Consider the following 72,089-nt stretch of genomic DNA (forward strand, 5'->3'; position numbering starts at 1 on the left):
CGTTAGCCTTGGCCTACACCATGGCCTTCATATGTACATGTTCTGCCTGGTGCAGGTGTCCTGACAGTTTTCACTATATGGGAAATAAAATGCACACATCACAGTGCATGGAAGTTCAGTTTGTGTAGTAAGCAATCCTTACATGTCATTTAAATATTCATGTTGACATACAGCTTTTAAGTAATACGCACAATAAGCCACATCAAAACACCCCTAGGGCCACCTACAGATGATCAGCAGCAAAACCGCTTTGTAACAGTTTTATCTGAGATACAGGCTGATTCTGGGTGTGGCCCATAATGACTAATTGGCCTTCTAAACACAATATTCAAACTTCACAAAATGTGGTATACATGGACAACAAGATATTGAGTAAGCATGTCATGTTTCATGGATTTCTGGTGCTCTGAGCGCCAACAACAATTTTTAAAATATCAGCCATTTATATCAATGAGAATGAGAGAAGGCGGCCATAACACTAATGTTGTCCACCAGAGGGAGCCACATGATAACAAATCCTTTCAGGTCTCATAGTTTAAAATCTCAGTATAAATAGTTCAATTGGTCCACTATGCATAAAATTCATTATAGTTTCATAAAGTTTAATAAAGTCTAAAACCATCTAAGCCTAATCAGTTTGCAAAAGAAATCTGTGATCTTCAAAATATCTTCATTTTTATATATCCTAAATACTGAAAACATATTTGTTACGTTGCTAGACATGACTGAATGCATTGCTGTCCAACTAAAATGAAGACAGTATTATTTGTATATTGTAATATAGTACATAGAATAACACTTCCATGTAGAGACACTTAAAGACTTGTATTATATTTGAAAAGAGACATGGTCAATCGTATAACTGTACACAAGCAGTTTGTGCTTGGATCCCGATAATCACCGCTTGCGGCTATATCTGTATGTTGTCTTTCTTGTAAGGTTTCCTTGAGTGTTATGAAAGGCGGCGACAAATAAAATGTATTATTGCATAGTTCTCCCATCTGACCATGCAGAGTCCATCGGTGGTGTTGTCCCAGTAATAGCAGCTGGCTGTGTGTAGTGCCGTGTTAGTCTTCTGTATTATACCCCACTACCAATGTACTTAAATGCTTTTCCATGTCTGTTTTTTTTAAATGAGAGTGCGCGCTGTGATACTCTCTATCCACTGGTTCAGTTTGTTCCGACTTTAGTTCAACCCTGACACCTTCACATTCATCAGGCACTTAAAGAGACGTTTTAGGCTGAGCTGGCGCTTTGGGAAATAGTATTGACACTTTCCAGTGTGCTGTTTCTGTGAGCAAGGGGTATCACTGGGGACACTATTTGGAATGCTATTGTGCAGCTGTGCCTTTCCCATTTTGACTCCTGTCCTGGAGTCAGGATCACACTGCTGGTACTGGCAGTGTCCGGCTCTTTTAAGAACTCACTTACACATGATGTGTCACTCACTGTAGGCCAATCAGCTACCCATTACCATTCTGTTTCTTTCCAGCAAAAAAAAGCTTTTTAATGCATTAAAACTCGTGTTGTGTTTCGCTAAAAGGGAATGCTGTATCCATGGAATTGTCATTGCCATATCATGGCACATAGGATTAAAACAAATGCTTCATTTCTCCATATGTTGCTTGTAGCATTTTAAGACGTATTAAGGCACAAGTGAGTTGTAAGAGGCTGTGCTACAGCCAGCAGAGGACAGCAGAAGTGCACAGCAAGAGTTGCCGTGTGGGGGAACTCAGTTACCCAGAATACTCCAGGCTGATTAACTGGGATTGCCTGTACTTGCCAGGCCGGATGCTTAAAGCCAGACTTTGAGGCCACTCTTTGTCATACCTTTGTAGAGTGGAGAAAAATTGCCTGATGTGGGAACTACTGGGGAAGGGAAGTTTGGTCAGAGCCACTCAAATGGCTCAATCAGTGCGTTTACATGGACAACAATAATCCACTCTTAACCCGATTAAGACCATACTTTGATTAAGAAACTACCATGTAAACAGCAATTTTTAATTACCTTAATCAAATTAAGCTCTAATCGAATTAAGACAGGTGGAGTATTCCTGTTTTAGTCACATTATAGACGTGTATTACAGACATGTAAACACTTTAATCACATTATTATCTTAATCAGAGTAAGGTCAATAATTAGATTACTGCTGTCCATGAAAACGTAGTCAATGCCAGGTGCCCCCTCAGGAAATTCTTTGAGGAGGGGGCTCACAACCTAGGTAAAATCATCTCCCACCCTCCCTGCTCCACTTTGGTTGCTCTGCTTCCTTACTCAGCTGAGGTCATTACTCCGCTGCCTGGTTCCACTGAGGACATCCCCTACTCCTCTGCTCTGCAGAAGATACCATTACAGCTCATGGCCTCACCACTCAGTCTCTCTGCTCTGCCTCCAATGTCACTACATCACCGCGTAATGCCTGACATTCAGTGTATTCTACGTTACACCCATACGGTTCCTCATTATCTCAATATCATTCAAAAATGGACTGTTCTGTCTCAGATGAGTGATGAAGTTGATTTTGAAGCTGTGTTTCCTGATGTTGGTGTTGCACTTCCACCAAAAAGTGTTAGTGAACCTAGTAATCATGTCTACATTTGAATATGATCATGAGGCACACGGCACTCACTTCACTTATTCTACAGGGTTCAGCAGTGATTTGGTTCAACCTACTAAAGAGTGGAGAAGCGGACACCAGAACTTTGCATGCTGCATGCCCAGTTTTTGTAGGCAGTATGTGGGGTAAGTTTCCAGTAAGCACCTCTGCAGAAAATGCTTGGCGTATTTGGTTATTTTTATTAATGTACTCAATTTTACTGAAAATTGGAAAGAAAATCAGTGCTCACTGATATCCAAGCAACTTCATAAATCTTTTGTAAATATTTCTTTTAGTCTTTGATTTAGTTGCCAATAAGTGGCTCTGCTGTCGGGGACAAGAGTTCAGGAGAAGGTGCACTCTGTCCAGGTCCGACTGAGACTGAAAATTGAAACTCTACCTAACTCTACCTCTCTGTGTTTGTGACCATTGCACTGTATTATTTAAATATTGAGACCTGTGTTTCGTATACATTGTATTACATATCCATAGCACACAGTATATAATATATATTTGTATATTTTCACACATTACTTTATTCTATTCAACAGTCTACGGTTCAGAAAAATAACAAGTCACTCAAACTACACTGCTGCAAAGAGACTGTAACTGAACTAAACTAACAAACATGTCACTGCAGTGAGACCCACATCAGTACAACAACAGGTCACATCAACAGCAAAAGAAACCACCACGTAACATGCAACACTGTCCGATCCAGACACATGTAATCCATGCAAATCCTAATTCAACATCAACTATTCATCTTATTCTAATGTGAAGGACTCCACACATCTGGAATAGACAGAAAATATGTTACAAAAAGTTTGAAAATAACTGTAGACTAATATTACCATCAAATCTTACTAATTATTCATCACTGGACATAGACTTCAATTCAATTCAATTCAATTTTATTTGTATAGCGCTTTTTACAATAGACATTGTCTCAAAGCAGCTTTACAGAAATATCAACACGGTATACAGATATTAAAGGTGTGAATTTATCCCAACTGAGCAAGCCACTGAGTGGCGACGGTGGCAAGGAAAAACTCCCTAAGATGTTTTAAGAGGAAGAAACCTTGAGAGGAACCCGACTCAGAAGGGAACCCATCCTCATCTGGGTAACAACAGATATTGTGAAAAAGTTGATTATGGATTTATATGAAGTCTGTATGGTGTTAAGAGCAGCCGTAGTCCCAGCAGTCTGGAATTAAAGAAGATTTGAGCTCCATCCAGAGGCAGAAAGGATCTGGATCTCTAGTATCTCCATAAATTCGTGTGGGGCTCGGCGAAAGGAGAGAGGGAGAAAGTAGAACAGAATCTAGTCAGGGTAGGCTTGAGTAAACAAATACGTTTTAAGCTTAGACTTAAACACTGAGACTGTGTCTGAGTCCCGAACACTAATAGGAAGACTGTTCCATAACTGTGGGGCCCTATAAGAGAAAGCTCTTCCCCCTGCTGTAGCCTTCACTATTCGAGGTACCGTCAGATAGCCTGCATCTTTTGATCTAAGTAGGCGTGGCGGATCATATAAAACCAAAAGGTCGCTTAGATATTGTGGCGCGAGACCGTTTAGTGCTTTATAGGTTAATAAGAGTATTTTATAATTAATGCGAGATTTTACTGGGAGCCAATGCAGTGTGGATAATATCGGTGTGATATGGTCGTATCTTCTAGTTCTAGTTAGGACTCTAGCAGCTGCATTCTGGACTAATTGGAGCTTATTTATATTCCTACTGGAACATCCAGACAGTATGGCATTACAGTAATCTAATCTAGAGGTGACGAATGCATGAACTAGTATTTCCGCATCATGTAGTGACAATATGTTTCTTATTTTAGAAATATTTCTGAGATGAAAGAAGGCTATCCTAGTAATATTATCTACATGAGCATCAAATGATAGGCTGGAGTCAATAATCACTCCAAGGTCTTTAACTGCTGCACATGATGAAACAGAAAGACTATCCAGAGTAACCATGTAAACCAGAGTAAACATAGACAATGTTTAAAGAGAAATATACAGCAAATTATTCATCACTGTGCAACACAAATACCTCACGCCAAAAGAACTCACGCTTACACTTCTCAACTTAGTAAAACAGCAGTTACATTATTATTATTATTATTATTATTATTATTATTATTATTATTATTATGTATTTATTTATTTATTTTTTGATTTGAGTTCATTGCAATCGTGACGCAAGTGACCAGTTGGCATGGCAACATCAGGGCACGTAAAGATTTATAGACACATACAGGAATCAAAGATACACAAATTAGTGATTGTTATTCCAGCTCTTTTCAGTGAGTCAGTTCATTTGGCTCAGCAATAAACTCCCAAACGACTCTTCATTCAGTACGACTAATGGCTTTTATAATTCAGCCAAATTTAGCGATATTTGGACCCATGATTAGTATGTGTGCACATATATCACTTAACTTGTTCAGTGTAGGCTAATTATACTAACCTTTAATTGTACATCATTTTGGATTATGTTTAGCATAAAACCTTAAATAATATAAAAACAGACATTATTACCCATGTGTATTAAGTGTTTTATTTAGCTTGATCTATCCAAAACTCAAACCATTCCAAACAAACCACACTCACTACACTGCTGGACTACAGGTAACAGCAGCGCACCCCTCACTCACGTACTCCAGTTTTAATTGAAGGTTCACATTTCAAATTCCTGTTGGAATCTTTCTGACCATGTTCATGTACAGTTTGTATAAGATTTAGTTCCACTTATTCCTACTGATTATTGTGCAGTGTTTAACAGAGGTACAGTATATTTTGAGATGTTTACATAACCTTTGAAAATAAATTATTGGTTTTAACTTTGCTTTCTGTTTCTGTTGTAGATTTTTAGCTTATTTATTAAATGATCTGGCAGAGAGAAAATGGGAGTGAGAAACTTTTGGTAGGTTTAGTATTGAGCCATAAGTTTAAAAAAAATAATAATGTTGCAGTGGCACGAAGCTCAGTAGAATTTTCTGCCATAAGTTTAATTTCCCCAAAGTTCTATGATTTTGCTGTAGCAGTGACATTGATTTGGGACATCCATCCATCCATCCATCCATCCATCCATTTTCTGTACCGCGTATCCTACACAGGGTCATGGTGGAGCGTGGAGCCTATCCCAGGGGACTTGGGGCACAAGACAGGGGACAGCCCTGGATAGGGTGCCAACCTGTTGCAGGGCACAATTGCACACACACTCACACACATTCACACACTATGGATCATTTGGAAATGCCAATCATCCTACAACACGTCTTTGAATTGGGGAGGAAACCAGATCACCTGAAGGAAACCCCCGAAGCATGGGGAGAGCATGCAAACTCCATGCATATGATAGTTGTTGTTATTGTTGTTATTATTATTATTATTATTATAATTATGAGGATCCCGTTGTGTGCTGGAGAGGCTTTTCCAGCCTGTCTCTCTACCACACCTTAAAGCATCTTAACATCACATTACAACAAATGAAAAGAACTATCAGGAACACCACAGAGGCTGTTGAGAGAGCTTCAAGAAGGCTCTGGAGGGTGATCAGCAATTTGGACACAGGACAGGTCCAGGGAGTCTTAGGATTAAAGACCCGAAACACCCAGTGACTCCAGGTTCCATCAATAATGTGTCCAAGAGCACATTGCAAGATGTATGAAAAAAACATGATAATATTAATAATAAAAATTCATTCATTAATTCCATAAAAATCAGAAAAGTTGGCTGGACTAGAAAAAACATGCACAATGACCATCCAAGCTGTTTTTTATTTTATTTTTATTTTATTAATTACATTATTTTTGCAGACCCAGCAGATACAGTCAGGTTCATAAATATTTGGACATTGGCAAAGTTATTGTTTTAAAAAATATATATTTTTACCACAGTATATTGGAGTGGAAATAAAATAATATCCATATTCATTCTTTCATTCCAACTCCAATATACTGTGTTCGACAGCTAAAATAATAACTTTGTCAAGTAACGTAGAGGAAACATTAGCACTGTCTGTACACCAAAAAAAAAAGAGAACCTCTGTTATGTTAGTATCAGGGTACTGGTATTGCACCTCCCCATAGTCCACCTCCTCTGTATTAAAGGTCATTTTAGATAGCAACTATAGAAAATATAGTAGTTTAAAAAACAACACCCTACTACACACTCGTCTCCTCATGCTGCAAGTGCACACTGGTTTTGGCCTAGTAGGGCGAGTAAGGGAAATTGAACACAGGTTATTGGGAAAAAATAAAATGTAAATCAAGGCAATGTTCCTAAGCATACCTCCAAAGTTGTAACAAAATGGCTTAAAGACAACAAAGTAAATCTACTCGAGTGTCCATCAAAAACACCCTGACTTGACTCCCAAAGAAAATTTGTGGACTGAAGTGAAAAAGCATGTCTGAGCAATGAGGCCTTCAAAACAGTTCTGTCTGGAGGAATGAGCACAAATTACAGCAAATCATGATAAGCTTGTGGAAGGCTACCCCAAGTTCAACAGGCAATACCACTAAATACTAACAAAGTGTATCTAATTACTGTAAACATTAAGCATAAGGGATAATAATCTGTCATGTACATATGTTTATAGTTGAATCATTTTCAGACATGGTTTGGTAATTCTAGACAACATGGTTCAGGTTAATTGGGAAAGACTGGAAATACAGTAAGTGAAGAAAGGAAAAGTGAAGGGATTTACAGGAAGAGATGCATGAAACACCTCACACCTATGGTTAAATGATGGGTTGGTGGTTAAATGATGGACTGATGGATTTTATCTGTATTAAACGGTGTTTTTATGAAACATCATAATAAGCAGGGAAATGAGGTAGACTGGGAAATATAGAAGTTGCCTACTACTTATTTGTGGAGGCGGGGTTTGGTTGAACACCAGTTTGTGAATGGAGGGCGGAGCCAGGGAAAAGTGAGTGGTAAGGATCTACACCTGTGCAGGATTTTGTAACAGGTGTTCTGTGTTTCAATGAGCAGGATAAAAGGGGGAGAGAGGGGACAGACACAGGAGAGAAAGCGGACAGCCATGTGTCTAGATATGTGCATAATGAAATAAAATTCCTGAAAAGAGACAGAAATAGTGAAGGAAAATAAAGAAGTGATTTTTGAGCCTGCTTCCCATCTCCTCATTTTCAGTCCACCCGTATGCAGAGATTTTTACTTAGTGTACTGTGTTCATGTAATCATAGAGATTAAAGTTGTTTATTTTTAAATCCACATTCATACCCAATCTTTTATAGAATTCACTGTAAACAGATTATGTTAAAACACACACACAGAGTTAGAAAACGCCATTAAAATGTAAGTAGCATTTATAATTTATTTCTTGCCATACCAGCATACCATAGAATAAAAAAAGTAAAATAAATTAGAAAATAAAACCAGCATGAATTCTTAAAATGTATGTACACTAAATAAAACTCTTTGTATATTCAGTATTAGGCCTATTAAGTAATGTTCTATATTTCTCAGTTCACCTTATTCCACTGCTTCTTACAATGTTTCATAAAAACACGCACTGTAATGCACAGAAAATCCATCAGTGTATCATTTAATCATGCAGCCATGATATCCTTTTACTTTTCCTCTCTCCACTTATTGTATTTTATGACTGACAATTAACCTGAGCCATGCTGTCTAGAATGATCAAACCTTCTGGTAATTTCCAAACCAAACTAATGTTCTGTCTCTTTTGTTACAGTAGCACACCTTATACAGTGGCTTGTACTGATATTATAACTAGAACACCACCATGAGAGAATTACTATTAACTTTATGACTTTAGCAACACTACAGTTCAAAAGTTTGGAGTCACTCAGAAATTGCCTTGCTTTTGAATGAAAATCACAATTTTTAAAATAACATTGTTCAGAAATACAGTCATTATTATAGCTGGATTTTTAAGAGAATATCTACGTAGGCATGGAAAGGCCCATTTTCACCAACCAGCAACTCCTGTGTTCCTGTGGCACATTGTGTTAGCTAATCTGACATTATCATGGTAAAAAGTTCATTCATCATTAGAAAACCCTTGTGCAATGATGTTAGCACAGCTGAAAACCGTCGTGCTGTTTAAGAAAGCCATACAACTGGCCTTCTTTGGGCTACTTGAGAACCTGGAGCATCAGCATTTGGGGGTTTGATTACAGACACAAAATGGCCAGAAAGAAACAGCTTTCTTCAGAAACTCATCAGTCTATTGTTGTTTTGAGAAATGAAGGCTATTCCATGTCAGAAATAGACAAGAAACTGAATATATCTTACAAAGGTGTGTAGTAATCTCTTCACAGAACATGACATGAATGAAGTTGTTACTTCTATCATGCAGTTCCACTGCAGTGGCTTAGTAGGTGGCTTTGTACTCTACCTATTTGCATTAAAGGAATTAGATATAATTTTATATTAACAATATTTTCCCCTTCACATATTGAAGCCATGGATTTCTAATAATCTGACAATTATATGAGTGTACGATATTGACCCATAGAGTAGATACAAGTAAAAAACAGATGCGATTTGTCAACTTTGCTCATTTATTTATCATCAGTAACCACTTCATCCTGCTCAGGGTCGAGGAGGATCCAGAGTTTATCCAGGATTAATGGGCAAGAGGCAAGAATATATCTTACATCAGTGCATCACAAGAGACCACGGATACACACACAGACACAGAATCACAGACTCATTCACTCCATGGGGCAAGATAGCATAGGAGATCCACCAACCAGTAGGTCTGTGTGATGGGAGAAAACCTGGAGGAATCCTGATGCAGGGAGAAACTGCAGATGCAGGGAGAAACTGCAGTTCCACATAAACAGTATCCTGAGCTCAGGATCGAATCAGGGAACATGGAGCTGTGAGGTAAACTGGTCTACATGAACCATACTCATACACAATATATGGTAAATCCACTTGGAGGAAGGAGTGGGGATGATTCATTCATTAATATTTATTAGGGCTGCAACTAACCATTATTTTCATAATCGATTAGTTGTCGATTATTTTTTAGATTAATCAGATGGGTCGGGGCAAACTTTCAGTACCATTTCATCTTATTTTAAATAAAATCCACAAACTGAGTGTTACTTCAGACTAAAACTTTACACAAGTGTTTGTCCAAAACAGAAAATAACCCAATACACACACACACACACACACACACACACACACACACAGCAGAATATATATTATTAATTAGGACTGTAGTTTAATTCAGTGCTTTTTGTGCAGCCATGAAAATAATGGATAAATACTATAAAATAAATTATATAAAATTTTGTGTTTGAATTAGACATTACAGATCTTACTCGCTCTACACTCTGTATCAGCGCGTCTACACCACGCGTGATCGCAACGCGGCCTCGTTACTAACACATCACTTCCATTATAATAAACAACAGAATTTACACTGCAAGTGTGCCGATACAGTAATGAATGACAATAATAAGCATTTTTGTTGGGAGGTCACGCCTCAATAATTTTGTGATCGTCAGTATGCTGCAGCCCCCTGATAGGCATTTTACAATTTCTGACCTTTTTTTTTTGGCCCATTTTCCTGAATTGGAGAAGCTAATAATTATGCAAACCTTATATAGGATGTTAATCACTTTAAGGTGTAGTGTTTATATGTGGTGTTCTCCCAACAGGTTATTTTGTAGACCTTGATTTTGTTTGATAACGAGCTTTGCTTTCATTGGTTGGCTTAAAGGAGGGCGGGACCACGACTACTCTACTTTTTCCCCTTCGTCTTCTTCGCACTCTTTTTGATTATACTGTTCTATCTGCTTTTCATGCACAAGTATGTCCCTGTACTATTAAGGGGAAAAAGTGCATGTGCAAGGAGATGTACTACAAATATAATCTAGAATATAAACTTACACACATTTTTAACCAGACAACACCACAGGCTGTCAAAATGGCTGACATGGCCAGTTTTATCCATGTTGGGCAGAAGGATAGACTGTTATCGTACCCATAATGCAAAGTGTGAATGAGCGAGCAAAAAAACACTGATAAGACCGATTTGAAAACTTTCCAGGCTGATATTCTAACGAGCACGCTTGACCTTTGTTGATGTGAAAATCTCAGCCTGCTATGGTAATATTTGATGATATCTTTTCATGTGACAACACTGAAGAAATGACACTGTGCTACAATGTAAAGTAGTGAGTGTACAGCTTGTGGAACAGTGTAAATTTGCTGTCCCCTCAAAATAACTCAACACACAGCCATTAATGTCTAAACCGCTGGCAACAAAAGTGAGTACACCCCTAAGTGAAAATGTCATTTTATAGTTCAACAAACTCTCCTCCAGCCCCCCAATGCTGAGCCGCCCACAGAAGACAACGTGGTGTAACCTGTGATACATCTCCCAGCCTGAAGAGGGAGCACTGCTCAACGCATACATGCTCTCAGTGGGGGGAGGGGAGGGACATCTGCTTTATGACTAAGTCAAACTTTCTGTGAATATTTAACCATTTGTCCTCATTCTCACTAATACGACTGTTTACAATATTATTCATATGAAGTTGGAAACTGTGCAGAGGTTTAATGTGTTTCTAATTGAAAGTACAAACTCTGAGACAAACTATTCATGCATTAGTGTTGCTCCAGCTTTTTAGTGTCCATCACACTTTTGTGTGAAAGCATCGCTGTGTGCACCGTTAATCCAGAGTCTGTGATTAGATTATCCACATCATGTTCAAATAAATATTTCTGTAGGAAACGCTTTAGAGCAGGGAAGCCTTACTGTGGTCCTGTAAGATTACAGTCCAGTACAGTTTGGGAATTTTCCTGAATCACACCCGATTTAAGTCCTCGGGTCATTAGGTGGGAGTGTTAGATGAGAAATCATCACACTGTGCATGATTACAGGAATTCAGGACCAGAGCCAGGCTCCCCTGATTTATAAATTAATTGTTGATGACCTTAAAGTAATTCCCAGTGAAGATTTATCATCTTTTTACAAGCATCCTTTTCACATGTAAGAAAAATAGAAATCACAGTGATTTGTACATTTGTGCTCTGCATTTCTTTCAGAGCTGTGGGACTGAATTGTTGTGTATATAGGCAGTTTTTTTGTGCTCTGAAATTGACCGGACTTTTGAGAAGATAGCTGCTCATGGTTTAATTCACTTTTAAAAAGGGACTGTCAATATGAAGTGAGCGTACGTGTATAAAAAGGTGGTTGCGTTGAAGAAACCTTGTTGACCGATCTTTGCTAACTTGCTCTGTCTGTGTGTGTGTGTTTACTGGTACAACTGTGGTAGCAGATTTGCAGAGCCGAGCTTACAGTAACGAAGACGCTCAAGTGTACTTGTTTGGAAGATGTGGAAACTCAAGTCTTACATGTTAGCACAAACATGTCTTTTTCCTTTATTAGGGAATTTGTACTTTTGGACATTTTTGAAAGATATCATGCTTGTGAAATGTGCTTTGCGTGTTATTCATGTTCAACTGGTTGTACTTGGCTTAGATTTGTGTCTTTTTGAATCATTTACGCTCTATTTTTACGGTCTTGCTGTATGGGCTGTGTTCCAATTGATCCGTGTTTGATCATTTCCTCCCTTCGCTCAAACATTGTGTTTGAGAAGGCCTTCATAGTTGAACGGTTGTTTTCCTCAGCTTTGGATTTAGCTGTAGGGCCCAGAGGTTTTTGGAGTTTGAAGAGGAGGCGATAAAAGATTTGGAACACAGCCCTGTTTTCCTTTCCGGGGTTCCCCGGCTTTTTTCCGTCACCAGTCACCTCCTAACCGAGCTCAATTCTGCTGCAGTTTTTTAGCCACAAGCTGCTGGTGCTTGACTTCTGAGGCCTTATCCTGTTAAGCGGCCGCACTATGGCAAAAAGGAGAGTTCAGTATGCCGACTGTATGAGCTTCAGTTGAATGTGTATGTGGTCGAACTCTTGGTAGGACAGTCCAGTATATTACAGACGAACACAGACGAACACAGACGAAAACATCCACAAGGCTTCTACTAAATATTGTTGAATGTCCGCTCGTATGCAACTCTCCAACAGTGTCACGTCCTATCGAGAGTTTCAGTCGATGTTTATAATCTAACCCAATGAGATTTTTTTACTCTGGTGTAATTTTCTTGACCACTTTAACGCAGCATCTCTGGTGTTACTTTCGTCAAAAATGTAGAACACCAGAGATGAGGCAATGACGACGTGATCTCATTCCTTCGTGTGTTTTTGCCTCAGATTCTGGCGACTGTTCAGACTCGGTTTGCAGCGAAATTTCAAATCCAAAAATGCCTTGAACAACGTACATTTTCAACAATCCGTTTAAATCGACTGGTCCATTTCCACTGCACGGTGGATTTGAAGGATGCACTGTGAACAGTGTGGCGACGTCTGGGAATCGAGTTACTGAAAAGGCCACGAGTTGGAGGTTACATTTAGTTTCTAAGGACATCTGGGCTCTTGGTGTCTTTTGGATAGGAACTGCAAAACTTTTTCTATAAGGGTGAAAACAGATGCATGCTTAGATTCTTTATCTGTAGACAGTTTATCTTGCTTACTGCATTGACGTATGAAGTTTGGACCGGTTCTGTAGAAAGAGATTAATATGAAGGGGGAAAAAAACAATGTAAAAATAAAATACTGAAAGTGAATTTGTCCTGGATTGTTTTATTTATTATTTTCCATTGGGATGTCAAAAGCTTCTTCAACTTGGCCACAAATCTAACAAAGTCAGGTACATTGTCAAGTATTGCCCCAAAATACCTCTATGGTAGATAGATGTGCTCACTGATCACTTGTACATGTGCTCATTCATACAATTATCCAATCAGCCAATCATATGGCAACACCACAATATACAACATCAAGCAGGATCAGATGAAGAGCTTCAGTCAATATTCACATCAAACACCAGAATGTAATCCAGTGATTTTATCCGTGGCATGGTTGTAGATTCTAAATGGTCTGGTTTGAGTATTCCAGAAACTGCGGCTCTCCTAGGATTTCCACACACACACACACACACTTGTGTGAAAAACATCCGGTAAGTGGCAGTTCTCGGGGTGGAAACACCTTGTTGACGAAAGGAGAATGGCCAGACTGGGTCAAGTTAATAGGACGGCCATGGTAACATCAAATAAGCTCTCTTTACATACATGGTGAGCAGAAAAGCATCTCAGGATGCACAGCATGCCAAGCCTTGAGAACAGTAGAAAACCTCATTGATCCAAGATCCATTTTTAAGTATTAAAGATTTATAAAATGTGACACTAGGTTACTTCTCTATAGTTAAAAAAATTGCAAACAGGAATGTGTGTGTGTGTGTGTGTGTGTGTGTGTGTGTGCCCACTTCATACTCATCCACTCCCTACTTGTGCCTGAGTGTATTCATTGAGTAAAGACAGTGTGTGCTCTTAAATGTATGTATGTGTGTGTGTGCGCGTGTGTGTATTTAGACGGCAGTGTGAAGTGGTGTACCACTATGTGAGGAGGGAGAAGTATGCTCTGAGGATGAGGAGATGGAGCAGGATGACGTGGCCTCTCTCTGGAGCTCCTCCACGTTCTTCACGCAAAAACAATAACTCTCTCAGATTCTGATGGAGCGGCATCTACATAATCAACAAAGCACACAAACATCAGTATCGTTCTGGGACACCGATTTTCTAAATCATTCCATTCGCTTTCTATTTATTTATGTATCATTATTAAAAGATCAATCATCAAGCCGGTGTAACCTTTATCGCTAGCTGCTCCTGAAGTGTTTTGGAAATCGTTTCAGCCACGTCATGTTCACTCACCGTCCACTTTATTAGGAACACCTGTACGTTCATGTAGTTTTCTAACCAGCCAATCATGAAATATACAGGAATATAGAGGAATCACAAGAAAACTCCATTTCAACACACTTAAAAAAAAAAAATAATCTCACAATGTTGGATTTGAGTTTGTAATGCAGTGAGCACAACCAAGGAGTGCATTTTAAAAAGAAAACTACAATGTTGTTGAAGACTGAAACCTGTACCTACAAACTAGAACTGAAAATGGAACCACTGAAGAGTCAACAGTGTCAGAGATCCTCGTGTGTCCAGTTCCACTGTGTACGGCACTTTTTATGCTTACCGACCCATTACTCCAGCTTTTGTGTTTGTTTTAGCTTTGTGCTGATAGAAATGGTTTTGTTTTTTTTAAAGCAAACTTGGTGTTAAAACCCAGAAACATCTAGTAATGAAAAGTGACATTCATCATGTGTCTAAAGTGACACTGTTCAGTTATACAAGTAACTGGGTATTTTGGTATATATTGGAAACACTATTTTTGAGCATTTCCCCAGAATTTCATAGAGTGTGGTTTGCAGTATAAGCACCTGTGGTCTCATGCGTGGGTTCCAACGCACATAATAACCCACCCAGAGCTCCAGATGTGTGAGACTGGCCAGTGGATACAGCACCTGGTTTTTACAGTCCACATAGAACGGGTTAGTGAAGTCCTCCGGCTGACTGTTAACGTAGGACCACAGTGACCGTTTTACCCTGTACTTCCTAAAAACAAAAGAGAGAGAGAGACAGAGAGAGAAGTCATAAGACACTTAGACAAATTCATTTCCATTCAGAAAAATCAGACAGGCTGGAAAGCCTCCGCCCATTAGTGGAGAAATGTGGAGCGTACCTTTTCCATTCTCTCCTGCTCACTGCTGTAGAGGAATGTACCAAACAGGCAGCTGTAGGGGCGATCCAGGATGGGGATGAGAAAAAGCTCTTTGAACTCAGAAGCAGAAGGAAACTGAAAGAAAGAACACAAACACTGGGTTTAACAGTGTATAGTAAGATGCTTAAATGTGGATCTGCACAATAACGCCTGAACAGATAATCAGTCTTTGTTCAGTACGGAAATTATATCTAATTCTTACAATTAGAGTCCTCTTCAAAAGTATTGGATCATCAAGGCCAATTCACTTGCTTTTGCTGTATACTGAAGACATTTGGGTTTGAGATAAAAGACGAATATGAGACGATAGATCAGAATTTCAGCTTTCATTTCCTCATATTTACATCTAGACGTGTTACACAGCTTAAAATATGGCAGCTTTTTTGAAGCCATCCTATTCATTAACTGTTCAAAAATACTGGAACGAGTGATGTTTTTTTCTTGCTGGCCAGGTGTACCTCGTTAAATGGACTTTAAAGAATGAATAGCTCTGAATGTCTTCTCTTGGTTTGAGCCCTGGGTTTCACCTGTGGAGACAGCATTTGTTGTTAAAAAGAATAAACCGACATGAAGACCAGAGACCTGTCTATGGGAGAAAAGCAAGCCATTTTGAAGCTGCGAAAAGAGGAAAAACCGGTCTGAACCATTGCACAAACATGGGGCATAGCCATAGAACAATTTGGAATGTCCTGGAAAAGAGAGTTAGTTCTCATTATGATCTCTTACTTTATAACATTAAAATAAAACAATAGTTCCCTCACAAGCCTCTCTTTTTTCCCCCTAACTCTTGAAATTAATAAGACTTGCAATGTTACTGAGAAACTGGAAAGTGCAATGTCCTCTCTGCCGTGACACTGGAGACTACTTCCATAAAACTTCCATAAATAGATAACTTATAAATCTTAACTAGATCACAATGATCATACGTCTTTTTCTTTAAGTGACATGTTTATAATATGTTTACGATTAAGCTTAGAATATGTATTGCGTACGCCATACTAGACCCTGTCAATGAGCTGTTACTATAGGAACGAGCACATCACTATAAAGCTGTAATTTCCCTTGCAGCTGGAATCAGAATCTTGCTGTTCCAGAAATGTCTCCAACGCCTTCTGACCAATCAGATTGGAGAATTCAACAGTGTTGTGGTGTAAAGCATCAGTAGCTGACCTGTCTCATCATCTGCCACACACAGTCGATGAACTGCACAAAGAGAGGGGATCGTTCCGAGTTGGCGTGATTCTCATCTCCAAGGCCGACACGCTGAGAAACACACAGAGAGAGAAAGATGGGGTTAAATATACATGCGTTCACGCGCCCACACACAACCACGCCCTCACTGCTTATACGCACCGAGGTCAGCTTGTGTCCGAAGCTGATCCACTCCTTCTCGATCAGTACCTGGAACTTGTGTCCGAAGCTGAATCTAACTGATATCAAATTATTGTGAATTATCTATATTTTACACTTTATTACCCCATATCTATCAAATTTTATATATATATATATATATATATATATATATATATATATATATATATATATATATATATATATATATATATATATATATATGGTAAATCGTGCACATTGGAGCAACTTCATCCCGACCTTTTGTCTGCATTCAGGGGTGCTAAGGAGCTCCTCGACCATGCCCATGCCCAATGTAAGTTACATTTTCACTGGTGCTGGCGCGTCTACCGAGTTTTGGGAGTTTTCAGCCATGTTTAGGTCCTTAAAAACGACAAGAATGCATGAAATAAACAATAAACACCAGAAAATCAATAGGGCCCTGCACCTCCGGTGGTCACCGGAAGCGCTGCACCTTCGGTGCACTGCCCCAATAATAAACGGAGCAGATACAATAGGGCTTCGCAGCAGCGGTGCTCGGGCCCTAAAAAGCAGAATAAAGCACCAATAGAAGACACAGAAGCACAAAAGCGCAAAGGCAAGTAAGGATAATTACAGAAACGGTTACATTACAGAGATCCCCACAATGTGATCCATGACCACAGTAACATGACAAGAAGCTTCACCTCAGACCAGTCACCAATTGTTGTAGGAAGGTGAAAGTGGCTGCCTTAAAATATTTTTACCTCAAAGTGATTTGTAGCGCGCGCGCGCACACACACACACACACACACACACACACACACACACACACGGTGGAAAGGGTGTAGCATAAATCATGCAACTATTGTGGGGAAAGAGGGGGGAAAAACCCTGATACTTTGTACCTGATGCATCATCTTTTATAATTGTGATTAATGGTCCATTAGAGAAGAAAAAATCCATTCCATTCTTTGATTACTTATTTGGCATACAGTGAATATTCACAGTTTAAGGCCATGTGGAACAATTTCCAAAATGCATTTAAATGGGGTAAATTGTGTACATTGAACCGAGAGTACTAGACATGTTTGCTAAAAGCAACACAAAGGCTTTATTCACACTGCAGGAATTTTATATTGTGTGTTTAGATTTTTTCATTTAGACAGAGTGTTCAACTGCAAATTTGTTCTGGTGAATGACAGGCATTCAAAATCTTTCTGCAGAACTCTGTTGAAGATTCTGTACATCAGAGATTCATCTGAACTTCAACAAAACATTTCACATTTATAGAGTTCTGTCTACGTTCATCAAGTAATCACATTTATAAGTTTATTTATTACCTCTCCCCTCTGTTGGCTCAAATTTAGCCTATTACCCAAAAACACTTAAAATTCAACATAGAAACCAACACTCACATCTACCTCTGAGCCCAGTTGGAGATAGAAAAAAAGACACCAGCCATGAGTGAGAAGAAGCAAGGGTCCAGATTTATTGTTCCGTTCCACCACACGAGATCCACACCGATGAGAATTCTCAGAAGTGATGAGCTTAAGCTCCTGCATATCCTCCATACTGTCCTGCATATCCTACTATTCTGTTTTTTTATAGAGAGTTTCTCTATTACAATAAGATTATTAAAGTTATTCATGTGTGTGTATGTTGTGTCTACTTGCCCGCCCTTGACTGTACGAGCGTGTGTGTGTGTGTATTAGCACTCCTCAGCTCAGCTCGTATACCTCTTTTTGACTTTTTTGACTACTACTGCTCTTAAAGATCTTTAAAGTGTAATTCCAATTTGTCAATGTCCGCCTAATCCCGCTTCTATGTGTCTAGGTGCCCGTCTTTTCTTCTTCTCCCCTTTGCTGGATGCTAGGTCTCCCTTATGTTTATTTTATGACATTTTTTATCCACAACACCTCCCTGATGGATATTTACACCCCCCGTTGCCTCAGCAGAGGAAAAACCATCATTGAGGACAGCTCTCACCCTGGCTCTGATCTGTTGCCCTCAGGGAGACGTTACAGGTGCATCAGAACAAGGACTAATAGATTCAAGCATAGTTTTTTCCCCAAAAGCTATAATCATTCTAAACACACATGTACTGATTTCACAGTATAGGTATATAGTGTCTCAGAACTGTGCATTTTATAGTACCCCCCACTTAACCATAGTTAAGAGCCAAATCTCCACCATTCTGAAAGCATAAAGTACGTATTCATGTGTAAACAAACGTGTTTTATCTATGGAAAATAAATGAACATTAGAACAGATTTACTTGTCTCTGACTGAACAAAGCAGGCCATATTAAACTGGGTTAAATATACAAATCCACACAGTTCACCAGTCCAATAGAATCTGTACATCACATTAGCAATACTTCTGCTCTGTTTAGACCCAGAAAATATAAAATACTTACTTTAGTATGAAATTTCTGTCGAGTGTCTACCATGGGGTCGGGATTTACGGTCTGTGAACACGTGCTGATTACACGTGCAGGAAAAGCAACCCACACGTGCAACCCTGACCGAGTGAGAACGACTCAAACGATTCAAGAAGAGGATTCTGAATCGGTTCATTTAAAGAATCATTACCAAAGCCGCTTATCTTACTTCGATGGTTTGATAACAACAGCCCGTCTTACAGAGTGCTGCAGGAATGAGTCGTGAAACCCAGAAACGATTCAGCGTATTAGCACTTCCGTCAATGGGGTTTTGGGTTAAATGCCGGAAATAAGGTCTGTGGTGAACACAAACTCAAGATGTTTTTACGTTTATCTCGACACACAGCCTAGCGAGAGACTTTTTATTATTTTAAAGGTACATTTCCTGAAGAAAATGTGAGTGGTGCTTGCCGTGGCAAAATTCAGATCGGGTGCCAATACTTTTGAGAACTGCCCGTGAAGGGCGCCAATAGTTTTGAGAGCTGGACGCATAGGGCGCCAATAGATTTGACAGCCGGACGCATAGGGCGCCAACAGATTTGAGAGCTGGCTGCGTAGGGCGCCAAAAGATTTGAGAGGCGGACGCGCAGGGCGCCAATACTTTTGAGAGGCGGAGATCTAAAAATAGTAGTGCTACACAAGCTTGGTTGCAGTCGTGTTGATTAAGAAAAGCTACAAGGTTACAGATGTGAGGTTCTGACCTTTACGGTACAGTGAGGATGAGCAGAACATCTACACAGCATGGAACTGTGAATAGACTCAGTGTCTGTGGACTCGTGTACACACAGTTTGGTGAGATTATGCTACAGGAACAGTCAAAATACACCATGGCCTTGAATGTTTTGGCCCCGTCGTAAACACTAAACAATCACAACTACTCTGTTGAGAGCGAGAAATGACCTCACAGAGTGGTGCGTGTTGACGTCCATTTTATATAGTCACTGTTTCTGATAGAAAATCGATCTCCCTCGTGCTCTCAATACTGCACTGTAACAGTGTGGGACAGAGACCCAAACAGCAAGGTGAAAATGATCTCTCTGCAAAACATGCGTAAAAGTCGTTTAAACAGATTACACAGGGTCTCTTTCTCCTGCAAGGGGTATGTCAACTTCAGACCAGAACTATATACCCACCCAGCTACCAACGCACACACACGCGCGCACACACACTAATTCAGCCACTTAAAAACAGCAAGGACTTTTATAAACAATTAAAAATAGACTATAATATGAACATTTTAACAAATTAATAATAGCGCAAAAAACACACCAGTTAAAACACTGTAAATACCCTCCTTTATCAAAAGTCTGCTCTTGCGCCCACACTCTCGATCTGATGCCAGCTGGAGCCGCCTCTTCATGGTCCCCTCGACCTCCATCTCTGCAGCTTTAGCCGTGAAGAGGTTTCTATGAACTGCAGCTTTGGAATAAAGCAACACATATCGTACAGTCATTATGAATCTTAAGCATTAATTACACTTATACCACGGTCAGTGTGAATACTGGATTCTGATTGGCTGGAAGGTGTGCATTATACAGTGAGGGAAAAAAGTATTTGATCCCCTGCTGATTTTGTACGTTTGCCCGCTGACAAAGAAATGATCAGTCTATAATTTTAATGGTAGTTGTATTTGAACAGTGAGAGACAGAATAACAAAAGAAATCCAGAAAAACGCATGTCAAAAATTAAAAAATAAAAGACACCTGGGAGCCAGAAATCTTTCTGATTGAGAGGGGGTCAAATACTTTTACCTCATTAAAATGCAAATTAATTTATAACATTTTTGACGTGCGTTTTTCTGGATTTTTTTGTTGTTATTCTGTCTCTCACTGTTCAAATAAATCTACCATTAAAGTTATAGACGGATCATTTCTTTGTCAGTGGGCAAACGTACAAAATCAGCAGGGGATCAAATACTTTTTTCCCCCTCACTGTAACTGTTTATTGCACAGGTAATTCCAGCCAGTTTGATCACCGTGATCATTCCTAAATCTTATCACACTACTTTATCTCTGTGTCTGATTTACTTCAGACAAAATTCCAGATCTGACCACCTAACTTATGGAAATTAAAGTTTATTTTAAACTACTTTTTTCTTTCCAGTTTCATTTTTATTGAACATTTCTCCTGAACACGTCTACATGTCAACTGAACATCACCTTTTCTCTTCTCTCCTCCCCTCCCTTTCCCAAGGAAAACAAATTGAGCAACACACAGCAGTAAACATTCACAGGTTTTTCTTCTTTTTTCACTAACAAAGGAAAACAAAATTAAAAATGCAGAAAACCCGCCCCCCGCCTCATCATGGATACCCAATAACTGTCGCTGGTTATAAAGATATTGTAAAATCCAACAACAGGCACAAAAATTTAAGTGGGAAGTGTCTAACTCCATAAAGTATACAATAAAGGGATGCCCTTTATAAAAAAAACTTGTCCGTACAACCATTCATCCTATATGTTATTTTCTCGAGTTTCAGAAAAAACATCACGCCCTTTAGCCGCTGGGAGATAGATGGGTATTTAGCAGACTTCCACTGCAACAGTAGGGAACGTCTTGCTATAAGGGATGTGAAAGCAAAAACATCCTTTTGTATCAAGCTCAATGGAACTGAGGCATCAGGAATCCCAAATACAGCAATCAATGGACAAGGATTTAAATCTACCCTGAGAATAGTGGACATGATGGTAAAAAAACAGTCCAAAAACCATGGAGATCAGGGCAGAAGAAAAACCTATGGCCAAGATGACAGGGAGAGCCATGGCATTTATCACACTTGTCCTCTACGTCCGGATACATCACAGAAAGTCTCGACTTGGACAGATGGACTCTGTGTAAAACTTTGAACTGGATGAGTCCAAGACGAGCACAGGAAGTGGTAGACTGTACCCTCCCTATAGCACGTTCCCAACACCCCTCACTTATCTGTACTCCTAACTCCGTTTCCCACGCATTCCTAACTTTCTTACACGACTCACTACCTAACGCCAGAATGAAATCATAAATCCTAGAAATCATTCCTCTCTGATGTGGATTGTTTGAAAACAAGCTTTCCCAAGCCTGTTCAGGAGGCACAGAGGGGAAATCAGGAAAACATCTAGAAACGAAATTCCGAATTTGAAAATACCGAAAAAAAATGAGTCACAGGGAGGTCATAAGAGTATGCCAGATTGGCAAAGCTATCGAACACACCTTCGTGATACAGATTTCTAACTTGTTCAATACCCTTGTCATCCCACACTGAGAATGTGGAGTCCAAACACGATGGAGGAAATAGATGGTTGTTGACTAAAGGACACAAAGAGGATGCACCTACAAATTTAAAGCGCCGTCTAAACTGATACCAAGTCATAAGTGTTGAGGACAACTATATTATCAGTATATAGGGAGAGTTTTGTAGGTAAAGAGGAGTAAAGTAAAGCAGGTAAAGAGGATTCCCTACACGACAATAGTGCCAATTTAGACCAAGAAGATCCAGGAGATTTAACCCAGTAGCAGAGTTTATGGATGTGCGCAGCCCAGTAATAGAATTGAAAATTGGGTAATGCAAGTCCTCCACTAAGTCTACAAAGTCTATAAAAGTACTAATTATCTTAGCCAATGAATCGAAGAATGATTTTGGCAGAGAAAGAGGCACTTGCTGGAACAAGAAAAGAAACTTCGGTAATATATTCATTTTGACGACAGTGATCCTGACAATTAGAGAAAGGGGTAAGTTACCCCAATCTGAATGCTAGATTTAACCTTTGAGATAAGGGGAGTGAAGTTAGCTGATGAAAGACTAGATAGAGAACGTGTCACGTTGATACCTAGGTATTTAAACCCTTACTGACTAAATCGAAACGGTAAATCTGACTGTTGGAGAGAAAATGCTGCAGTATTGACAGGAAAACAGTCGCTTTTATCCAAATTTAATTTATAACCAGAGACAACACCGAAGGACTCCAGAACAGCCAAGACAGCTGGCATAGAGGCAACAGGATCGGTTACATACGATAACAAATCATCAGCATATAGCGACAATTTGTATTCTACACCGTATAGAACTATTCCTTTAAACAAGGGAGAAGATCTTAATGCGATAGACAGAGGTTCGATAGCGACAGCAAAAAGCAGAGGGGATAAAGGACAACCTTGACGAGATCGTTTGTCTGAACCCTGGCATTAGGGGTTGAGTAAAGGAGGCTAATCCAAGAAATAAACTCATCCCCAAATCCGAACTTCCTCAAGACTGCAAACAAATACTCCCACTCAACCCTATCAAATGCTTTTTTCAGCATCTAATGAAATCACAATCTCAGGAAGCACTGCCGAATGCTTTGAATAAATTATATTAAAGAGCGTACGGGTATTGAAAAACATCTGACGTCCCTTTATAAAACCCTTCGGCTCTTCACATATAATATAAGGGATAATGTCCTCTAAACGAGATGCCATTACTTTCACCAACACCTTTACATCTGCATTAAGCAGAGACAGCGGCCTATAAGAACCACAGGAGGTTGGATCCTTACCCTCCTTAAGAAGCAGAGCTATCGTGGCTTGTGTCAGAGTCAGAGGCAAAGACACATTCCAAGGATTCGTTGAACACAGATAAAAGCAATGGAGCTAATTTTCCAATAAACATTTTAAACAATTCAACTGGAAACCCGTCCGGGCCAGGAGCTTTGTTAGATTGCATAGTTTTAACTGAATTCAAATTTCTTGAAGAGAGTGGGGAGTCCAGTTGCATGGCAGTATTCGAATCAATAACAGCGTTAAAAAGGTCTTGAAGAAATGCATTCACTTTAGTATCGTCTGCAGGAAATTCAGATTTATAAGGTGAAGAGTAAAACCATTTAAAAGTAGCATTAATTTCCATGGGCTCTGTTGTGATGATATTATGAGTGTTTTTAACACTAGGTATGAGACGGGAAGCGGCCTGTCGCCGTAGCTGACGTGCCAGTAAACGACTCGGCTCGTCGCCATGTTCATAATATGAACCAGGAGTACGTAACAACAAGCGCTCCGCCTCTTTAGTCGAAATAAGATTGAATTCTGCCTGTAAGTCGATTCGCTGTTTAAGAAGTTCTGGAGAGGGGTTCAACGCACATCTTTGATCGAGACTACTGATCGCAGATGTAAGTTCATTAACCCTAGCAGTGCGCTTTTATTTACAGAGAGTGGAGTAAGAAATAATCTGCCCTCTGATATAGGATTTAAGTGTCTCCCATAACAATGAATAAGAGGTGGAGTCATTCTGACTGAAGAAAAGAAAGTCATCCATAGAAGTAGAAATGAACTCACAGAATTCACTGTCTGCTAAAAGAAGAGAATTAAATCTCCAAGGCGGTGGGCTACGTTTATAAATAGAAAGATGAATATCTAATTCATGATCGCATGGTCAGAAATTACAATACCCAAATAGTCAGAAGAAACTACACAAGAATCAAGAGTGCTGTCTATAAAAAATAATCAATCCTCGAATAGGATTTCAATAGGATAGCACCTGGGAGAAGAAAGAAAACTTTTTAAGAGCAGAGTTACGGGATCTCCAGGGATCAACGAGACCGTTCTGACCCATAAAATCTGAAAATGTTTTAGACATAGCAGATTGATTCAGAGTACGGGGATTAGACCGATCAAAGTTTTGGTGAATTACACAGTTTAAATCTCCACCGAAAATCTACAGGTGAGTATTTAAAAAGGGAGATTGCTCAACAATCTATTAGCAAATTCCACATCATCAAAGTTTGGAGCGTGTACATTTACCAACAACACCTGTCTTTGCATCAGAGTACCAGCAACTATAATATATCTACCGTTCACATCAGCAACAACGTTAGTGGAGGAAAACTGTGACCTTTTGTCAATTAAAATAGCGACCCCTCTTGCTTTCGAATTAAAGTTCGAGTGGAAGACTTGACTCACTTTAATACTTTAAGACGTAGGTGCGTCTCCTGTAAAAATACTATATTGAAGTTTAAATGTTTCAAATGTATAAAATCCTTAGATGTCTTGACAGGATTACCCATACCTCTGACGTTCCAACTAATAAATCTTAAAGGCGTGCCTGTCCCAGCTATGCTGGGATCCATATGACTACTAACCATTTAAATAAAGTAAACCAGAGAAATATAAATAGCCAATTAGAGCCGAAGTGGGACCTCCCAAAGTTTATTTTAAACTTCTAATCAAAGTTTGCGCTTCTAAACCAATGACAGCTTTAACGTTATTAATTGTGGAAAGACCATGGTATAGGCGGGGTAATCCATGGCTAGGTGTGCATTAAACGATTTGAACGAGTGGTTCTTTTCCTCCACATCATGCATTAAAATCGTTTAATGCACATCTAGCCGTGGATTACCCCTTACATATCATCTGAGAGAGACAGCTAATTCTGTATGTAAACAGATATACTTACCAATCACGACCTCTCCGAGTTGGAGAGCGGACAGTGAAGTCTTTCCATTGACTCCCCTCCAATTGAGATTCTTTGCCAGGGAGTTAGCAATCACCCTCTTCAATATGCGCCAGGTGCAGTCACGCACATACACCCCGTCAATAAGCGCCAACCAGTTTACCTGAAACCGATTTAAAAAATAATATACACTAGTATAAAAACAAATAATTAATAAGCATGTATTGCCTCGTCAACTGTGTCAGTGCTTCTCACTACTCCTGCAGTTACCCTGCCCTGTGTGTTTTCCATCTCTACTAAAGAGTAGGTCATAACTGTTCCCTCATATCAAAGTGGTGTTCAGTGTTGTGCTTTGAGTACGAGTGTGTCACCTTGAGAAAACAGAAATGCTCTCAGTAGCTGTGTAATTGTGCAAGTAGTTGTTAACAAAAAGGAAAAAAACTCACCAGATTTTGCTTGTAATCTGGGCTCTGTTGCATCCTTTGCTCCAGACTACGCAGTTGAGGAAGGTCTTGCAGGGGCAGTAAATCTTCATCAATATCCAAAGGCTGCACCTGGACCTCCTGTTAGTGCACACACACACACACACACACACACACAGGAGCCACAGCTTCTTTTTTATTTGTGCACTGAAAGTGAAAGAGGCGGAACAGACACCTCGGTGATATTGACGATAAAGACAGGGTTAGACAGAAGATTCTCCAACTCAATGGAGCTGCTCAGAACCCCGACAGGGCTCACTGACTGATTCTGAAAATCCACATTCACCCTGAGAGAGACACACACACACACACACACACACACACACACACACACACACACACACACACAGTGAGTGAGAGAGACACAGAGAGAGACCTGTAACAGAACAGCACTAATGTACAGAACATCATCTAAACATCACACTGTCTAGGGGATGTGGTCACATGACTACTCTCACTTAAAATGTAACCATGACTCATCTGATGATGCTCGCTGCAGTGTGTGTGTGTGTGTGTGTGTGTACCGTGTATATCTGAGGTGTGAGATACACTACCCCCCTGCCCAAGTCTCCACCTCTCCAGCAGGTTAAACGTTGACATGGAGAGGAAGTCTCTGCTGCGTGAGGAGGAGAGACAGAGAGACCTCTGGGAGAACGCCAGAACCTCTCATTGACGAGCGGTAGAACTCTACATAGGCCCTGATACACACAGACCCACAATACATGTTTACAGAAAATCACAATTAAACACACACACACACACACACACACACACACACACACACACACACACACACACACACACAGTGGTGTCACACACACCTGGAGCTGTCAAAGGAGATGGATTTGATTTAACCACAGTGTCTGAAGAGAGACTGGAGCTGTTTATAGTAGAGGAATGCAAATGGAGGGAGATTACACACCTGAGAGAGAGAGAGAGGGAGGGAGAGAGAGAAATATTATTAATAATAATAATAATAATAATAATAATAATAATAATAATAATAATAATAATCCCCTAGTTAAATGGAAGCTGACTGAATACCACTATGGTGGTCCTGGGGTTGTTTTCATAGAGCTCCTTGGAGGCGAGCTCCTCGTCCACAGTTCCCTGGAGGAAGCAGTTCGGATAAAATGTGCCTGCAATTGCCACCTGAACAACGGAAACATCACTGATACTTAATAATAATTATTATTTATTTTCTGCAGGAGTAAGTTACACTTCTTGGACTTTGTCGTCATGGTGACAATTTTAAACTCTGCATTTGCAATTTTACTTTGGATGCTTGTGCTTCTAAGGCTGCGAATTATGACTAATATTTATATTTACTGTACATCAGGGGTGCCCACACTTTTTTGACTTGCGAGCTACTTTTAACATGACCAGTCAAAGAGATCTACCTACACTAAAAATGCTAAACATATTTATTTATATACTGCGTATACTTATATATATATATATATATACACACACACACATACACACACACACACACATACATACAATATATGTTCATGTATCTTGCATAACTGCATGAACCCTTATGGCGCGATACAATTCAGTACATTTTTGGTCATTACCTTACTCTGATGACTTGCACTGAATAGAATCAGCCAGGGTTGCATAGTCCGGACAGTAGCTGCTGGTAGCCAGCCTCAAGCAGGCCTCCAAATGATGATCAGTCATTGTGGAACGGTATTTGGACTTAATGATCTTCATGAGGGAAAAGGCTGACTCACATAAATAAGTAGAGCCAAATAATGCAGTCAAGGAGGTGGCACATTTCCTCATGTTTGGGTACTTTTCCCCTGTGAGTAAGTTCCAGAACTGTCCATGAGCCCTGGACTTCAGCTGAATGTCAGTCTGTAGTTTCAAAATCTCATCCTCCACTTCAGACGAGTTCAGGTGAAACAGCGCTGCAATTTTCGATGCGAGTGAATCAACCTCAACATTGTCCCTAAACGGGTAGCACATGAATGTGGCGAATGCCTCCAATAAAGCAAAGTCTTGAAAGCATCTGTCAAACTCTGACCGACAGCTGTCAATCTGCTCCGTGTAGCGTGCAATGTTAAACTGCGCACAAGCCTTCCGCTGGGTCTCCAGATCTGACGCGAGGTTTTGGAAGTTCCCAAAAACATGGTGCTGCAGCTTTGAAAACAGAAGTTGCATTTTCCGTTTAAAGGCATTGACTGCCTTTAATTTTTGTCTTTTCCTTGCAGCTCCAAATTAAGTTGGTCAGATCGGTTAAAAATGCTCGGTTAAAAAAAGTCCAGCAACCACTGATCATCATTGACCTGGGTGTATTCTGCATGTTTAACAGCAAAAAGAAACTCGCTTATCTCCGGACAGAGCTCTCGAAATCTCTGCAGGAATTTACCCCTACTAAGCCGTCTCACGTCAGTGTGTAGCAGGAGCTGATTGGTCGCAGTCTGCCTTCTCCAGATGCGCACGGAACAGCCATCTTTGAAGTGATCTAGCACGTATAGAACAGACGATCTTTGTTGCCACATCCATGATCTCTTTCACGTTTAGCATTCTTGTGCATAAGGCTTGTTGGTGTATTATGCAGTTGTTGGCTCAAATTTAGCCTATTACCCAAAAACATTTAAAACTCAACTTAAAAGCCAATAAATACTCACATCTACCTCTGAGACCAGTTGGAGATGGAAAAAAATACACCAGCCGTGAGTGAGAAGAAGCAAGGGTCCAGCTTTATTGTTCCATTCCACCACACGAGATCCACACCGATGAGAATTCTCAGAAGTGATCCCCCTACCCTGAGCTTAAGCTCCAGTATTTATACTGTATTTACACACTAGATAACCCATATGTTTCCAGAAAAGGCCTATTTCACTTACACATAGAATCAGAACCCAGGCATTTCTAATAACCCAGAAAATAAAAACCCAGCGTTTTGAATTACATAGAGAATCAGAAACCAGGATTCTCATTTACCTAGGTGGTCAGAAACCAGGATTCTCAATTACCTAGGTAAATAAAATGACGTAGACAAGACGACTAAACAACCGGGAGGGACCTTGGTCTTATCGTTATCTCGGGGGGGGGCGGTTTGACCCAGCCACCCTTATAACTGGCTCCTCATGGTTCTTTCTTAAAATTAAGGCCTTCCTTGCGAGCCAAGAACCCTCACCATTTGAGTCATGAGTAAGTTTACATTTTCCTGTATTTCTAGTTTATAATTTATTTTCATATTTGCACTATATTTCTTATTTTATATATATTTATACTACTTGAAAAGCGGTTTACTGTACTTCCAACTTCTTAATATCATTACAGTTCTACTGTCCTGCATATCCTACTATTCTGTCTTTTTATAGTTTCTCTATTACTATAAGATATTATTAAAGTTATTCATGTGTGTGTATGAGAGCGAGAGAGTGTGTGTGTATGTTGTGTCTACTTGCCCGCCCTTGACTGTACGAGCGTGTGTGTGTGTGTGTATTAGCACTCCTCAGCTCAGCTCGTATACCTCTTTTTGGCTTTTTTTGACTACTACTGCTCTTAAAGATCTTTAAAGTGTAATTCCATTCCGTCAATGTCCGCCTAATCCCGCTTCTATGTGTCTAGGTGCCCGTTTTTTTCTTCTTCTCCCTTTTGCTGGATGCTAGGTCTCCCTTATGTTTATTTTATGACATTTTTTATCCACAACACAGTGGTAGTTAAAGAAGTCAGGGAAAGCATCGTCTTCCCTGCACTTGGCAATGAATCCATTTGCACTGCTCAACCATTGACTGATATCAATTTGCACACTGGAGCTGGGTTTTGTCAATGAAGTCTTTAAAAGACTGAAAAATGTCCTCTCCCCACGATTTCGCTTGCTAGCCTTTAGCACTGGCGCACTTGATAGCACACGTGTGGTGAGAGAAAAGACGAGATCTCAGACTGGCTGCCCTGTACGTCAACTAACTACGTCAACTAGCGATCTACCTGCACTTCCTTTGCGATCGACCAGTCGATCGCGATTGACATATTGGGCACCCCTGCTGTATATATTTTGACCTGAAGAAAAAAGCCTCTTTATACACATATGCTGTTAAACTACACCTGCTCTACTCGTGTGTGTGTGTGTGTGTGTGTGTGTGTTACCTGCACTATGAATTTCTGTGCGTGCGTGCTGGTGTAGTCAGAGGGAAAAGTTTCGCTGATGTGCATGTTGAATTGTGACACTCAATTCTTTAGATCCTCAAACAACTCGGCCACCTCTAATACACACACACCAGAAATGATAGTTAGGGATCTGTGTCGAGAAGTGTGTGTATAGATGTGTGCGAGTGAGTGAGTGAGTGAGAGAGTGAGAGTCATAACCTCTTGTATCCGTTTGATCTGAATGCAGTTCTCTTTGCCCCACTCCAGCTCATCCTAAAACACACACACACATCAGTACCACTTTATTTATTTCTATAATCCAACACGTTATAATTCAACATAACTGTCACGATCTCCTGCCTCCCATACGCCGTGTACCGGTTTAATCTATTTCCTTATTTGGTCAGTGCTTTCTGTTCTTATTTCGATGTCCTCTCTCTGACTGGTTCCTATTTCTTAAATTGTGCACTCTATCTGTACTCTACACACTTGACCATCTAACACCTGGATATTTGAAGAGCGCACACACACACACACACACACACACACACACACACACACACACACACACACACACACACAACCTGCGTGAAGTTGCCCCCCCCACCAACACAAAACATCGGCAGGATAGTTTGTGCTGGTTTGTGCCGTAAAAATTTTCGTTTGTGCTGCTTCAGTTCTGGAGATATTAAAAGAATATTTATAGGTCATTCTGGGGTCACTCGAACCCCCACATGCTCCAAATTCACCCCAAATGGTCTCAATAATAATAATAATAATAATAATAATAATAATAATAATTCAAAAGAAGAGAACTATAGCGCCTTAACCCACACTGCGCATGCGCGAAGCCGGATGACTCAGCCATTAAACTAGTAAAAGAGCTTTAATTAGCCAGTGAAGCTAAATGTCGTTCTGCCACGTCCACTTATAAAAGTAAATCATGCAATATTCTCAGACGGGGCAGTTATTGACAGAGTGAATTCATCGTTTTAAATAGAATCAAAAATAACATCGACCTATTTGCTAATCACATTTCGAATAGCTTGCTCATTAATTACACTGCGCATGCGTGGACTGGACTGCCTCCTCAAAAGCTAGCACCGCTAGTATATTTGTATAATATTAACATTAATACTGAACCAGAGTGAATAAAAACAGTTTTAAAATGTTATTTCTCACTTCTCCTCCTCTTGTTCTTCTTCTCCGTGCGGGTGTGAGTTATATTTGGTCGGTTCCTCGGTGATTCGGTCATTAGTGAACCGAGCTCCGAGAGTGAATCAGTGCGCCGTCACCGCCTGCTTCATACTGATACACCTGAAACACAGGTGTTAACACTGTTAACTACACACACACACACAATACAGCAAAAAACAGAACGGGTTCGGTTACACAGAACCAAATAAACTCACTTTAGTTTGGGTCCAAACGGGCCAGAACTAACACTAACACCGCTTTCTGCTCCTACCTTCGACTTCTCGCGCTCGTGGTGACGTCACCAACGTAACGGACGTTGACGTAAATTTGAATCTTTGAGGAGAAAATAAAATAAAATAAACCCAAATATTATTTCATAAAAAGCTTCATTATTCTCTTCTTCTTAAACACGATAGAGGATAAGATATACAAATACATAAAAAAAAACAGCTTTATCATTATTTTAAATCAAATCCACTTTAAAAGTGCTCCTAATTACATTTTAATTAAAAATATACTTCATCTTACTCTTATTTAATTAAATTTTTTAAATTAATATTTAATTCATCGATGATTGTAGACGATTTGAGGTTTCACGTTCTTTGTGCTTTATTATCATAAATATACACTTTGTTTAAACTTTTGAGTTTGGACACAAAATGTAAACATTCCTCATGAATCCAGAACATTCATTTGTTTATTATTTAGAAAGTAATAATTAAACAGCTGAATAAAATGATCAGATTAATCACTTGCAACATTTAGGATATGAATTTCTTGTATTGAGAGAGGTTTTTAATTATACACAGATATAAATAGATGTTGTTTATTTGTAGTTTTCATATTTGACTCAGTACATTACACCACATTTATTTAATCAACTATTTATCAAGTTTTTTCAATATTGAACTGAATGATTGTTCAATATCAATAAAAATCTTCAAATAATCTATCAACACCATCAATACATCTCATCAGTAAATAAAAATCTACATTTATCCAGCTGATCTATTGACTGGTTTATTGAAAGTTTTACAGCTTCGACAGGTAAAGAAGCCATGGCTTTAATCTGATCTTCTGATTTCTAATGATAATTAAATGACAAAATACAGAATTAAAGAATATCTTTATTTAAATTCAAAATCACGAATCATTTAAAAATATGGACTACAAGTAATTTCTACAAGTGTTCATACAGACAGAAAGACCAGAGATGAAACGGATTTAACAGATACAGGACAATTAGGACAAGGAAAGTGAGAGAACTAGAATTATCATTTTTTTATTATTTTTTTTAAAAAATTACAACTGTGTTCAAGATCACAGCAAAAAGACAGTAGAGGAAACAAAGGGAAAAAATATTTCACATTTCCTGTTTAAATTCAACAGTAAAATCTCATGAACTGAAGACATCGTGACTTTTTGAAACCGGTCGTTACATTTTTGAGTCAAACGGAGCAGGTAGTGATGAAGAAGCTGCCTCGAAAGATCATTTCTGTTCCTCGAAGAGTAAAAAAAAAAAAAAAAAAAATTAATTCCTAAATGCATGAAAAATAAACTATGTACATTTTATGTCTAATTACAGTGAACCCTACGGAGAGTGAAGCTCACAGAGGCGAAGTGTTCACGCTACAGCAAATTTCACCGGTTGACGCTAAACTCGCTCACTTAGAAGGTGCGTTTCTCTGTCCCGGGATATTCCTAGCACTGTGTGAAAGCTCCTGAGATGTCCAGCATGGAGACGTGTGTGTATGTTGATGTGTACACAGTACCAATGGTCAGGATGTACTGTTGTGTCCGAGTTTCTCGTTCTCCTGAAAAACACACGTGCGCGCGCACGCACACACATACACACACACACACACACAATGGAATTGTAAAGCAAAACATTGGAATATATATCTTAATCACATCTCATAGTCCTTTTATAGAGTCTGAATCAGTTTGACTGATTCATTTCGAGTTTATTCAGAGTCGAATCACTTTCTAGTGAGAATCAAATACTCATCTCAGTCTAGTTCGTTTGGAAGTGTGCGACTCTCACTAGAAAATTATTCGACTCCGAATCGTCTCGAAACGAATCAAAACCGATTCAGACTGGACAAATGGACTAATAGAAGAGAAAGAGCAACAGGAAAGAGGACAGCCTTCCTGCTGAAAGCAAACCGGATCAGAATCTTACATTAGATTATTTTCTATATTTTTATTTTAAATCAGTTGTGTTGTTTTTCTTCTTTCTGCACTCGATTGAGGAAACACAGCAATGATAAATAAATAAATAAATTTATCTGTCCAGCTTCCTCCTCTTCGTCCCTCAGAATGACGTGTGGGTGACGGATTGACGGATTTAAAAAAAGATGTCTGGGCAAACTGTGACCTCCTAGAGTTAAAAGTGAGCATCCAAGGAAATTTAATGTGTTAACTGCACTACATTCTGCAGTCACAGCACCAGAAAAAATATGTCCATCTACTGTACATGTTAACACACAAAAAAAGCTTTTGAGTATTAGTTACCCTGTCTTACTGTACAAGGCACCTGCAAATAATAAAGCAAGTAAATAAAAGTTCATCTATCATTTCACTTCCACTAATCAGTCTTTTGACCAGTCTAAAAATAAAAAGACTAAAAAGAAACAGACTTAGCAAGAAGAACTAAAGATCTGTGGATGATGAAGTCTCAGTTCCACCGCAGCTTCAACAGCCCTGGATCTTCTCCTTTAAAGCTTGGAGAAGGGCACGTCTTTCGGACTCTTCTTTTCCAGGGCTGCCTGCGCTGACTTCATAAGATCCTGTGTCTGCAACATGTTCATGTTCCAAGTAGCCTGGAGACGCAGAGGAGAAATCTCAGATTTCGACCGCTCTACTTTGTGTTTGTGGCCATACTGTGTGTGCATGGGTCTACCTTGAGGCTAAAAATGCTTTTCATGTCTTAAGCAGGTTCTTACCATGTAGTCTAGGCTCTCAGTCACACTGTGGTCTCAGGAGTAGAGGAGGTTGATTTTGGTTCCTTGGACAGCGACGCGACTCCGGCCTGCAATCTCACCTGCTATTTCCAGAGCTCCAGCAATCATGGACTATCAGGGAACACACGACTGCAGAGATGAAGAACAGAACACACACTTGCCTTCATTTATACTAAATAATAAAGCTACATGAAAAAAATACATGGTACAACCCAAAGTCACATTCTTCTGTTATCATTCCATATCTTCCATGTGTCAGTCCAGAATTTCACCTTTTTGTGATCACAGAAATTAACGCAAAATCAAGAAACTCCACAATATTCAGAGGAGCTTCCACTTTTTCAAAGTCACTGCAAATTTGGGCCAAAACATGTCATGACACGTCATCACCACAACAGGCCTTCAGCACAGGTTACTCTACTTCCTGAAAAAGTGCAGACCCGGATACAAGTTACGTTCACATTCATGGGACAATTCACATTCACAGTTCCATTGTAACTGAACTCGGACCACCTTCTACAGGTAGTCTCGGGTTCGGTACCGCAGTGCACTTCCCAGTCCACATTACGACGGTCACATTACCAACTTTTCATGCAAACTGCTCTGTGTTGGACTAAACATCCAGTGGGAAAGCCCACTAGAAGAGCTACACTGCAGAATTTTTCTGTCTAAAAATGAACAAATTTCAGGTTTTGTAGCTCTTCTTTGATAAATGACAAGATGGTAATATCATAAAATAGTTCATCATAAAACTTTGTATTAAAACCAGACATCTGATGCTCACAGTGGTTTATTTAATCTTCAACAAACTGCAAATGTAAATAATTGTTCAGAGTGTGCCCCCTTGTGGTCAACTCTTTCATAGGGGCTTGTACGAGTCAGAACAATCAGCCCATTCTTATCTTCTCATCACTTACTATCTCTATATATGATCATATGGACAAAAATAGCTTGTTTACAGATCTTGGTGTAAACATGTAAGCAAGCAATGTATGGCAAGTTAATGTTCCTCATACCTTCACCTGAAACCAGGCATCCTGTGTGCACAGACGAATATCACAGGCTGTGATTAGATCCACTCCTGCGAAAGAAGAAATCAGATCCACAAAAAAAAAAACTTAGTAATTCAGTCTCCTGCAGCTAAAAGCCCCAGTAAAAGATAACTCTCTGATGGTTAAAGCGTTGCAGGAAAAGTGACAGCAAACAATATGGATGGAACTTCCCAGAGTTGTGGTGAGTGTATGAGATGATGGTACTTAACACTCCCAACAGACCTGCTTCCACACAAACGCCATGCACTGCCACCACCACGGGCTTTGGGCACTGCAGACACATCAAACACAAAGTTCAGTTTATATACCACAATGTATTACTCTAATAGGTTATTGATTGTACAAATACTACATGCATGTAGAACCCCTACATGCTTTGTGTTTAATTTATGTAAGGAATAAACATACGGTTATAGGAAAACAGTCAACGATCCAATGAAGTGGAGTGACCGTTATCACCCTAAGGTAGAACTGCACATTCTGAAGTGTTTTATTCCCCTTACACCACAGCAAGTTGTCAACAAGCGCATTTCGTTATTAATTAAAGAAGATCATGTCATACACATTAATCTATTTTAAAGGCTGATCGACAGTGGATCTTACAGATGCCGATAACCAAGTCGGGTAGCACCTACTAATAACCGATTACTACTGAATGAAAATATAACACTCAGTGGAAAAATTAAGTTCACTTTATTACAAAAATAAACAGTACTGACCGTACCATGAAAATGTACTGCACTTTTTCTAATGAAATATATATTATATATATATATATATATATATATATATATATATATATATATATATATATATATAGCATCAGACTTTTAATCTGAGGGTCCAGGGTTCAAGTCCTTGTTTGGGTGTTGTAGTACCCTCCATATCTTCTGAGAGGACCAGTGAAACCATCTAAGGTGCCTCTTTCCAGCATGTTTTGTTCAGCAAGCAAAATGGGCAAACTAAGGGTAAACATTCAGCAGGTTGTCAAGTTACTAATGGTTACTAGCTGAGAGTGTTGCTACCTAAGCTTTGTTACCTTTTAGCATGAAGTTGACAAAGACATGGGTGGTCATCATAGAGATTGGAGTCCATATAACAGCATCCTTATTAGACTGCGCAGAAAATCATGGGTCTGTGTGAAAAAGAGCACATTGAATGACCCCAACATGATTTGAATCTTCTCATCTGGAGTCAGACGCACTTCCGTTGCGCCACGAGGTCCCAGCTCGAAGCCTATAGCGCATCATGGTGCAAGGCATACTTGTTCATCGGCGTGGCGATCAAGACGCATTGGAACTCGGAGACAGGTGGTGGGCTGTGACTGTTGCGACTAGTGTCTGACATCTGGGCAAGAGCTCTTTCAGAGGACAAGGCACGAGCCCTTTAAAGGGATAACCTGACTGGTTTCCCTTCCCTGGACATTAAGGGAGATTTTCAAGATCAAATGGTAGATCTCACCCCAGTGCGTGAGAGTGAAGCGCGGACAACTTATACCTGAAGCGCAACTCAGGGACTCAACTGCCTATGCGATAGAACCATGGTTCAGCCTTCTTCTGGGTAACTTCACACATTTACCATTCGTACGAGGCCTTTGTGTCATTATACGTGTCAGACGATGGGCAATCAGTGGCAAAGGTGGCGTAAACCTGCTTTTTGCGAGGCATACAGAGCCAAGATTACACGTCAGTTTGTGGTGTGGAATTAACGTGTTTGTTAGAAATTTTGGTCTCCTTGTGCAGAAAAGCCAAGTTTAATTAAAAATGCTGATGCTATTCTACTTGTTCTCATACCATGACACGAAGGCATTCCTTGAACCAAGACAAGCCTCCAGAGTGAGCCTTACGAATAAGAGTTATGCTGGTAACGATTTCCAAGCGACATGCTGGTCAAAAGTGTGCTAGTTGTAAACAAAAATACGAACAAGGTCGTTAAACAGAAAGCACTGGGGTTAAGTTGATCTCAACTTAGAAACTGGCCAACATAATAGATAGGACCAAAGTTCAACATTCTCTTGGTTAACGTCACCATTTTACAGGTTTCACAAGAACCTTGTCTCTTTGTATGTCTCAGACTGCAGGCAGTCAGTGGGTAAAGAAGTATGAAGGACAGAGCCGTGGTTGAACCCTGTTGGTTTGTATCCTTGAATAGTGGTGCTGAGCTGTGTTAATAGTTTGTAGAAAGCCATAAGAACCAGATGGGATGGGCCCTTTCCAAGCCAAGGGCTGAGCACCATTTATGTCTGTGAGAACCGTTGAACTAGAGCGTCCACAGGCCTGACCTACAAGCTCGAGGGTAAAGTGCGCTCTCGATATTCGAGCCTAGATAGCTCAGTCGGTATAGCATCAGACTTTTAAACTGAGGGTCCAGGCTTCAAGTCCCTGTTTGGGTGTTGTAGTACTCTCCAAATCTTCTGAGAGGACCAGTGAAACCATCTAAGGTGCCTCTTTCCAGCATGTTTTGTTCAGCAAGTAAAATGGGCAAACTAAGGGTAAACATTCAGCAGGTTGTCAAGTTACTAATGTTTACAAGGTGAGAGTGTTGCTACCTAAGCTTTGTTACCTTTTAGCATGAAGTTGACAAAGACATGGGTGGTCATCATAGAGATTGGAGTCCATATAACAGCATCCTTATTAGACTGCGCAGAAAATCATGGGTCTGTGTGAAAAAGAGCACATTGAATGACCCCGACATGATTTGAACCTTCTGATCTGGAGTCAGACGCACTTCCGTTGCGCCACGAGGTCCCAGCTCGAAGCCTATAGCGCATCATGGTGCAAGGCATACTTGTTCATCGGCGTGGCGATCAAGACGCATTGGAACTCGGAGACAGGTGGTGGGCTGTGACTGTTGCGACTAGTGTCTGACATCTGGGCAAGAGCTCTTTCAGAGGACAAGGCACGAGCCCTTTAAAGGGATAACCTGCCAGGTTTCCCTTCCCTGAACATTAAGGGAGATTTTCAAGATCAAATGGTAGATCTCACCCCAGCGCGTGAGAGTGAAGCGCGGACAACTTATACCTGAAGCGCAACTCAGGGACTCAACTGCCTATGCGATAGAACCATGGTTCAGCCTTCTTCTGGGTAACTTCACACATTTACCATTCGTACGAGGCCTTTGTGTCATTATACGTGTCAGACGATGGGCAATCAGTGGCAAAGGTGGCGTAAACCTGCTTTTTGCGAGGCATACAGAGCCAAGATTACACGTCAGTTTGTGGTGTGGAATTAACGTGTTTGTTAGAAATTTTGGTCTCCTTGTGCAGAAAAGCCAAGTTTAATTAAAAATGCTGATGCTATTCTACTTGTTCTCATACCATGACACGAAGGCATTCCTTGAACCAGGACAAGCCTTCAGAGTGAGCCTTACGAATAAGAGTTATGCTGGTAACGATTTCCAAGCGACATGCTGGTCAAAAGTGTGCTAGTTGTAAACAAAAATACGAACAAGGTCGTTAAACAGAAAGCACTGGGGTTAAGTTGATCTCAACTTAGAAACTGGCCAACATAATGGAGGGGAGCAAAGTTCAACATTCTCTTGGTTAACGTCACCATTTTACAGGTTTCACAAGAACCTTGTCTCTTTGTATGTCTCAGACTGCAGGCAGTCAGTGGGTAAAGAAGTATGAAGGACAGAGCCGTGGTTGAACCCTGTTGGTGTGTATCCTTGAATAGTGGTGCTGAGCTGTGTTAATAGTTTGTAGAAAGCCATGAGAACCAGATGGGATGGGCCCTTTCCAAGCCAAGGGCTGAGCACCATTTATGTCTGTGAGAACCGTTGAACTAGAGCGTCCACAGGCCTGACCTACAAGCTCGAGGGTAAAGTGCGCTCTCCCTCCTCGAGCCCAGATAGCTCAGTCGGTAGAGCATCAGACGTTTAATCTGAGGGTCCAGGGTTCAAGTCCCTGTTTGGGTGTTGTAGTACCCTCCATATCTTCTGAGAGGACCAGTGAAACCATCTAAGGTGCCTCTTTCCAGCATGTTTTGTTCAGCAAGTAAAATGGGCAAACTAAGGGTAAACATTCAGCAGGTTGTCAAGTGACTAATGGTTACCAGGCGAGAGTGTTGCTACCTAAGCTTTGTTACCTTTTAGCATGAAGTTGACAAAGACATGGGTGGTCATCATAGAGATTGGAGTCCATATAACAGCATCCTTATTAGACTGCGCAGAAAATCATGGGTCTGTGTGAAAAAGAGCACATTGAATGACCCCGACGTGATTTGAACACGCAACCTTCTGATCTGGAGTCAGACGCGCTACCATTGCGCCACGAGGTCCAAGCGCAAAAACTACAGCGCACCATGGTGCAACGCATACTTGTTCATCGGCGTGGCGATCAAGACGCATTGGATCTCGGAGACAGGTGGTGGGCTGTGACTGTTGCGACTAGTGTCTGACATCTGGGCAAGAGCTCTTTCAGAGGACAAGGCACGAGCCCTTTAAAGGGATAACCTGCATGGTTTCCCTTCCCTGGACTTTAAGGGAGATTTTCAAGATCAAATGGTAGATCTCACCCCAGTGCGTGAGAGTGAAGCGTGGACAACTTATACCTGAAGTGCAACTCAGGGACTCAACTGCCTATGCGATAGAACCATGGTTCAACCTTCTTCTGGGTAACTTCACACATTTACCATTTGTACGAGGCCTTTGTGTCATTATACGTGTCAGACGATGGGCAATCAGTGGCAAAGGTGGCGTAAACCTGCTTTTTGCGAGGCATACAGAGCCAAGATTACACGTCAGTTTGTGGTGTGGAATTAACGTGTTTGTTAGAAATTTTGGTCTCCTTGTGCAGAAAAGCCAAGTTTAATTAAAAATGCTGATGCTATTCTACTTGTTCTCATACCATGACACGAAGGCATTCCTTGAACCAAGACAAGCCTCCAGAGTGAGCCTTACGAATAAGAGTTATGCTGGTAACGATTTCCAAGCGACATGCTGGTCAAAAGTGTGCTAGTTGTAAACAAAAATACGAACAAGGTCGTTAAACAGAAAGCACTGGGGTTAAGTTGATCTCAACTTAGAAACTGGCCAACATAATGGAGGGGAGCAAAGTTCAACATTCTCTTGGTTAACGTCACCATTTTACAGGTTTCACAAGAACCTTGTCTCTTTGTATGTCTCAGACTGCAGGCAGTCAGTGGGTAAAGAAGTATGAAGGACAGAGCTGTGGTTGAACCCTGTTGGTTTGTATCCTTGAATAGTGGTGCTGAGCTGTGTTAATAGTTTGTAGAAAGCCATGAGAACCAGCTGGGATGGGCCCTTTCCAAGCCAAGGGCTGAGCACCATTTATGTCTGTGAGAACCGTTGAACTAGAGCGTCCACAGGCCTGACCTACAAGCTCGAGGGTAAAGTGCGCTCTCACTCCTCGAGCCCAGATAGCTCAGTCGGTAGAGCGTCAGACTTTTAATCTGAGGGTCCAGGGTTCAAGTCCCTGTTTGGGTTTTGTAGTACCCTCCAGTTAAACGCTAACGCATTGCAATGTTATAAACTACCTCCTAATGGACCACCATGCATCTCCATTCAGCCCGTGTCCTGTCAGCTAAATGTAGCATAATGTCACTAATAATTATTCACATGTTCATGCTTTTAATAAATCTTTTTATCCTGACACCGTATCAGTGAATTTAAACTAATGCCTGCATTCAGAGTATAAGGGGGGTGTGCGTGTTCAGGAGTGCACCTTAGCACTTATTAGTCATGGTCAGACAGTGTTTGAACTAAAATCTCTCTCTCTCTCTCTCTCTCTCTCTCTCTCTCTCTCTCTCTCTGTATCAGCCAGAGGAGGATGCCCTCCAGGAGTTTTTAATTTTATAGGTTTTTTTTAATTCTCTGGGTTTTTAAAAAAAAAAAAAAAAAAAAAAAAAAAAAAAAATCACACCATGGTACTGAGCATGTGTACTTTTGGTGGTATCGTTACCAACGACTAGATTTTTGGTATCATGACATCCCTAATATGTAAGGAAATAGGATGAACTCTGCATACAGGGAAGCTTAGTTTTATGGGGGACTCGCGTAGTGGTTCCACCTCCGCGGCGTGCGGCTCTTCTAAGACATCTACACGAAACCCATCCAGGAATTACCAGGATGAAAGACCTGGTGCGTAGCTATATGTGGTTGCCACACTTGGATGCAGAGCTGGAAGCATTGGTCAAATCGTGTGCAGTCTGTCAGGAAAACAGAAACGCTCTGGCAAACGCGCCACTGCATGCGTGAGAGATACCAGAGCAACCATGGAGAAGGATTCACATTGATTACGGTGCACCGTGGATGGGTAGAATGTTCTTGATCGTGGTAGAAGCATTCTCAAAATGGATAGAGGCTTATCTGTTAATCAAGTCTACATCCACAGTTACCATTCAGTGCTTAAGACAAACCTTTAGCCAACACAGGATACCAGAAGTAGTGATGTCAGACCATAGCAGTTTTTTTGTTTTTTTTTACCAGTGCTGAATTCCAAGAGTTTATGGAAAGAAACGGAATTAAACACAAGCACAGCACCCTACCATGCATCTTCCAGTGGTCTGGCTGAAAGGGCCGTTCAAACATTCAAAACCCTGATGAAAAGAGTGCTGGAGAGTCCATTGAAAAAGCTAGGCAATCAGCTGTGTGGAAGGAAACTGGTCTACACAGGGTCTCATTGAGATACAAATAATTGAGAAAAACGGTACCATGACCAACATGCAAAGGAAAGATATCTCGTGGTGGGTGACCCAGTGTATACTAGGAACTTCAGCTCTGGACCTACTTTTATTCCAGGAACAGTTCAGAAAAAGACTGGTCCTGTATGGTGCACAGTAGCATTGGGAAGTGGGCAAGTAGTGCACTGACATATTGATCAGGTGAGAGATGGGCACAATGCAACATCCGTAGCACCAGAGTTGTAAGACACTTCACGGCCAGATGTTGCCATTCCAGCGCATTCTACAAAAGACTCAGGTTCTTCATTCTCTGAGGAAAGTCACAAACAAAAACTGGGAGGAACTTCTGAAGTGGCTGCATCAGAAACTTTCCTTGGGATGGAAAACCCAGAGTTGAGAAGGTCTACACGTACTAAATCTCCAAGCTATCTGAAAGATTATAATTAGTGTAGTGGTGAGTTCCCCAAACGCAGGGCAAGAATGAACCCAGGAACTGAACTGAATCTCAAGAGAAAGTGGGGCATGCAATAAGACAATGGCCCGAACAAAGAATGGTTAAAGAACAATAAAGTTATTGGTTTGAATGGCCAAAACTGAAGTCCAAGCCTATGTGCAGGACTAATAAACAGTTACTGGAAATGATTAGTTGCAGTTCTTGCTGCACAAGGGGGTCAGATCAGATACTGAAGGCAAAAGGTTCACATACTTTTGCCACTCCCAGATATGTAATATTGGATTATTTTCTGCAATAAATAAATGACCAAGTATAACATGTGTCACGTTTGTTTAAATGGGTTCTCTGAGTAGTTTTAGGACTTGTCTGAAAATCTTGTTATTTATGTAGAAATATAGAAAACTCTAAAGGGTTCACAAACTTTCAAGCACCACTGTAGCTGTGATGTGCAGCAAAAGGTTGTTGAGCTTCACAAAATGGGAAGTGTCTATAAGAAAATAGCACAAGCATCGAAAATGCTCATTTCCACCATCAGGACAATAATTAAGAAGTTCCAGTCAACTGGAAATGTTATGAATTAACCTGGAATTGGACGCGTGTCTATATCGTCTCAACACACTGAAGAGGACGGTTCGAGTGGACAAAACATCTCCAAGGATCACAGCTGGAGAATTGCAGGAGTTAGTTGTGTCTTGGGGTCAGAAAGTCTCCAAAACTACAATATGAAGTCACCTACATCACCACAAGTTGTTGGAAGGGTTTCAAGAAAAAAGCCTCTACTCTCATCCAAAAACACACTCAGGTGTCTTCAGTTGGCCAGACACTACTGGAACTTCAAATGGGATCGGGTTCTATGGTCAGATGAAACCAAAATAGAGCTTTTTGGTAATAAACACCAGAGGTGGTTTTGAAGCACACAGATAGGTAGCCATATGGAAAAGTACCCCATGCCCACGGTTAAATATGGTGGTGGATCTTTAATGTTTTGGGAATGTTTTTCTGCCAGAGGACCTGGACATATTGTTAGGATACATGGATATTAAATAAAAACCTGACTGCCTCTGCCCGAAAGATTAAAATGTGCCGTGGTTGGATCTTCCAGCAGGACAGTGATCCAAAACATACATCAAAATCAACGCAAAAAACGGTTTACTGACCACAAAATCATCGTCATTTAACACTAATGATCAGTATTGAAAATATTAACATGGATATCTGAGTCTGCTAATAAAATTAACTTCTACTTGCAGTCAAATTTTGTAGTGTTTAGGACATTTAACACCCTTCCGTCCAAAAGAAACCAAAAGGGGGTACAAACTTTTACACTCCACTGTATTTGGTTGAAATTGCGCTTATAGAACAACTGAACAGCAACGTTTCCATACAGGTTTTAGTGAAGTGTTTAACAATAGCAACTTGACTTGAAATGGATGATGTTTCATTAGCGTGGCCTGTGCCCAAATCCTGCACGACTGCGTATCTAGGTACACTACACACGGTCTGAACGAATGGAGTCTCTACCGCACCTAGTGCACTAGAGATAGACATTCCATACAAGGTGATTTGGGACGGAGCCAGTGCACAGAAACCGTTTCCCTGCGAGAGGCGCAGGTGGAGCTGGAGCTGTGTGACTGATTTGTGCACCTGTGACTACAGAACTACCTCAAGTCTCCACACAGAGAGCTGTTCAAGAGAAAACCACTCCTAAAGAACAAATCACTGCGTCAGCGAGACATCAACCCTTTAACTAGACGTTCATCCCAATTCCACACAAATACCGCGGAACTATTTAGGGCTGAGAGACAGTTCAAAAAGCACTGAAAATAAAGTCACTTGGTAAACAGTTGCTCTCTGCGTCACCCAGACAGCGAGGCGGATAAACTACAAGTTCCCGAGAAGCGTCAGATTTACTAAACTAACTAGTTCACCGTTTATCCGGCGCTAAATAAACTCCCACCGAGTTAACTCAGGTTAGTACTTTATACTAAAACAGCCGCAGAGCTAACAAGCTAGCAGCTTAGTGAATAAATAAGGCCAAACGCGTTCACCTACCCACCTACAGTCGGGTGTGAAGTCTACAAGTTGCTCAGTGCTGCGTTTTCTCTCCACTTCTGTAGTTTTCCGTCATTAAATGCGGTTCAGAGACGGCTTCCATTACACCAATCACCAACCCTCAGTGAGTAACCCGCTCGCCATGTACAACCTGCTACCTTTAACAGACAGACGCGGTTAGTCACGCCCATGGACGCCAGAGAGGATAATATGATTGGTTCGAACGTGCGTGGTGGGTGGAGCCACGAGAGAGCGCTCTACATAGAGTTTAAATCTATTACTTCATCCCCAGTGAAATCCTCTTATACAGAGACTAAGGGTCCATAGAGTAGGATTCAGTCATTATCTACATCATTTAATTCACTTGAGTGACACCTGTTTATAATAGTTTCACATAAAATCACAAATATTATAGCTTAAAAATGCAACTCATAAAATTTTTTTTTGAAAATAAATTATATATTTTGTAAATGTATAAAATAAAACTTGTGTCCTATGTGGTGGTGTAGTGGCTAGCACAAGGACAGATTTAGTGATTTGTCGGATCCTAGACAAAATATAGGGATGGGGCCCTCATTTCAGTGTTTTAACATCAATATTTAAAATTTCAGCTTATGTTATTTAGCATTAACAGCAATAATCAGGTGTGTACGGGGCCTAAAAGTGGCCCTGGACTTTCTGGCCCCGAGTGGACCACCACACCCGGTCCACAATACGCCACTCATGAAGTAAGCATTCTGATGGCATTTTAGAAAAAAAACACAATTAATTAGCAAAAAGTAAAAATAAAACTTTCTTAACTATAAGTTTATGCAGCGTTCTGGGGGCCCTTGCTAGCTCGGGGCCCAAGGCAATTGCTGCACGTACGTTATCATGTTTGCCTTGCACCTCCAGTTTTGGAGGTTCAATTCCTGCCTCTGCCCTGCATCGTAGTTCTCATCGTGCTTCAGGGGGTTTCATCCGGGTACTCTGGTTTCCTCCCACAGTCCAAAGACATGCGTTGTAGGCCGATTGGTATCTCTAAAAAATGTGTGCAATTGTGCCCTGCAATGGGTTGGCACCCTGTCCTGGGTGTCCCCCCACCTTGTGCCCTGAGTCCCCTGTGAGTCTTGACTCTGTGTAGGAAAAATGGGTGGATCTATGTGTCCTGCTCTAAAAAAAGTGTGAAGTGTATTAAAGAAGACAGAGCACTTGTGAATTTTAGACTTGACTGAAAATCACTTACACACAAACAAACAAAAAACCTCAAAAGTGTAAACTCTGGGTTTAAGTATCTGTCCAGTGAAGTATTTAGCAGAGCATTTATCTCCATATCAGGTGTGTTATACTATTACACTGAGCAGACTGACCTATCATAACAATCAGCATATAGTCTCATATTCCATATTCTATTATATACTAGCAGTATTATTTAACTGAAAGTCAAAACTTTTGCTACTAAAACCATGCAGTAGAACTGCTCGATAGAAATAACATTGCTCATGTGACATCCTATTAAATGTAAATATTATGTATATGTACTTTGGCTAGTTGTTTTTTTCTCCATATGGTTATAATGTTCCCAAGACTAATACATCACAGGTATTCATCATGTATACATAAGATGGACTACCATAACAAAATGAGCATAAAGTTCAAGTCATGCACAGATGTTTATAATCGAATCATTTTCCTATATGTCACAAATGACCAAATAGTCTTCAGTAATTCCAGACAGCATGGAGAAAGTTAAATAAAGTGAAGTGAAGGATATAATGGATGCCTGAAGGGTTGCATAAAACAACTCAAAACTATGACTACACAATAAATTGATGGGATTTATGTGCATTAAATTGTGTTTTTATGAAACATCTTAAGAAACAGGGGAATAATGTCGACTGAGATTGATTACTTAAAGTGAAAAACAATAAGAATCATTTTATAATAAATAAATAATGTACAATGTAAAATAGATAAATTATTTACAATAACCTGATTGCATAAGTGTGCACACCCTTAAACACATTTAAATTTTATCACAGCATTTCATCTTTTTGGATAAGAGTAGATCAGTTTGGAGCGTCTTGATTTAGCAATATTTTACCATTCTTCCTTGCAAAAGCATTCTAACTCCGTCAGATTGGCTGGACATCTCCTGTGCACAGCCCTCTCCGGGAAACCCCACAGATTTATGATTGGATTTAGGTCTGGACTCTGACTGGGCCATTCCAAAAGCTTGAACTTGTTTTGGTGAAGTCATTCGTTTGTTGATCTGGAGGTTTGCTTGGTCGTTAACATGCTGAAAGGTGAAATTTCTCTTCATCTTAAGTGTTGTAGCAGAAGCCTTAATGTTTTGTACCAAAATTGACTGATATTTGGAGTTATTCATTATTCCCTCCATCCTGATTAAAGCCCAGGTCCAGCTGAAGAAAAACCACTCCAAAGCTCAATGCTTCCCTGTGGGGATGGTGCTCTTTTGGTGTTGCGTTGTTTTTTTTTTTGCCAAACATGTTTTTTGGTTATAGCTAAAAAGTTAAATTTTGGTCTTGTCAGGTATCATAACATTATTCCACATGGTTTTGGGAGATAAAAAAGGAGTAATTTTAGATGTGTAATTCACAACGTTAAACTTTTCATTCAAAACGTTGCTAAATGTTTGAGATTTTTCTTTATTCTCTCGACCATATAAACCATAATACTTAAATACTTAAGAGACGACAACTGAATTTATTTGTGATATTTGTCTTTGTACGGAATGAATGAACACAGGATATTCCAGGTGAAACCATCAGGGTTGAACAGCATTAATAGGCACTAGATGGGACAGTGATGTGAAGTTTAAATAGACCCTGTAATGCAGCCTGGCTGGGGTTTTAATGTCATGTAAAAATCCACTTAAAAATGATATTATATAGAACACAGATACATTCATGGCTCATTTGTTCACATTTAATCCGCACTGAATCATTTGTCAAGTACTGAATAGAACCCATATTCTGTTCATTAAAATTTACTCCAAGTACGTGCATACCATGTGTGTAAAAAGAAAATCAGTACCATCACGCCCTTCTTTAGAGATTTTATATTGATTAGTTTCACTTGTCCATTTGCTCTTACTATGTTAATATTTACGAGGGGCATCTACACACAAATTGTGTTTTTGCTTTGTGCAGGATAATAAAATACATCAAAAAGGCACTCGGGATAAACATTGTGTACATGGACTTTTTAATAATGCTCTAAAATGATTAGCAAAAGGAGACTTCATAATCTTGCTTACAAATCAGAATATATAACTTCAAATAATAATAAACACAGGAAGACATTTCTGTAACCCATCATTCACAACAGCCTTTAAATCTGTTCGCTGGTCCATCTGTAAGAGAAAAAATATTATACATGCATACAAAAATAAATTTCCAGCCCAGCTACACATTTGAGGTTTCATGCTAACTGCAGTTCTACCTGCTTTTACAGTTATAGGTGTGAGTCACATTTCTTCTGTCATATTCTGCAGAGAGCATAATAAAGCACACCCTTCTTTTTCCCCCTGGTTTCACAGACAAGGCCTAAGCCTAGTCCCAGACTAAAATGTATGTTTGAGCTGTTTTAACTGAAAGCTACTTGCACGGACGGATCTTAAAACACGTCAGTGCCATTGTTTTATCTCAGGATGTGCACCAGAAATATTTTTTTCTAAAGACACGTTTATAAAAGCTACTGAAATGTCCTAATTGATTGAAGATCTAATCCTGGCTTAATGTAAACCCTGTCTGTGAAACCGGGCCTTTATCTTCTAGTGAAGGAGAAGAACATTCATTGAGCCTGTAATAAACTTTTAAACAATCTTTAAATAGTAAAAAAAATTAAGGACACTAATGTAGTAACCGCTGAAAGTATCATGGTGAATATAGTCACAAATAAGGTCAAATATTTCACAAGACCTTGAGCGGGGATAGTTGTGACTTTCACAATATAACATCCCCTACACAACACCAGCAACGATGAACTAAACCTGTTCTGAGACCAGGAGCTATGCTGAAAGAAGAGAGAGCAGCACCTTGCACAGGAAGAACCTCTCCTCCCACTCGTCAACCCCATCATACTTACACTTCTTGCAGCATAACTGGACTCACCTCTGTGTAGCACAAGTCAAACCACTGAACAGAAAAAGGTTGGTGGGTGGACTACAAGACACAGTCACACTTTATTTATAATAATAGAGTGTTTATTCAGAGTCGTACCATCACCTCTTGGGAGAGGGTGAAGATGGCTACCTGTGTTGGAGTGTGATGGAGAACAAGATCACTGCAGCACAAGCACCATGGCCAGAAATCCTTTTGACCTAAAAAAAAGAAAAAACATGTTTGGTAAATCATGAGGCTGTCTAACAGAAATTAAATCAATACATAAAAACATGACAAGCATTCTGGCTAGGTCAGTTGATGAAGGACAACATACCCCAGCCCACTTAGCTTCCACATGACAGCCAGGAAGTCTTTCTTGGTGGCCTCCAACACAGCCAAGCACTGCATGTGGAAAACAGCACCTCAGTAAGAATCTGAAAATAAAAGATCATCACCTGGGACTCACAGAGGCCAGAAATGCTGCTTATGTAGAAAGTTTAAAAGCAACTCAACATCCAGGTCATAAACACACACTCAGCAGGAATATAGATTTATAATCTGCGGCTTTAAACAACGTTTGGGGGAAGGTGCACTTCCTAAACATGACCACACGATGGCAGTCAAGATCCATCCAGAACACCACGCAGCGCTGCTATTTTATTTATTTTATTTTATTAATCACCCTTTCTTCTTCTTCTTCTTCTTCTTCTTCTTCTTATTATTATTATTATTATTATTATTATTATTATTATTATTATTATTATTATTATTATTATTATTGTAGTATTCATATTAGCATAAGATTAGGAAATAATTTCTAAAAACTCAGTCACACCTTCATGCTACCTCTGTGCATGATGTCAATGGTGCACTGCTCCTCTTTCTCCATAGATACAGGGACCCTCGACTTTAAGCCTTTTTATTGCAAAAGCAGCTGCTACAATAATAATTATGTGTAGATGGAAAAAAAAGTATTAGGCTAAGCAAATGTTCTGAGTTTTTTTCTAGCAGTTTTTGACTTTTTATTTCAATTTATTTGTGTAGCGCTTTTTACAATAGACATTGTCTCAAAGCAGCTTTACAGAAATATCAACACGGTGTACAGATATTAAAGGTGCGAATTTATCCCAACTGAGCAAGCCACTGAGTGGCGACGGTGGCAAGGAAAAACTCCCTAAGATGTTTTAAGAGGAAGAAACCTTGAGAGGAACCCGACTCAGAAGGAACCCGTCCTCCTCTGGGTAACATCAGATAGTGTGAAAAAGTTCATTATGGATTCATATGAAGTCTGTATGGCGTTAGGAGCAGCCGTAGTCCCAGCAGTCTGGAATTAAAGAAGATTTGAGCTCCATCCAGAGGCAGAAAGGATCTGGATCTCTAGTATCTCCATAAATTCGTGGGGGGCTCGGCGAAAGGAGAGAGGGAGAAAAAAGATAATTATGACTGTGAAGTAGTAGAACAGAATCTAGTCAGGGTAGGCTTGAGTAAACAAAATACGTTTTAAGCTTAGACTTAAACACTGAGACTGTGTCTGAGTCCCGAACACTAATAGGAAGACTGTTCCATAACTGTGGGGCTCTATAAGAGAAAGCTCTTCCCCCTGCTGTAGCCTTCACTATTCGAGGTACCGTCAGATAGCCTGCATCTTTTGATCTAAGTAGGCGTGGCGGATCATAGAAAACCAAAAGGTCCATTAGATATTGTGGCGCGAGACCATTTAGTGCTTTATAGGTCAATAAAAGTATTTTATAATCAGTGTGAGATTTCACTGGGAGCCAATGCAGTGTGGATAATATCGGTGTGATATGGTCGTATCTTCTAGTTCTAGTTAGGACTCTAGTAGCTGCATTCTGGACTAACTGGAGCTTATTTATATTCCTACTGGAACATCCAGACAGTAAGGCATTACAGTAATCTAGTCTAGAGGTGACGAATGCATGAACTAGTATTTCCGCATCATGTAGTGACATTATGTTTCTTATCTTAGAAATGTTTCTGAGATGAAAGAAGGCTATCCTAGTAATATTATCTACATGAGCATCAAATGATAGGCTGGAGTCAATAATCACTCCAAGGTCTTTAACTGCTGCACATGATGAAACAGAAAGTCCATCCAGAGTAACCATGTGATCAGAAAGAATACTTCTAGCTACACGTGGGCCTAATAAAAGTATTTCTGTTTTATCAGAATTAAGTAGAAGGAAGTTAATTAACATCCAACATCTAATGTCCTTTACACAATCCTCAACTTTACTAAGCTTCTGTCTGTCCTCTGGCTTCGCTGAAACATACAGCTGTGTATCATCAGCATAACAGTGGAAGCTAATTCCATGTTTACGAATAATTTGACCAAGGGGTAGCATATATAAAGTAAAGAGCAGTGGGCCTAAAACAGACATGTACATGTATTTCATCAACACTGCTACGAGCTTATTTTTTCCCCATAACAATAATATAGCCTTATTCTCTGTTTACTCAGAAAGACTATAACTTTATTCTCAGTTCCTCTCCTTAATTTCAGTCACTTCCTCACTGAAACCTATAATCAGAATAACTCCAAAGCTCAGGACCCAAGTCTCCACTCTAAATCATGTGTCTAGAACACATGCTCTGAACTCTTATCTAACACATTTGGTGTTTTATCTGCTCTAAAGCACCCACCTCAGCTCGTGCAGGCCGCTTAATTAGCTGATGACTTGAATCAGGGGAGTTTGGTGCAGGTTCTAATTGAACATCCTCAGGAGTGTAAGGAAGCCTCTCTCTAATATCTTTCTTACCGGTTCAACTCCAACTTCAGCACCACCCCAAGAAAGCACTGCATGTTAGTAGTGTTCAGGGTCAGTATCTAAACTGATAGTCTATTCACACACACTAGCACTAATACACTTCACATCCAGTATTTCCTTCTCTAATGTAGTGGGTTCATAATAAAACTGCCATATTAAATCATGAGCACCAAAAGTCATGTTTATTCTCATCACTGCTCCTGTGTAGCTTAATATGTTCTGTAGGAGGCCTCGACTATTTCACTCGAGAATATCCACAAATAGGGAAGAAGATTACAGAGATAAATGTAATGTATACATTATTATATTAAAACAACGATTATCAAGGGAGAGAAAGAAAGTGAGTTCTAGACCTCTGATCTGTACATGACGTCATCAAAGATCTTATGGTTCACTGCTCCAATTTAACTGTGTGTGTGTGTGTTAGGGATGCACCGATGCCGATACCAGTACTCAGGTGTCGGCCCGATACTGTGTTCATGTACTCGTACTTGTAAAACTACGATACAACCGCACCGACACCACTTTATGACAACGTGACATAGCCTAACCTCTCGTCACTTGAGCAGGTAGTCGGAAGAGGAGCACTGTCAGAAAATCGTCACACACACGTAATGCGACACCGCTAGCTTTAGCCTCAGAGTCACCGACACTAACTTTCTTCAATTTACTTTCTGTCAGCGTTATCTTTTATTCCCAACATGACCTCAGTCCTCATCAGACGGAGGAGAAATCATCACGTGACTGAGGAAGAAAGTGTGTGTCCTCTAAGTCAAGGATTAAACACTGCCGAGAAGGTTTATAAACTTTATAAAGCGGAGTTTGTGGAGCACGGAAGCATGATAGTGATGCGGTCGCAAGCTGCTCAAAAGGTTTAGTTTAATTTAAGTTTGTCATTATATGCTGTATCTGCACGCTTGCAGTGTAAATTCTGTCGGAAGTGATGTGTTAGTAGCTGGTCACGCGCGTTGCTGGTCACGCGCGTTGCTGGTCACGCGCGTTGCTGGTCACGCGCGTTGCTGGTCACGCGCGGCGTAGACGCACTGATACAGAGTGTAGCGCGAGTAAGATCTGTAATGTCTAATTCAAACATTATGATCAAAAGTAAAATAATGTCTAAAGACACCGAGGAACAGAAACCACAAGGTGCAGTGAAAGTGAGTTTTTATTATTCATTTAGGACTGGAGTTTAATTCTGTGCTTTTTGTGCATCCATAAAAAATAATAATGCTATCTATCTAACTATTTATAAATGTTTATATATATTTATCTTATATAGTTAGTTTACATTTATATTATATAAGTACTTATGCATTATTTTTTTTATGGATTCACAAAAAGCACCGAATTAAACTACAGTCCTAAATTATTCATATATATATATATATATATATATATATATATATATATATATATATGTGTGTGTGTGTGTGTATTGGGTTCTTTTCTGTTTTGGACTAACAGTTGTGTAAAGTTTTAGTCTGAATTTATATTTGTAACACTCAGTTTGTGGATTTTATTTTAAATAAACAAAAGAAGGCACTGAAAGTTTGCCCCGCCCCCATCAGATTAATCGACAAAATAATTGACCAATTAATCGATTGTGAAAATAATCGTTAGTTGCAGCTCTAATAATAAGCTGCATCATGAAATTGTTTTTTTTTTTAAATAATAAAAACACCTTAATTCTTTTCAAAAATAGAGTTGTCTTTGAGAAGAAGAATGGAGTGTAATGGAGTGTGAATCATAAAAATTCTATTTCATTTCTATTTGTTTACAGAAAGACTTCAGCAATAAAAGCAGCATTTTGCTGTAGTTGTTAAGGGGCCGTTTACACCACAACGTTTTCAAATAAAAACCGAAAACTTCTGATGCGGTTTGGCTGTTTGTTTCCATGACGACGGCGTTTCGGGGCCTGAAAACTTTGGAAAACGGGTTTCAAAGGGCAAGTTTTTGAAAACGATGCCGTTATCATCTCCGGTAAATCATGTAAATTATTATCCAGAAAAACCACAGCTCCTCCGTTTACTTGTATTTGTTTACAGCGCGGTCTTTCCCTCATCAATATGGCGGACACATACAGTTGGCACGTGGTTAAAGAGAGTGTCGTGTTTATACAATAAACCAGTATGTTTATTAGAAACTACTGTCTGCAATATATAAGTATATCATATCAAAGTCCATATAACATGGCTATCATACTTAACGCGACTTATTAACCCTAGAATGCATGAACCAAAAAGCCTACACAAATGCATAAAGTGGGTCGAAAATGAACCATACTGGATTGGATGGTTTTCTTAATTAATTTGGTGTCCTATTTAAAATAATTATTTGATATAATGTATGATACACAAATGCCTGCAGTCCAGACCTTTCACCAATTGAAAACATTTGGTGCTTCCTGAAATGAAAAATACGACAAAGAAGACTGAGGACTGTTGAGCAGCTAGGATTCTGTATCAGACACAAATGAGACAACCTTCCTCTCCCAAAACTCCAGCAACTGGTCTGCTCAGTTCCCAGACTTACACAGACTGTTGTTAAAAGAAGAGGGGATACCACACAGTGGTAAACATGGTCCTGTCCCAACTTTTTTTAGACGTGTTGCTGCCATCATATTCAAAATTACCTTATTTTTCCCTTAAAATGGTACATTTCCTCAGTTTAAACATTTGATGTATTCTATGTTCTTTTGTGAATAAAATATGGGTTTATGAGATTTGCAAATCATTGCATTATGTTTTTATTTACATTTTACACAGCGTCACAATTTTTTTAGAATTGGGGTTGTAGAAAACAAGGCTTGGATGCTAGAAATGCACTGTAAGATTTTACAAAGAAACAGAGGGGTATACATAGACAAACTAAACAAGAGCTAAAGAGTGATAATCATATGACTTGCTCAGTATCTTTCTGTGTTGTGCTTTCTAGCTGTAGTGCTTTTGAATGCTGTTATGGTGGAAAGTATAAGGAAGGGATTTGATTATCCAGTGTGGCTTGGGGAGATTGACACTTGTATACAATCTTTTTAGAATCTGTCTCAGTCTGGCTCATATACAGAAAAAAATAAAATATTTGGTTATTTGATTCAAACAGAAGCAGATGTTTGTCTACTATATGGAACTGAACTTTCAAAACAAAATCATAGGAAGCTTAACAACCCAAAGTTTAATCATTTATACTCTGCAACCTACAATTCCAAGCAAAGAATTTCATCGTACTGGATTATGTGTTACGTTATGTGTTTACAGTACTTTTCTGGAAGCCCGGGTCTAGAATGTGAAACATATCTGAAATATATTTTACAAAACATAATTTATTACTTAACTCATTTAAATGTGGCAACCCCAAAAAATGGTGGGTGGTGATGAAGCCAAAAGGAATATTCTGAAATGTTTTTAGAGATCAGGTATGCAGATTTTGAGGAATGCAGAAAGTTTTTAAATGTGCAAGAATGTAAAGTGTAGAATTTACACTGATTAATTTCTCAGAATTTGTTAGCACTTCACTGACTAATGGACTCTTACCCAGTCACTGACTTCTGATGGTTGGCGTACTCTAGGTAGAATGACTGTGCCATATTCTTTCTATTTTTGTCCTACTACAAACATTTTTAGGAAAAACACTTGTGGCAAGGTGGGTGTAGTCGATGAAGGAGGGAAACAAACAAACAAACAGTACACACACACGGTTCTATAGTTCCACAGAACATTATACCACCAGCAGCAGTCTGGACTGTTGACACAAGGCAGGTTCATGCTGCTGATGCCAATGTCTGACCCTATCATCTACATGTCACAACAGAAATCAAGATTCATCAAATCAGGCAATGTTTTTCCATTCTTCAACTGTCCAGTTCCAGTGAGTCCACGCCCACTCTAGCCTCAGGTTCCTGTTCTTGGCTCACAGACAGGAGTGGAACCTAATATGGTTGTAGCTTATCCACCTCATTTGGCTAGACGTATTGTATGTTGCAAGAGGGTTTTCTGCTCCCCACACTTGTAAAGAATTACAATACCATACCAAGGCATTACCATAGCCTTTCTGTCAGCTCGAACCAGTCTGTCCATTCTCCTCTGTCCTCTGTCATCAACAAGGTGTTTGTTTTTCTCCACCATTCTGTGTAAACTCAAGAGATTGCTGTCTGTGAAAATCCCAGATCAGCCTCTAGAATTCTCAAACCAGCTCATCTGGCACCAACATTCATACCATCATCACTGAGATCACTGAGATTCTGATGTTTGGTGTGAATATTAACTGAAGCTTACTGAAATACTTACCTGTATCTGCATGATTTTATGCATTGCGCAGCTGCCACACGAATTAGTTAAGTTCTTTTTCAAACACATCCTGCAGAAGCAAATAAGATCGGCACTCCAGCTGCTTTGAGTAGCCTAATGCAAAATGTATTCAAAATACTATTTTTCCTAAAACAGATCATTAAGAACTCCCAAAACACCTGAAATTGGATTCAAGGCACTGTATACAGTGTTACCACCACTGAAATCACCATTTAATTACATATGCTTCAACAGTTAAAATATATCATAAATAAATAAATACATTATTATTATTATTATTATTATTATTATTATTATTATTATTATTAATAATAATAATAATAAGTGTAATTTATATAGCTCCTTACTCATAACCAGTGTCGATTTACAATTACAATGTTTCAACAAAACATGGAACATGTGGTAGACTAGATTTGAGAAAAAATATGATTTATAGTTTACAAAGAAATATTAAATTTCTCATCAAAACACGATTTCACTGCTTATGCTAAGCTTAATTTACACAAGTTTCTAATTACAAGATTGAATTATATAAAGTGAGCGTGATCAATTCATGTAGTATTAATGTAAACCCATTACATTATGAAATCTTGTGGGGATGTTGGCACTGACAGGTGCTATAACTATAGTATTTAAATTAACATGATTCAAAGGTGTGTGATAGAATAGCACAGTGTTTTAATAAATTCAATGCTAATGAATATTATGTGCTATTATTAATGAATATTATCCTGGTGTCTAATATTTTTTGAGAACAGTTTCATATTGAAATACAATGAATCTGCACATTTTAACAGTTCAAATGGAGAAGTTATTAATGTTTTGTCACAGTAATGATTCTGTGTCTCATTGCCAAAAATGAAAACCTCTTAACTCTGAAAGTCAATTAAACAATGTTTGAAGGAGAATCTATAATAAATGCATCATCAGATGACTAAAGGGAATTGCTGGATGATCCGTCACATCAGTTTTAGACTGACATTTTTGCTTTTGCGTCACACATTTGTACAACAGTTTTTATGAATCAGACATTGATTGATTCATAAATCAATTATCTCGCTGGATAAAACCTATACCTATATTATATATGTATATATTTATGTATGTATAAAATGTAAATGGAAGGTTTTTGCTTCATATTTTTTAAAACTTTGCTGAGGACTGTAGTTTGAGTCAAACTTATTTGCATTTGAAGAACATTTGCCTTTTAAATAAACTAAATAATCATTTAGTGATACACCAAGTGGACAGCTCAGAGTTTAAAGGGTCAAAGAGAGGACTTTCTGATCTATGTCGAAGAAGGTAAGAAATCTCTCTAAACTGTGCCTTTATTTTGGCACAATGAATGATATATTTGTTATATGATGCACTTCATATAATTTGATGTGCACAGTTAAAGTCTGATTATTAAGTGGTGAATGGTACATTGCTTCCTCAATTGGCTATTTTCTTTTTAATCCTTGAGTGCTCTTGTAAATTGTCTAAAGTTGGTATCTTTCTAGTTAAGCAGAAAATGGAGAATTCACAGAGGCCCATGCCTTTTCTTTTACTTGAAACTCTGATTTCAAGTATCAAACTGATTTCAAGTATTTTAAAAAATCTCATTTTACAGTACACTATGATTGATTTAATATCACTTGTAAATTGTCATCATTTAAAAAGACAATACCTTTTATAGATTAAAAACACAACCTATCAAATGTTGCCATAATGTATATTTTTTACGCAGGGATATGCATTTTCTCATTGCAGTCGATTCTGACCCATCAGCAAGGTAAGAATACAGTATAGTAGAATACAGAAATACACACACACACACACACACACACACACACACACACACACACACACACACACAAATGTCTGAGACCACATTGAAAATCTCTTACATTTTGAGATAAATTGGTTTTAGAATTTATTAATATTTAAAACAAAGAAAGCAAATGTTTAATATTTTGGATATTTATTTTTTTTTAATTCTGCAACTGTAAACATTAAGAAACTCTGAATCTCTTGTAAATATTTTAAAGATTGTACTTTATTTATTTTTTTATTGAAGTTGCAGTCAATAATACAATTTCTAATGAAAATTCTAAAATTAAATAATAAAAAAATGCAAAATAGAAACATTTTCCACTAGTGCTCTCAGACTTTTGGCCCCGACTGTGTGTGTGTGTGTGTGTATGCGTGTGTGTGTGTGTGTGTGTGTGTGTATGCGTGCGTGCGTGTGCGTGTGTGTGTGTGTGTGTGTGCGTGTGTGTGTCTGTGTGTGTGTGTGTCTGTGCGTGTCTGTGTGTGTGTGTGTGTGTGTCTGTGTCTGTGCGTGTGTCTGTGCGTGTCTGTGTGTGTGTGTGTGTGTGTGTGTGTCTGTGTGTACGTAAACAAACTATTAATGAAAATAAAATTTTGTGTAAGATAAATGAATGAATAAATATGTTCTCTTCTCCCCTCCAGTCGATGTGGCCTTAGGAGGAATAGCAGTACAATCTTCTTTACACTAACAATTATCCTGCTTACTTTGCTATCGATGACAACAGAGCATCTAACATGAATTTCAACTCGTGTGATTACGGCTGCTCCTAACGCCATACAGACTTCATATGAATCCATAATGAACTTTTTCACACTATCTGTTGTTACCCAGATGAGGACGGGTTCCCTTCTGAGTCGGGTTCCTCTCAAGGTTTCTTCCTCTTAAAACATCTTAGGGAGTTTTTCCTTGCCACCGTCGCCACTCAGTGGCTTGCTCAGTTGGGATAAATTCACACCTTTTAATATCTGTATATATATTATTACTCTCCGGCCGGCGCTCAAAAGTATTGGCACCCTGCACGGCCAGCTCTCAAAAGTACTGGCACCCTTGACGGTCGGCTCTAAAAAGTATTGGCGAACTACACGGCCGGCTCTAACAGTGCTGGTGCCATATCTGTCCGGCTCTCGAAAGTATTGGCACCCCACGCGGGCGGCTCTTGAATGTATTGGCGCCCTGTCCCGATTTCACCACGGCAAGCACCGCTCACATTTTCTTCAGGAAATGTACTGGTCTAGTTATAATTATTCTTCTTCCACCTTCGTGCCATTTTACCTCTAAAGAAAATGTTAATATATTGAGATTTTCAGTCCCTAGTGATGTTCTGAGTAAGAAAATAACCATATCCGTGCTTGCTAATAACTGTGCTGAGTGAGAACCTGTTCTACACACAGATCACAGCTCAGCTGCGGTGTTTAGAGACGCAGAATAAAAGGAGCGCGCTGTAGTTACAACATCGAAGCACATCACACCACCGCCCAGCGCTTTACAGATTCATAACAAACTAATAACTGGAACTAATGAGCTGGGCTCGGTCCAGACTACTGTCCACCCTGTCCTCGATTTCAGAGGCTTTAAACTCAATCCAGCGCTCAGATCGATAACTATTTAGGAAGCCTGACTCTGCTATTTATAACCCAACTATCCGTTACATGGTGAAGCTAGTTACAGAAGTCGGTATAACACTAAATATTCACATGACATGACAACTACCAAAGCCTATTTAATATATTAACTTCATTTTATTAACTTATTGTACTTACTAATGTGCTGGATTGGTTAAAGTGTGTGCTAACTCTGGCTAATAAAGTCCGCTAGCATAACAATTACTTTAATATTGTGATTCAATTATAAATAAAGTCTTAAAGCAGGGAAATAAAATTACAAACTTATAAACTGCAAAAAAATTATAATAATAACTTACCTTTCGTTGTATTTGGTCTCGTTGCAGCAGTAGAATCACTCCTTAGGGCAATGGAAAGCAGCTGGTGCTATTAGTCTGTGACAGCCAGGGCAGATAGGAAATGTAGTTCTTTTCCTACTTCCTGTGTGGTGTTTACGAACTATTAGTGCAGTCAAAAAAAACTACACTCCGCCATAACCCGACTAAAGGATTTCGTTTTACTGTTTGGAGATTTTTAAATAGTGTCATTTCGCTGTGCAGAAATTTAAAAACTGAAACTTTAATTACTATTAAGACTTATAATTATTTGGACAACATGATAACTATCTGTTCTAACTTATTAATGTTTATCTTATGCTAACAATCTAACCTTCTAACAGTCTAATTAGGCTTTTAACTTACCAGTCACTTTTTGTACACTTACATTTTCTGTTAATTTTAACTTAATTAAATATCAATATTAATGCCTAGTTGAATAAAACTTTAAAAGTATTACCTCTTTGTTTTAAATCTTTTTAATCCGCTAATAGGTAATAGAGCTAATGTGCATATGCAGATTAGCCACAGTCCTTTACTAAGTGGGCGGTACCATAATTTGCATAAATTAGACTTGCAGAGTGTGTGAAGTGGTTGGCCAAACCCCGCCCCCAAAAAATACCGGTTCCAGACTAAAGGGGGCGAAATAGACCAAACCGATCACACACAGTTTGTCCAGATCATGCGTTATATGCCAAAGATAAAAATTTGTGAGGCGTCTATTTACAGCCTCCTCAACACTTTTCAATGCATCACCCCTGTGAGGACGTGGATTTTTGTCCCCTTAATGTTTTTGGTCCCCATGAGGTTGCTGTGTAAACATGATGATGTCCCCATGAAGTGATAATTACAAACTCTCTCTCTCTCTCTCTCTCTCTCTCTCTCTCTCTCTCTCTCTCTCTGTCTCTCTCTCTCTCTATCTCTCTCTCACACACACACACACACACACACTCTCACACATACACTCTCTCTCACACGCACACACCCTCTCTCACACACACTCTCTCTCTCACACACACATACTCTCTCTCTCTCTCACCCACACACTCTCTCTCACACACACATACTCTCTCACACACACTCTCTCTCACACGCACACACCCTCTCTCTCACACACACTCTCTCTCTCACACACACATACTCTCTCTCTCTCTCTCTCTCTCTCTCTCTCTCTCTCTCTCTCTCTCTCACACACTCTCTCACACACACACTCTCTCTCACACACACCCCCTCTCACACGCACATACTCTCTCACTCTCTCACACACACACGCTCTCTCTCTCACATGCACACACCCTCTCTCTCACACACACATACTCTCTCACTCTCTCACACACACACACACACTCTCTCACACACACTCACACACACTCTTACACACACATACTCTCTCTCTCTCACACACACATAGACACACTCTGTCTCACAGACACACTCTGTCTCTCACACAGACAGACTCTCTCTCGCACAGACACTCTCTCTCACACAGACTGACACACTCTCACACAGACACTCTCTCTCTCACACACACAGACACACTCTCACACAGACACACTATCTCTCTCTCCCACAGACACTCTCTCTGTCTCTCACACACAGACACACTCTCTCTCTTGCACGGACACTCTCTCTCACAGACACATTCTCTCTCTCTCTCACTCACAGATACACTCACTCTCTCTCTCTCACACACACAGACACACTCTCTCTCTCTCAAACACAGACACACTCTCTCTCTCACACACACTCTCTCTCTCTCAAACACAGACACACTCTCTCTCTCACACATACACACTCTCTCTCTCACACAGACACACTCTCACACACAGACAGACACACACTCTCTCTCTCTCTCACAGACACACTCTGTCTCTCACACAGACAGACTCTCTCTCGCACAGACACACTCTCTCCCTCTCACACAGACACTCTCTCCCTCACACACAGACGGACACACTCTCACACAGACACACTCTCACTCTCTCATACAGACACTCTCTCTCACACACACAGACACACTCTCACACAGACACTCTCTCTCTCTCTAACACACAGACATTCTCGCACAGACATTCTCACTGTCTCTCACACTCAGACACTCTCTCTCTCTCTTTCTCTCTCTCTTGTGTGCGCATGGATTGAGTGAGTGGGCAGAGTGGGAGCGGTAGTGAGTGTGTGCGGAGCGTGGCCGAGGCCGCTGCTCCAAAGTTCGCTTGTTCATTTTTCGATCTATTTTTTCTTAAGAAATACGATTTCCTTTTAGGTCTTTGGTTTCTGAGGGAGTCTTAATTTACTCTTGTTTGTTGTGTGTGTGTGTGTGCGCAGGTGTGTGTGTTTGTGTGTGTTTCTCGCTGGCCTGGGCGGCTGTTTCCATGGTTGGGAAGCATGGCTGCCTCAGGTACGGGGAAGTATAATTCTCTCACCCGGCGGCATGCTATTAAAGTAGCCACTACCGCCAGCGTTGAGGAGGTTAGTCTGGCCGTGGGGGAGAGTGTTGGATACGACAACATTCTGTCTGCGGCCCGGATGAATAGTGCCGTCGTGCTGTTTCTGAAAACGGTGGAGTTGGCAAACGACATGGTGGACAGTGGAGTTGTGCTTGATGATGTGTTCCACTTAGTGCTTCCCTTATCAACCCTGTGTAAAAAAGTCATCCTGTCGAATGTTCCTCCTTTTATTAAGGACGAGGTTCTGTCCCAAACTCTATCCCGCTATGGAAAACCGGTCTCCCAGATCAAGAAGATAGCGACTACAAGTAAATCCTCTCGTGTAAAACATGTCGTTTTAATTATGTTTTTTTTTTTTTAATAATTATGTTATTTACGCTACTACTACTACAATGAAGTGTTGTGGGTGTGGTTTATCTGGTCATCTGGTGAGGGCCTGTCCGGAAAAACGGGTAAATCCCGAAAATAATGATAATGCTAACGCGGCCGCTGGTAACGAGGTTACTGCTGGAGAGGGTGTTGGGGTGGATGGGGCCCACACACCGGGAGAGGGAACAGCAGTACCTTCTCAGGTGGAGACACCTGAAGCTGTTCCCTCTCACCAGGGTGTCGGTGCTAAACCAGGTGAAGAAGAGAAGGCTGAGACTGAGCCGGATTTATGTGATAAGGATACACAGGACAGTACGGTGTCACTAGATAGTGTGGATCTGTCCCTTGTTGATGAAGTTGTGGATGATAGCTCTCATATGGATACAGAAGAGAACGTGTTCAAGGTGCCCCAGAGAAAGAGATGGAGAAATCGTCCTCATGCACAGGCTAAGAGGAAAGATGTCGCAGAGGAGCTGAATTCTGTGGAGGTAGAGAGCGACAGCGAAGCGTCTGACTGTAGTATTACATGTAGTGTAAATCTAAGTGGCTTTTCGAGCCATGAATATAGCGTGGACGACATCAAGGCTTTTCTGAAAAAGACTAAGCATGCTAGGAATGTGAGGATAGATGAGTTTTTTCCAGATGTGGAGCAGCTCATTAAAAAAAACACGTGGGTTTATGTCAGAAGGGGGTTTCACTGATCAGGAGGGATACCGTCTAAAAAAAATCCTTACAAAAGTCAATGTAATGTTAGACAATAACGGTAGTGATAGTCAATCCTAGACATCATGTACGTAAATCTATTATTTTTCCTCATATTTATGAGTGAGTTTCGAATCGCTTCGTTGAATTTAAATGGAGCAAGGGAAAGAAATAAAAGATTTTTGTTGTTTGAAACGGTGAAGCAAAAGAAAATTGATGTCATCTTTGCTCAGGAAACCCACACAGATGCCAGTAATGCTGCTGACTGGGCCAGGGAGTTTAAAGGGTTATCCGTTTTAAGTCATAAGACATCTACCAGTGGCGGAGTAGCTATTTTATTTCCCCATAATTTTATCCCCTGTTCTTATTGTTGATGAAAAGTTGATGAAATCATAAAGGGTCGACTGTTAAAGGTTAGAGCTCAATATGAGAATAGGTGGGTCGTTTTTGTTTGTGTTTATGCCCCAACCACAGCCATTGAAAGAATGTTATTTTTACGAACCTTAGATGATGTCCTGAAGAATTGTGACTCTGATGATTTTTTAATTCTAGAGGGGGATTTTAATTGTACAGAGCTGGATATGGACAGGAATCATGTAGAGCCCCATATGCCATCACGTAGAAGGCTAGTCGAGTTAATGAAGTCCTGTGACCTTGTGTATATTTGGAGAAATTTTCACCTCATGCAAAAGCTTATAATTAACAACCTGGTAGCATCATCCCTCTGGCATAGGCTTGCCAGTCAATCCAGTCAATTTTGGTTAATTTTTTTTGGACAGTCTACACTGGGTTCCACAGAGTGTTCTGTTTCTCCCCAAGGATGAGGGGGACATGGACTGGTACACCTGCAGAGCAGGACTGCAGCCTTTCGGTTACAGTTTGTGTAAAGGCTGCTACATGGACCTGTAAATGCAAACTGGAAGGCTGTAGCATGTGCCATTTTACGGACACTTGAAGGACTGGATTTAAATAAACCTCTTTTCTGGATGGACCCGAAAAAGATGGACATCAGGAAACTTCCTGTTTTTTACCGTAATGTTTTTAAAGTGTGGGGACTTTTAACAGTGCAGAGAGTACAATGCACAAGTTCTCTCTACTGGCTGCTGCAGGAGCCAATCATAAATGGTTCCATTTTAGATGTTTTTCAAAGAAAGCCGTTTCCTGCGCTTACGGAGGGGTTCTGCAGGGCTGGAGTCGTCACTCTGGGTGACCTACTGACCTTAGCAGGACCGGAGTTTAGGAACACGGTGGCAGTTGCTGGACACATAAAGATGAGGTCAGTCCGTGTAGTCACGCAGTTCCTTGTGGAATGGAGGTCCCTGTTGACTGAAGAGGTCCTGAACATGCTGAAGGAACATTCCGGAAGGTTAAGTAGTCCATGTAAGTAGTAATGACCAAGATCCTTTTCCGGATTTTAGTGTCTCGGCAAATGTACGTGAGTGTTCAAGTGTTTTTTTTAAATCTGAAAAACTAAGTTTTGTGGGTCCCAAGTTACCTTCTGGGAAAGAACTGTACAAAATGTGTGTACTATCTCTAAATAAACAGTTTCTGGACAAAAGAGTCGACACACCTTGGCGTTCAGTTCTACAAATAAAGGAACATGTAAAGCCACAATGGAGAGCCTTGTACAAGTCACCATTAACAAAAAAGTGTGGGGATTTACAGTGGAGGATTTTACACGGTGCAGTGGCTGTTAATTCTTTTATCTGTGTTTTAAACCCTGATGTGAGTTACGAAGGTCCTTTCTGTGCCGTGAGAGAATCTGTTTTTCACATGTTTATGCACTGTGTGAGATTGAAGCCTCTTTTTACTGTTTTACAGAGACTGCTTGGCCATTTTAATGAGAGTTTTACAATCTAAACTTTTATTTTTGGTTGTAAATACTCTCAAAAAAAAGGTTTAAGTGTCAGTTGATAAATTTTATCATAGGGCAGGCAAAGATGGCCATATATGTCAGTAGGAGAAACAGAATTGAGTCAAATTCAGGGGACAGCGTTTTAGTGGTTTTTGTGATTCTGTTAAAATCTAGGATATTAATCGATTTTAAGTTTTACCAAAAGATGAAAGACTTTGTACCATTTGAGAATATATGGTGTCTGGAAGGGGCATTATGTGTGGTTGCAGAAGAAAAAGTGAGATTTCATCAACTTTTAGAAGACTGTGTACATACTGTTTGACACTTGTTTGCTTTTTTATATTCTTTACTCCCTGTTGGTTTTAAAGGCAACTGGAAGGAGAATTATTTTAACTATCTATCTATCTATCTATCTATCTATCTATATTACATATATATATATATATATATATATATATATATATATATATATATAAATATATCAATTTATATATATATATATATATATAATATATAAATGTGTATATATATATATATATATATATATATATATAAATATATCTATATATATATATATATATATATATATATATATATATATATATATATATATATATATATATATATATATATATAAATATGTAAATTTATTTGACTTTTTTTCTTTTAGGGTCATTTGCAATGACTTTGAGGGACCGAAATAGGTCGATGTAGTTTTTAAAAGCTTGTAAATAAAAGGCCTTTGAAATTCAATTTTCTCTCTCTCTCTCTCTCTCTCTCTCAGGATTGTGGGTAGCGGGCGAGAGTACAGGTGGCTAGAGCACGTCTGAGTGTTTGTAATGCTTTTTCAAATACTTTCTTTTCTGTTTTCTTATTTAGCTTTTTTTCTTCTAAAGTAAGAGCTTTAGTGAAGTTAACAATGTGTGAGCCGACTATTGTCGGCAGAACTCGCTCCAAAATGGAGTTAAATGGAGATTTCTCTCGTCTGACCCTGAGACATGGGTGTAAATGTACGCCGGATGATTCTATACCAATTGAAGAAGTTCTCACCGCTTTCAGTAATCAGGTTGGTGGTTTAAACATCAGATCAGCTTCTCGGATGAACAAAGCAGTGGTGGTTTTTCTTGCCGAAATTGAAATGGCTGATGCACTAATTGAACAGGGGCTAATGATAAACAATGAGTATGTTCGTGTGTTTCCACTCTCCGGTGTCTCTAAGAAAATCGTGCTGTCTAATGTGCCTCCTTTTATTAAAAATGAAACTTTAAAAAGTGTGCTCGAGCACTACAGAAAGTTAACAGCACCGATCAAAATGATTCCGTTGGGTTTAAAAAACCCGGACATTAAACACGTCATGTCTTTCCGCCATTTCACCTACATGATCCTAAACACACAACACGAGCCGCTCTCTCTCTCTGTTACACTAACGCTGGAGAATAAAGATTACACCATCTTCATCAGCTCCGAACAGATGAGATGTTTCGTGTGTGGCGAACACGGCCATGTCAGACAGACATGTCCGAGCAGTCAGGAGAGCACACAGGTAGAGACACCGGCAGACCCAGCGCGTGCCGGGCAGCCGAGCATGTCTACAGCTCGCGCAGTGCCGGTGACGAGTCCTACTGAGCAACTCGAGGCAGAAACTCCCACTAACCAACCCGAGACAGATGTCACACCTAACACTGTCAACACTGCTGAAACCCCAACGGGCCACAGCACTGACCCAGCTCCACAACGTAACCCTAGCATTAAATGGAAAAAAACTGTAAAAAAGCAAGAACCTCCTCCCCCACAACCTCGGTCCCTATCTCAGACAAATCCCACCGGGAGTGAAGTGCACTTACAGCCTCGGTCCCTGTCCCAGACCGACCTCACGGGGAATGAGGAGCTCTCACAGCCTGTTCATCCAGAGGCTGATCCTAACGTTTCACTAGAGCTAGAGGAGGAAATGCAGGAAACTTGTTCTGAGATTGCTTTAGAAAGCTCACAGCGTGATGGCTCAGAAAACAAACTTGAAGATCTAGAGAGTAGCTCTGATGAGGACGTTGATTCCTCAGGAATGATAGCTAGACTACACAAAACTTTCAGTAGTTCTCAGCTGCTTACCACATTACAGATAAATGCTTTTTTTTAGATCTGACAAAAGGGGTTAAGAAACTCAAAATTGAAACCTTCTTTCCCGATCTCTCACGTTTTTATTTGTCATGTCACGTAGTAATGCAAAATGCCACCCTTGAAGAACTTGACCAACAAAAACACTACCATCTGAAAAAAATTATGCTAAAAGTGAAAAAGACGATACAACACAAGTTCAAAAAGAAGGGGCAATGTTAACTTAAATAAAAAAAAAAAACATGGCCTCTCTAAACATTGGCTCACTCAACTTTAATGGATGCCGTAGTGCTGAGAAGCGTTTCAGTCTTTTTAATTTTCTGTTCCTAAAGAAGGCTAACATAGTATTTCTACAAGAAACACATACAGACAACAGTAATCAAATTCAGTGGTTAAGTGAGTGGAAAGGTCAGGCTTTTCACAGTCATGGCTCAAACATGAGCGCTGGGGTTGCTATATTGTTCTCTGCAGATATTCGAGAACAAGCAATAAACGCAGTAGAAATTGTACCTGGAAGGATGCAGAGAGTAGATCTTGATCTACACGAACTCTCGCTTTCCCTGATTAACATTTACGCTCCCAACATTGGCACAGAACGCGTCCGTTTTTTTAATCTTTTGGATAAAGCCATCTCAGATATCCCTCAAGAAAGGACCATCGTTTTAGCTGGAGATTTCAACTGCACTTTGAATCAGAGTGTAGATCGGAATCATGGCGAACCTCATCCTCGCTTAGCAGAAGCACTTAGAAGCATGGTACAAAACCATAATTTAGTAGATGTGTGGAGAGAAACTCTACCCATGGACAGGCAGTACACTTGGCTAAAATCAACTCCCGGAAAGATTCTTGCAGCAAGACTCGATAGACTTTATACTCAAAAATTCAACAGAGGCAGATTTTATAACTGTTATATTCATCCCACTCATCTTTCTGATCATCATTACATTTCTGTCGCTGTCACTACCACACTGAGCACTTCCCGTCAACATCACTGGCATTTTAACAACAGGTTATTACAGGATCATCACTTTATTCACGCCTTTACACTTTTCTGGAAGTCTTAGAGAGAGAGAAAGGTTCAGTATACATCAGTAAACCAGTGGTGAGACATTGGCAAAGTTCAGGTTCAGATCTTCTGCCAACAATACACGGAAAATAGCACCAGAGAAATCAAGGAAAGGATCAACTTCCTTGAAAAGGAAATACTGAAACTCAGCAGCTCAATAAGCGAAGAAGAAGAAACAAGAACAAAAGTAACGCTGGAGAAGAACAAAATTCTTCTGAAAAACTTGTATGAAGAGAGAGATCAAGGTGCCATGGTGCGCACTAAGTTTATACAATATAATAAAATGGACTCATCTACATCTTTCTTCTTCGCGCTGGAGAAAAAAAACAGAGAAAAGAAGTCCATCAGCCACTTGAAACTGCCCAATGGGCAAGAAACCACCGACAAAGATGACATCACTTTACAAGCGTTATCTTTTTACGAGAAACTGTACAACAGCCAGCCATGTGATCCCGAAGCAATTGAAGAACTCCTGAGTGGACTACCACAGCTGAGTGAGTGTGAGAGGAATGAACTCGAGGAATCACTCTCGCTTGAAGAGCTCAGTACAGCTGCTCAACAACTGTCAAACGGAAAGTCACCGGGGCTGGATGGATTGACCTCTGAATTTTATAAAACATTCTGGCCTTTGATTGGCCCAGACCTGCACTTTGTCATACTCAGATGTATGGAATGAAAAGTTTTACCCCTCAGCTGTAGGAGAGCTGTAATTACTCTGCTACCCAAAAAAAGGAGACCTTGGTAGCTTAAAGAACTGGCGTCCTGTGTCTCTCCTTGGGACAGACTATAAAATCTTTTCGAAGGCACTAACAAACCGCCTTAAAAGATTTTTGGCCACAATAGTACATGAAGACCAGTCATACTGCATCCCAGGACGCTCAATCTCTAACAACCTTTTTCTGGTGCAAGACCTGTTACACCTCACAGAGCTATATAAGGCAGAGATGGGTCTAGTGTCACTAGAACAAGAGAAGGCTTTTGACAGAGTGGATCATCTCTTTAAGACCCTAACAGCTTTTGGCATTGGTGGACGTCCATGAGACTTCACATCATGGATTAGGCTGCTGTACACTGAGCTGCTGTACACTGTGTACAGCATGCTGAAAATAAATGGAACACTAACAAGAACGTTTTCCGTGCACAGAGGTGTTCGACAAGGCTGTAGCCTGCCCGGTCTGCTGTACACTCTCTCCATTGAGCCCCTGCTAAGATGCCTGCGAGAAAACCTGCAAGGGTTTTCAGTGTTAAGCCCTGACTTATCTGATGTGACCAGAATCAAACTCGCAGCATACGCTGATGATGTGACGGTGGTAATCAGATCTGAGGATGACATCGGTCATATGGTTTCTAGCCTCGATGTCTTTCAGAGAGCATCATCTGCACGCGTAAACTGGAACAAAACTGATGCCTTGCTCCTAGGCCAATGGCAGGAGGAGAATATACCTCACCTCCCACAGGACTGTTCATGGAGCAAGGAGGGAGTGAGAATACTTGGGATCTTCTTTGGCACAGATCGATATATGCAGAAGAACTGGGATGGATTGACCAGTAAGGTTACTGAAAAGCTAAATAGATGGAGATGGATTCAATCACAGCTATCTTACAGGGGCAGAGTCCTAGTGATAAACAACTTGGCTGCCTCGATGCTATGGCACCGTCTGACAGTATTAGATCCACCTCAAGAACTCCTACACCAACGTCAGAAGTGCTTTGTAGACTTTGTCTGGAGCGGTCACCACTGGATACCATCCGGCGCACTGAGTTTACCGGTGTGTGAGGGCGGGCAGAGTCTGATCCATCTTCAGTCCAAGGTGAAGGCCCTGAGACTACAAACTGCTCAGAAGCTGTTGTACTGTCCAAGTACTGTGCCATGGGTTAGTTTTGGGCTTGCAGTACTGAGGTTTGCGGGAAGAATGGGACTCGACAGACAGATGTTCTTAATGTCTAATAGTGTCACAAAGGCCGTGCCTGTCAGTCACTATTATGGAACAGTTTTTAAAACCTGGTCTCAGCTTAGAACGCAACGGAAAGATCATTATGGTCTGAACGAACCACTCTTTTACAACACCTGGTTCCCTGAACAAACTGAGTCTAGAAGCGAGATTACTGCTTTCATCTCAGCAGGAGTAGCCAAGGTGGGAGATCTTATTGACCAGGATAAGCGAGAGTGGATACAAGTACACCAACTTTCCAAAGAGATTGGAGGCAGGTCAGAGAGGATTGTGGGGAATGTGGTAAGGACTTTGAAGGCTTTGTTCCCCACACCCCTACTGACGTTCATAAACAACTATATGACTGGAGATCCTGATCAAACGTCTTTTCCAGAGTTGTACATAACTCCCAGCGAAGCTCCAGACGACGATGGCACAGGCCAACTTCTCTCGTACACAAGACTTAGAAACGTCCGCTTTTCAATGATAGCAAAAGACCAATTGTACAACTTCTGCATAAAAAACGAACTTTCAAGAGAGCTCAAAGGACGGACAGACAGAAAGTGGAGAATACACATATCCACTCCTCCGTCTCAGTCCCCTATGTGGAGGCTGCTCTATAAGAGTCCCCTACCAAAGCGATCTGGAGACCTACAGTGGCGAGTTCTTCACTCTGTGATGCCGACCAATATCTTCCTGTTTAAGTGTAACCTCACGGACTCTCCCCTCTGCAGGTTCTGTGGACTACCAGACACTGTGTTCCACTGCTTCTGCGACTGCCACAGACTGGACCCTCTTTTGAATACACTGGACAGAATAATTAACGATCTCGGGTCACCCTTTTCTAAAGCAATGTTTATTTTAGGTTGTAAATATTCCCGTTCATGCAGAGAACGATGTACATCGATCAACTTTCTAGTTGGACAGGCAAAAGTAGCCATCTGGAAATCCTATAGACTAAAAGCGGAAGGAACTTCGAAATCAACACCGTGAACTTATTCAAAGCTCTAATAGAGTCATGGATTGAACTTGAACATGAATTCCATATAATGAATGACAATGTGGAAATGTTCGAAAAGACATGGTGCGCAAACATGGGTTTGTTTTCTATAACGGATGATGGTGAAATTGTTTTTCACTGGTGATTGTCTTTACTAATTTAACCATTCTTCACCTCCATGTTTAAATGCATAGATTCTCTTTCCTTTTTTCCTTTTGAATAAGTGATACTTTCTGTTTTCCCTAAACAATTGGTAAATAAAGTGAGTTTAAAAGTTAAAAGTCTCGCTCAGGATTGTGGGTAGTGGGAGGAGTCGAGAGTTTGCGGGACACTTTTGAGAGTTTGTTACTTTTAATCAATTTCTTCGTTCTTTTTTAAGATTCGTGGAAAAAAAGATTAATCTTAGACATAAATCTTTTTTGAGCGCCGACTTCGGTCGGAAAACTTTGACAAATGGGGTGAAGGGGAGATTTCTCACGCTTGACTCTGAGACATGGATTTAAATGTACACCTGATGACTCCGTATCTGTGGAAGATGTGCTGGTTGCAGTCAGTGAACAGGTCGGTGGTCAAATATCCAGTCAGCTTGTAGGATGAATAAAGCTGTTGTTGTTTTTCTCGCCGAGGTTCAGATGGTAGATGACCTGGTTAAATGCGGACTCGCGATTAATGACACGACCTGATTCCACTCGGTCTGAAAAATCCGGATATCAAGCACGTTGTGTCGTTTCGGCGATTTACGAACATGATTCTGAATCAACAACAGGATCCGCTCAATCTGGCTGTAAAACTGACTAATGAAGGCAAAGATTACACAATCTTTATTAGTTCGGATCATATGCTGTGTTTTTTGTGCGGAGAACTAGGACATGTCAGACCGTCTAATCTTCAAACAACCGAGCGACATGCCAGACAAAATAACCATAATAATAATAATAATAATAATAATAATAATAATAATAATAATAAACTTCATTTTATAAAGCGCCTTTAAAGCAGCTTCTCAAAGCACTGTACATAAAATCACAGTCCACAGAAAAATAAAACAAATAAAGGTTAATAAGAATAAAAATAACAACATTAATACTAATAAAAATAATTATTAAACAATCGAAAAAGACATCAGCAGTCGAATGCAAGTTTAAAAAAGTGTGTCTTGAGCTTTAAAAATGCCAAAAGTCTGGGCTTCCCTGAGTTCAGGAGGAAGAGAGATCCAAAGTGAAGGAGCATAGACAGAACCATCT

General features: G+C 40.0%; 1 protein-coding gene, 2 long non-coding RNA genes and 2 other non-coding genes across 19 annotated transcripts; 1 reads left to right on the top strand and 4 right to left on the bottom strand.

Moving 5' to 3' along the window:
- Positions 1-13,006: 13,006 nt before the first annotated feature.
- On the bottom strand, positions 13,007-31,571 carry LOC128628709 (myotubularin-related protein 2). 14 transcript variants are annotated; one of them, XR_008394814.1, is made up of 16 exons: positions 31,472-31,571; positions 31,242-31,376; positions 30,279-30,332; positions 30,060-30,175; positions 26,997-27,104; positions 26,774-26,874; positions 26,477-26,650; positions 25,917-26,239; positions 25,474-25,633; positions 20,340-20,489; positions 16,469-16,561; positions 15,757-15,825; positions 15,260-15,373; positions 14,958-15,132; positions 14,072-14,202; positions 13,007-13,089 (listed from the first exon to the last, which is right to left on the bottom strand). XR_008394814.1 is itself a non-coding variant. In XM_053678966.1 (8 exons), exons 4-7 carry the CDS (start codon positions 30,123-30,125, stop codon positions 15,094-15,096), a joined length of 312 nt encoding a protein of 103 aa, XP_053534941.1. In that variant the 5' UTR covers positions 30,126-30,175; positions 30,279-30,332; positions 31,242-31,376; positions 31,472-31,571; the 3' UTR covers positions 13,799-14,202; positions 14,958-15,093. The 14 variants fall into 14 exon arrangements, 1 of the variants encoding a protein (XP_053534941.1); XR_008394813.1 differs by lacking the exon at positions 13,007-13,089 and adding an exon at positions 13,213-13,792; XR_008394812.1 differs by lacking the exon at positions 13,007-13,089 and having other exon boundaries at positions 13,799-14,202; positions 26,507-26,650.
- Positions 31,572-32,923: 1,352 nt separating this feature from the next.
- LOC128630461 (uncharacterized) lies at positions 32,924-44,783 on the bottom strand. Of its 2 annotated transcripts, XR_008394837.1 has the most exons (3): positions 44,423-44,783; positions 34,202-35,542; positions 32,924-34,078 (listed from the first exon to the last, which is right to left on the bottom strand). It is a non-coding gene; the product is annotated as an uncharacterized LOC128630461 (long non-coding RNA). The 2 variants fall into 2 exon arrangements; XR_008394836.1 differs by lacking the exon at positions 44,423-44,783 and having other exon boundaries at positions 34,202-36,022.
- On the bottom strand, positions 39,477-39,548 carry trnaw-cca (transfer RNA tryptophan (anticodon CCA)). The gene has a single exon. It is a non-coding gene; the product is annotated as a tRNA-Trp (tRNA).
- Positions 40,644-40,716, top strand: trnak-uuu (transfer RNA lysine (anticodon UUU)). Its single transcript has one exon. It is a non-coding gene; the product is annotated as a tRNA-Lys (tRNA).
- A 2,510-nt stretch (positions 44,784-47,293) lies between the features above and the next one.
- On the bottom strand, positions 47,294-59,929 carry LOC128630462 (uncharacterized). The gene is made up of 4 exons (XR_008394838.1): positions 59,824-59,929; positions 59,349-59,469; positions 48,859-48,958; positions 47,294-48,742 (listed from the first exon to the last, which is right to left on the bottom strand). It is a non-coding gene; the product is annotated as an uncharacterized LOC128630462 (long non-coding RNA).
- Positions 59,930-72,089: the final 12,160 nt, after the last annotated feature.

Source organism: Ictalurus punctatus, unplaced genomic scaffold (genome assembly GCF_001660625.3).
Source record: "Ictalurus punctatus breed USDA103 unplaced genomic scaffold, Coco_2.0 Super-Scaffold_100056, whole genome shotgun sequence".
In the NCBI taxonomy this organism is placed as follows: domain Eukaryota; kingdom Metazoa; phylum Chordata; class Actinopteri; order Siluriformes; family Ictaluridae; genus Ictalurus; species Ictalurus punctatus.

Bases quoted from the DNA above. Each gene is read 5' to 3' on its own strand.
- LOC128628709 (XM_053678966.1), bottom strand. From the start codon at position 30,125: ATGCACATCAGCGAAACTTTTCCCTCTGACTACACCAGCACGCACGCA. The intron at 15,374-16,468 runs GTCAGCTACTGA...TCTTTCTTTCAG, and splicing joins TGTGGCAGATGATGAGACAG to TTTCCTTCTGCTTCTGAGTT. The intron at 15,133-15,259 runs GTACGCTCCACA...TTTTGTTTTTAG, and splicing joins AGCAGGAGAGAATGGAAAAG to GAAGTACAGGGTAAAACGGT.